The sequence below is a fragment of the Phasianus colchicus genome, chromosome Z (genome assembly GCF_987193195.1).
Source record: "Phasianus colchicus chromosome Z, bPhaCol1.hap1.1, whole genome shotgun sequence".
NCBI lineage: Eukaryota > Metazoa > Chordata > Aves > Galliformes > Phasianidae > Phasianus > Phasianus colchicus.
Genome location: NC_143476.1, coordinates 1,826,571 through 1,897,622, shown reverse-complemented (window position 1 = coordinate 1,897,622; position 71,052 = coordinate 1,826,571). Strand labels below are relative to the sequence as shown.

The 71,052-nt window shown below is 44.8% G+C and overlaps 1 protein-coding gene and 2 long non-coding RNA genes across 7 annotated transcripts; 2 read left to right on the top strand and 1 right to left on the bottom strand.

Annotated features, from left to right (window-relative positions):
* Positions 1 to 5,630: 5,630 nt before the first annotated feature.
* On the top strand, positions 5,631 to 29,184 carry LOC116239731 (uncharacterized). 5 transcript variants are annotated; one of them, XR_016461817.1, is made up of 7 exons: positions 5,631 to 9,380; positions 10,249 to 11,714; positions 12,095 to 12,187; positions 12,282 to 12,462; positions 25,172 to 25,277; positions 26,645 to 26,994; positions 28,662 to 29,184. It is a non-coding gene; the product is annotated as an uncharacterized LOC116239731 (long non-coding RNA). The 5 variants fall into 5 exon arrangements; XR_016461819.1 differs by having other exon boundaries at positions 12,088 to 12,187; positions 12,356 to 12,462; XR_016461816.1 differs by having other exon boundaries at positions 12,088 to 12,187.
* Positions 29,185 to 38,713: 9,529 nt separating this feature from the next.
* On the top strand, positions 38,714 to 45,689 carry LOC149912191 (uncharacterized). The gene is made up of 3 exons (XR_016462119.1): positions 38,714 to 40,547; positions 41,598 to 41,661; positions 43,172 to 45,689. It is a non-coding gene; the product is annotated as an uncharacterized LOC149912191 (long non-coding RNA).
* Positions 45,690 to 52,269: 6,580 nt separating this feature from the next.
* LOC149912190 (maestro heat-like repeat-containing protein family member 2B) lies at positions 52,270 to 57,338 on the bottom strand. The gene is made up of 15 exons (XM_090130930.1): positions 57,296 to 57,338; positions 56,851 to 56,942; positions 56,557 to 56,679; positions 56,278 to 56,433; positions 55,934 to 56,056; positions 55,831 to 55,858; positions 55,549 to 55,627; positions 55,007 to 55,142; positions 54,799 to 54,891; positions 54,320 to 54,415; positions 54,023 to 54,146; positions 53,718 to 53,821; positions 53,100 to 53,252; positions 52,690 to 52,844; positions 52,270 to 52,546 (listed from the first exon to the last, which is right to left on the bottom strand). Exons 1-15 carry the CDS (start codon positions 57,336 to 57,338, stop codon positions 52,495 to 52,497), a joined length of 1,557 nt encoding a protein of 518 aa, XP_089987056.1. The 3' UTR covers positions 52,270 to 52,494.
* Between the last annotated feature and the right edge of the window lie 13,714 nt (positions 57,339 to 71,052).

Sequence of the window (71,052 nt, the reverse complement as noted above, 5' to 3'; positions counted from 1 at the left end):
GTTCCAGTATCTACAGTATCATCACGAATCACGATAGGATTACAATGTGTCCTCATACAAACGCAGCCATTTCTCTCTGAGTCCAAAGGCTGTCCGGAAAGCATCTTTGAGGTCTCTCACACCAAACCACTGCTGTCCGTGTGGGATCTGACTCATTAGGGTATAGGGGTTAGGAACCACAGGCTGTCTTTTGAGAACGGGTTCAGTCATTTCCTTACATCTTGCACCAGCCGATACGTGCCGTCTGCCTTCCGTGCCGACAGGATTGGGGTGTTATAAGGCCACAGACAAGGTTCCAGAAGACCATCCTTAAGCACTGTCTGTGTTACAGCTTTTAGACCCACTCTCCCTTCTAAGGCTATGGGATATTGTTGCTGTTTCACAGCTCCACTCCCTCCTTGGGCAGTTCTTTGTAAGGGAAAATTGTGAGTCCACCCCGATTTCCTTCCCCTGCCCACACCTTTGGATTCATTTCTTCTTCATCACAGCTGTTAACACATTCATTGACCCCTGATATCTGTTTCACAGACTTGCAGCTGTAATCCTCATTTAACTGTTAAATCTCTCCCCCATAAATCGGTCCCTGCTTCAGGCACAGAGAACAATTGCCCTGCAACTATTTTATCTTTCCATTTCAGTTCTGTGGTCTCCAAGAGTGGAGCTGTCATTTCTGATCCCTCAGCCCCAGTTATGCACAACAGCCACATCCAGATACACGTCTGGTACCTCTGAACTAGCTAATGCTGTAGGATGGAATGTTGTTTCTGCACTGGCTATCAAATGTGGGATTGCTCTGAAGCAGTACAGCACAATGTGTTTTGTAATTTGCCCTTAGAAACAGTTTGAAAAAGTAGAAAGACTTTATTAGTATTAGTAAAAAGAAGTTATTTCATAACATATTTTAGAAATACAGTTGTTCAATCATGTGATCAATTCTCACCTACAGAACTGTAATAGTTACAAATTGCATGGGTATAGCATTAAGGACCAGAAAGCATGTTGTAAGGCCATTCTGTTTGGATAGGAGAAGCTCAGCAAAAGAAAAACAGACTCCAAAGAAGCCAGGGCCTCCACACAAGGCCGAACTGACTCACTCTCTGGGCAGGTTGGGATGCAACAGGCAGGCATCAAGAGACTCCCCTCTGTCCTCCTTCCAAACTTCTCTCTCTTCAGGGATGAGCAGGTGTCCAGAAATAGTGGCCAAGTGTTGATAAGCAGCTGTCAGGCATTCAATAATTAGCAGTATACCTGCTGAGCTAGCAACAATTGGTGTTTAGCCAGTCACACACACACACATAGAATGGCACTGGTTGGAAGGGACCTCAAGGATCAGGAATCTCCAACTCCCTGCCACAGGCAGGGCCACCAACCTCTGTACCACTGCACATATGCACATTGCTGGATAGAAAGTGCAGTGTGGGAAAAAACTGTATGCTGTGGATGCAAAGGGTGAATCAGAATGGCTTAACAGCTCAAATTATGAATGTATTTTCACCTTCACATTACCCATACAATGTCTGAGAAGGAGCTGTCTGTCAGACTTTTTTGTAGCCAAAACTTACTCTGCTTGTTGAAAAGATGTGGCAAGAAAATGAGATCAAAAGGGGAGGCAAGAGCAGCAAAGGCAGCAGCCAGATGTTGGAAAAAACACCCAAGAAGACTGAAACAAAGCAGACATCATCTCTCCAGAGCGACTGTTGCCAATGATCAAGCTGTGGCATGTAGCTCATAACAGGTCAAAAGGCTGCAGACCTTCTAACGATGGCTCTCTCTGTCTCTCATCTTCCTGCATTTGGGCCTTATGCTCCCTTTCTTTCACCAGCCCTCATGTGAAGTGCCTAGCTGATGGCAGCCCTGCTCAGCCTCAGAGAAAGGTGACCCCAGCCAGCATTCCTGTGCTTTGTGTCCTGTGTCAGCAATAACTCTGAGTAACTAATGCATTCAGGAAAATCAGGGTCTGTTTGTGGACCATTTGCAAACATAAAGAGATGCCAAAACCGAATGGATAACTGAGCTGTTATGAATGATTATCCCCACCTCTTCTGTTTGCAGCTCAGAGACTGTGGGCAGCCAGTCGAGCCAATGCACACCCCAGAAACATCAGACAAGGCACTTCTGACCTCGTTCTTCCTGTGACCTTACAGCACTGCCCTGCAGAATGAATGTGTGTCTTCAGAGATCTCTCTTGGCATGACTTCAAGAGCAGCTCAGTCAGTAGTTCACAACTTCACACCCATCTGGCTGTTAGATCTACGAGGGAACTGTTGATGTCAGAGCTAGAACATTGCCAAGCTGCAACAAAAGCTGCATGGCAACGCAGTGTTGATGATCTCCACATCTTTCTGGCAGTGAAATTTATTTTTAATTCTCTGCAGGAAAAGGTTTGTGCCAAATGACAAAGGAAAGAACCCTTCCTGCAAAACGTCTGTTAGAAAGCAGCACGTTGTCAGCTGGAATCATGAGTTATTTCAGCCCTCACTGGGCTGATCTGGAGAAGGGCTGTGCCAAGGTATTTACAGATGTCTTCTGATGGGTTTGAAGCATTTCTGGCTTGCGGGGTAGGCATAATTCTGCAAAGCTGGTGGATTGCTTGATCAATCTGAAATACAAGAAAGATCAATAAATGACCAAAAAAAAAAAAAAAAAAAAGCACCCAGATATATTGATAGCTGCATTACGTACTACATGATTCCTTTCAGCTGTATGTTTTTTTTTAAATAACAAAGTGTAGAGCTGCCAGTTCCCTTATCCATCCTTTCAAGCTCCAGGCTAAGTAAGAAATGTTATTCCTCTCAACTGGAAGATGTATTCTGGGAAGAATGGTCTTCAAACTATTTGCGTTTCTTTAAGACATTCAGTTATGGGAAAATAAAACAAACCAAAACAAAACAACAAAAAAACCCACCAACAACCTCTATATTCTGAAAATGAAAAAAAACCCTTTTGACTTTCTCTTGACTGTCTGAAAAGTATAACACATCACATACAGATGTTTAAGGAACAAAGAGCTGTCACGGAAAAGGAGGGAGCTGCTCTTTTACCTATCAAACCTTCCACATCTTTGAGTGTCTGCCAACAACCAGAATGTGTGGAGGCACCTTCAGTAAATGGAGGGCAATGATGGCACTGCACTTACATTAATCCTTGATGAAATAGTACAGCACTGATAGAAACTTCCCAACAGTCTGTGCTGATCTGAAATGCTCTGGCAACTCTTTGCAAAAGGCACTTCATGCTGAGTATTTTTATGTCATTGCTTGCTTGCTGGTATCACCTGTGCTGAGCTAGCTGGACAAACCCAGATTGGCAGCTCCTCAGATGTGTTACCAGCTAATTTCTCACTGATCATTAGAAACAGAAAGTTAATTCTGCTGGGAATTTAGCCAGCTTCTGCATCTCTTCCTTCTCCTGATCTCTGTTCTGCCTCCGTTTGACACAGATACACATTCAGGCTAATTAGTGAAATTTACTTTGACTCAGCACGAAAAGGAGAGCAAAAGGAAGGGCAAAATGAATGAAATAGCAATACAAGTTACCCAGCTGTTGTGTTGGAAAGACCACTTTTAAGCCAAAAGAACTGCAGAAAGAAGGAATGGATGGATTTCCTGGAGCATCTAGTTCTCCAGATGCCTACAAGAGACTGCCTTTCTGCATGTGGGACACAGAGCAGATCCCCTCTGATGTTCGGCACAGGGATGGATGGTGCTAAAAGCAGGTTTGTGTTTACCTGCAGGGCCCATTTGTTGCTTTGTTTCCATGTACAGAGAGCCCATAGGAGGTATCAAAACCATCTCACGGTTTGTGCTTGTAGGTTCAGTGTTTGGGAGCATTGACCTTCTGAACAGCTGAAACCAAAATCTGCAATTCAAAACCTGTCAATAATATTCACATAATAATTAATTAAGAAATGCAATAGATAAACCTTTCACACCTGGAGCTCAGCTGCCATCACAGACCATTGCAGTGACTGCCCATGCATTAATTCTGTGTTGATAGTATCACTGGTGTCTCTCTTCTAGAGATGGATCCAAGCTGAAATGTGACTGCTGGTCGAGTTTCCACCTTAGTAGCTCCTCTACTGCTGCTGCCACGACTGCATTGTCCACCTGAACTGCGGGGTTGGATGTGACCTTGTGAGCAGCAGTCTGCTGGCAGACTTGTGAGTATTTTCCAGTATGTAGTTATCCCTGGTCAGTAGAAGGAGGAGAGAATTAATGCATATATGCATATATTATATATACATTAATTAAATAATTATGTAAATCACATAAATTATATATAATTACATATTATAAATCCATGAAATAGACATGAATACATACAAACAATTAAAAATCCATAAACATTTTTGTGCATATTCAAATATAGGAATGCATTCTATTGGAGGCATTGATAAGCAGGCATTTAAGCACACCTTGCTTTGCTGTTTAAGCAGGTCTGCACCAGAATCCTGACTGTAAGTGACAGCTGTGAATGTCTTGAAAAGGACAGCTCAAATCTCAGGTCATGCACGAGCATGGAGAAGCTGATTTCCTCTTGGTTAATCCTTGATTGTTCAGTGTACAGTGGTCAGATGGAAGACAAAACGTAGTCCAAATGTACTGATTTGAGAAAACAGCTGCTCTGGGTACTAGGAAACGGAGAGAAAATGGAGAAACAGACACTGCCAGAACTCTGCTGTGAGCACTTGTCTCATGAAGGATGTATCATAACAAGCCCAAAACTAATGGAGGAAGAAATAGGCTTTCCAGCTGTGTATTCATCCTTGGCATAACTAATTCTGTCTTTAGACATGTTTTGGAAACACTCACACGTTTTACCAACAGATAAGTAGATAAGAGACCAAAATGCTGAATGGGAATGAAAAAAAAAAAAAGCCATGTCAAAACAACAACAACACCAAAAATAGAAGAATTAAAAGTGTTCCAAAAGGTTAAAGATGTGGACTGAAAAAGTCTCAGCCAAAAATATTTCTGAGGAATTTTTAGATTTATTTCTGTATTTCTTCTACTTGCCAAGAAAGCACGATCTTACTTGTCCAGCAACATTGGTGTGCCCTTATCTTACTAGAGAAAGGGCCTCTCACCATGGCACAAAGCTGCTAGAGTTTCCCAGGACACAGGAACAAGATTTTCTCCACTTTTCCACTCCTCCACTGTAGCATTTTGCAGTCAATGCTTTGGGGTTTTGGCAGAACTCACGGGTTACCCTAGTGTAGGGTACTGGCTTCTATATTGCCAAGATACCTCATGGTAATTTTGGTCGCCCAGATTTCAGCTCTGTTGGGGATGAAAAAAGAGGCTGAATTTCCCACCGTCAGTCCCACAGATTCCTTCTCTCCCATTGGAAACGTCTGGGACATTACTGAGAAAAACACTGCAATCTTTTGTTCAGGGGTTGGCAAAGGCAATGCTCCCCGCATTCCTTGCAGGGGGCTTTTTCCATGACTTTTTCACTGCTGTACACAAGTGCATACGGATACTTGGACACTCCGATGTAGGTCGCTCCAAAAGTAATGCCTGCTGTTGATTTCGATGGAAACTGCAGCTCTGCTGCCATCTGCTGGCACGACAACAGAACGTAATGGAGTATTTGTAGGAAGGTTCAGCCTCTGCTGCCGTACCACCAACAGTCACCTCTGATATCACGGGCATTCATCATTATCTGTCATCACAACACCTGAACGTACGGCCACTGACACAGATTGCTGACAAGGCCTACGATTAACCTGCAGCAATGAGGAAACCCATGAAGTCTACGTGGAAATGATAAAAGCTGACCAGGATAACTGCCAGCCAAGTTTCATGTTACAGATCGGTGCATCATTTCTGTATTTGGCAGGGTTGAGCAGTCGGCAGTTGGAAAACAAAGCACTGGATTTTGCAGTGTTAGTGAAAGAGTGAGATGTGAACAAATGAACCACTTGTCACGTTCTGCCTTCGTCTGCAGCGACATTAAACTCTGCAGAAATACATTTTTCCTGTGTTTGCCTGCATTTGTGAGGAACCGGGGCAGAAAGAGAGCAGCGTCGGGCAGAGGGGATGAAAGATGGAACCCTGCTTTCTCGGGCTCTCCTGCTCGCAGGAGGCCGCCACCGCAACCGCGAAGAACGTCTGCTTTATCCGAGACGCCGTCCCAGAGCGTTATGTGGAGACTTCCCACACTGCGGCACGTCCTCCGGCATCACCGCGAAGTGCGGACGCCTCGACCGCCGAGGTTCGCCGCTTCGGAGCCGTTCCCGCCAGAAGCGCAGCGACGGCCCGCGAGGCGCGGCGCGGTTCCGGCCGCTTCCCTCACTCACGGCTCCCCGAGGCGACGGAGCGGCCGCGCGGCTCTCGGCCGGGCGGCTCTCGCGAGAGCGGCCGACGCGGCGGGGACGTCGCCGGGGCTCGCCTGGAAAAAGCCTCGGGGGCGGAGCGGAGGCGGCGGGGCGCGAGGATCGCCCGGGCCGCTTTAACGAGGAGAAGCCGCGAGCCGCTCGGACGCGGGACCGCGCGGCGAGGGCGGCCGTCGGCGCCGCCGGGCGAGCGGTGAGTGCGCGGCTCCCGTTGACGGCCCGGCGGCCGCAGCTCCGGAGGCGCCGAGTGGCCGCGGCCGCGCCCGGCGGAAGGCTGACGCCGCAGCTGCGGAGCCCCGGGTGCTGCTGGGCTGATGTTCTTTTGTGTCCGTGAGATTGGCAGTGGGGCTGAGTGTTCCCTCAGCAGGTCTGTAGATGACACCGAGCTGTGGGCTGTGGTCAGCACACCGGAGGGATGGGGTGCCACCAAATGGACCTGGACGGGCTTGAGCACTCGGCCTGGGAGAGCCTCAGCAAATTCAAGTGCGAGGTCTTGCACCTGGGCTGAGGCAGCACCCATTAGCAGTACAGACTGGGGGATGAAAGGATTGAGCGCAGCCCTGCTGAAAAAGACCTGGGAGTGCTGGTGGATGGGAAGCTGGACATGAATCAGTCATGAAAGCCAACCGTGTGCTGGGCTGCACCCAAAGCAGTGTGGCCAGCAGGGTGAAGGAGGGGATCCTTCCTCTACTTTGCGCTGGTGAGACCTTACCTGGAGTCCTGTGTCCAGATGTGGAGTCCTCAGTACAGGAGAGACGTAGACCTGTTGGATTGTATTGAGTGGAGGGCCATAAGAATTATCCAAGGGGTGAAGCACCTCTCCTATGAGGACAGGCTGAAAGAGCTGGGGCTGCTCAGCCTGGAGAAGAGAAGGCTCTGAGGTGATTGTGGCATTTCAGTATCTCAGTGGGAGCTACAGGAACAAAGGTGATAGACTCTTTATCAGGCTCTGTTGTGATAGGACCAGGGGAAATGGTTTCAAGCTTAAAAAGGATGGATTTAGGTTAGATATTAGGAAAAAGTTTTTTACAGTGAAGGTGGTAAGGCAGTGGAACAGATGCCCAGAGATGTGGTGGATGCTGTGTCCCTAGAGACTTTCAAGGCAGTGTGCTGGATCAGACCCTGGGGAACCTGATGTAGATGTAAATGTCCCTGTTCATTGCAGAGGAGTTGGACTAGATGACTTCTAAAGGTCTGTTCCAACCCTAAGGATTCTATGATAAAAGACACTATACACACTCTCTTGGCTTTGATTTCTGTCTCTTGCCACTTACTCTTCCTTTCCTCCTGTCACTAATACAAACATCTCATTTGCTTTTCTCTATTTTGTTTCCATGTAATCTTCTAGTGTCTTCGGATGCCTTTCTTGCACTCAGTTTCTTTGTTTCCTACACAAAGGAAACCCACCCGTGACCCTTTCTTCCCCCCACTCCTCTAACTTCTTTCCAGGCATTCCATTCCTAAACTTATTGGTATTCTGAACTCTCCTCTGATTTCATCATGCAACAATCCATCCTTGACATCTCTCTAGAATTTCTCTCACTAAAGCCTTTGACTGCAGCTGAATCTCAGATCCACATCAGTATGCTTATCTTTTTCAAAATATCAGACACCTGCCTCACATTTAACCAGGCTTTTCTTACTGAATTCTTGCCCTTCCTCAGGGACTGTATCCTCTCTGAGCTTCTTTCATTATTCTCCATTTTTTTTTTTTTTTAGTTTTGTTTTGGGGGGGGTGGGGTAGGAGCAAGACAACACCTTTAACTTCCTATGGGTTTTGGATAAATTTTTTGTCTCTATCCACACTGTCTGTGGATAACTTTGTCGGGAAACAAAGTCAGTTCCAAATTCTGAGACAGAGAAGCAGATTAAAACTTGGTTTTCTCTCTTTGGTGCTCTCTTCCAAACATTCAGCAATCCACTCTATTTAGCTGTGACTAGAGGAAAACTCATTTTCTCTTGGCCACCTGGCAGCTTTGTGTCCTGTTTGTTCAGTCCTTAGTCACTGAGGTTATGGCCTGTGACTAGAGTGATGCAGCAGTGTGACAACCAGAATAACAAATAGCCACAGAGTTGAATTAGGTAGAAACAAGTCAGTTTTGAAATGAGTGTCACAGTACCTTGAAGAACACCTACATGAAGATTTACTGTCATTAAAAACTAAGTATTTGACTCGGTTGTTCAGCATTTGTGTGCGTGCTGCATGGCCTGAATTCAGTGCTCTACAAAAGTTTCTGTTGTTTGGCATAAAAGAGGTCTGGATCCTGTACTTTGCTACCCTAGTATCTCTGGTTCTGCTGGTACATCTCTTGTGCCTGGAGCTGGCTCTCCATCTAACTGAGGCATCATCTTTAACACTTAAAAAAACAAGCTCAAGGAAAAAAGGTTTTGGTGATGTGACATGAAAATAGACAGCACAAATACAGACCAGCAGTAACAGAAGATATACGTGCTAGGTGTTGAATATAATTTGGAAACCAAGCCACAGATGAGAGGTCTTACTTGATTTGGTTTATTTTTGCTAATCAGAAAGTCAGTAGATGTAAACTAGAGATGCATCAGAGGGATATTCAGTCAGGTGATGCAACATGTATCTAATTGTTTTTTCATAATTACAATGATTAATAGATATTAGCATGATGATGACTCTCTTCCTAGCTTAAAATATGTTATCACTAAATTTGAAAATGGCACACTAATAAATAGGGCTTCTAAAGGAGATGTGTTGGTAAAACCTTGTTTTATCTACTTGTTTTTCACTGTAATATCAATATATTGAAACCATTTGCACAGGGCCAAGTAATTGTGAGGGAATAAAACAGCATATGAGGTTATAATTACTATGTTAGGTAAAACAGAGCATTATCAGTCTTCGTTCTTGTTGGTTTTTTTTCCTTCCAATTACTTGATAGTCCAGGAAACTTTTCACAGCTGAGCCATTGTGTTTTCTTCAGAAGTTAGAAAGAAGATTGGCAGATTGATGTCCGTATTCAGCCATGCAGCAAAGTACTGGAAGAACTGCCCTATTTCATCCTACTCTTCTGTGAGTTTCTATTATTTACCACATAAGAACAACTTCTTTGTAATGTCTCCCTTGTAGAAAAATGACATGTTTATCTTCATTGCCAGCCCTTGATTTCCAGTGCATGTTCAAAATAGTTAATGGGTAAAGGAATGCTGGCTGGTTTTATGCTAAGAAAAAAAGCCTCCACAAGTTCACAGTTAGTAAAGTACACTTTTTTTTTTTTTTTTTTTTGCCAGATGGTCTGCTGGTTTCTCAAGTCTTCTTATGTAACATGAGGGAACATTTTGTTGTTTGAATTGTTATAACTGCCTATTTTCTGTGTTCAAAGGAATAGATTCCCTTACATCTGGGGTATTTTTAACTGGATAATGTAACTCAGAATGATAATATATAAAAACAGACTTCTGTGTTGGTTGTTGGAAAGAAAGTTGCATGTTCATTAGAAATACTAGAAATGTAATAATCCCATTTAGTAGTTAGTTTTTCATCTGAATATTAAGTTCTGAGTAGAAAAGAAAATAGCACTAAGTTTAATTGCATGCTTTGAACAAGGTTTAATAACCTATACACTTTCTTAAATATCCCTCAGTAGTGTATGCTATTATTGTCCTTAGAACCTCTGGATGTCCTTGTTTTAATGGTTCAAAGCATGTGAAAAATCTTTATCTCGAAGAATATAACAACTGGGATTTTTTATTTGTACATGATAACACACTAAATTATATCACCTTTAATTAATTTGATTAATTATAATTTAATAATTTAATAATTTAACTATATATAAAAATATATAGCCTTAATTCACTGCTGCAGATCTCAGTACAAAGATTGCTGGGGCAATGCTTTCAGAGCCAAAACTTCAGCTAGACTGTTGTGTCTTTTGAAGGAATTATGCAGATCCTTCCTATTTGAGGGTCTAGCTTTTGGCTGTCACCTTATGAAGTCACTGCTTTCCATGGACTTCCTGGCATTCGCCTTAATCAAGAGTTGGTGAGGGATAAAAGCCCCTGGCTGATCTCATATCTGCACTTCTTGCACAACCATTGTAGTAAGTATCATCCTTAATCTAACATTGTGAAATGGTTTAATTTATAATGATTAAAAAGGTGCAAAAACACGTCAACCTTCACATACCTTTGGAAGATCATAGAATCATATAATGGCTTAGATTGGAAAGGACCTTACAGGCCCCCCCAGCCCCAACCCCTGCCATGTGCAGGGCTGCCCCCCACCAGCTCAGCTGCCCAGGGCCCCATCCAGCCTGGCCTCGAGCGCCTCCAGGGATGGGGCAGCACAGCTTCTCTGGGCAGCTGTGCCAGCGCCTCACCAACCTCTGGGTACAGCATTTCCTCCTAACATCTAACTTAAATTGCCCCCTTTTTAATTTAAAATCATTTCCCCCTGTCCTATTACTAGCAGACTGTGTAAAAACTTGTAAGCTCCCTTCAAGTACTGGGAGGCTGCAATAAGGCCTGCCCAGAGCCTTCTCTTCTCCAAACTACACAAGCCCAGCTCCCTCAGCCTTTCTTCACAGGAAATGTTCTCCAGTCCTCTCATCATCTCCAAGGCCACCTCTGGACCTGCTTCAGCAGCTCCACATCCTTACTGTACTGGGATGCAGTACTCCAGATGGGGCCTCACAAGGACAGAGTAGAGGGGAGCAATAGCTCGGGTTGGGTAAAACCCAGCATCCTGGCCGAGAAGCAAGGATGTGTAAGCAGTGTGCTTACATGTATTTCTGAAGCTGTAGTTTGATTTTTATGGTGTATATATGTATGGGAAGAATGGCCTGAACCTCTGATTGATCACCTGAGGCGAGCAATGAGTCAGCCCTGGGAGCACAGGTGAAGGCAATTCAGCTGTGCTGCTGGAAGGAGTGGAGCCTGGCTGCACCTCTCCTGGTCCCATTTAAGAGCTGACTACCAGTGGGGAAGGATCTTTTTCTGGAGATCCCTTCTTTGGAGTTTTACAGCAAGCCCAGGTAAGCGTAAGCACTCTATCTGTTCTTTCTTTGGTGTATGTAATAATCTGCTTAGCCAAACTCTCTTGTGTTTCGTAATTATAATGTCTGTGTATTCATTGATTATACAGTATAACTAAGGTTTTCTAGCATGTGTTCACTGCAGTTGGGAATTATCTAGGGCAAACACGAAAACCTGGCAAACTGTAGTATTGTGGAGTAAAGAGAAATCCTGCAGTAGAACAACTTGCAAGCAGAGGCATCTAAGCAGAGAACTAATCGCTTAATAGTATATTTTATCATTTGTTTTCTTGAAAGCAAGAAGGCAAAGTGGAAGTGAAGAAGTAAGAATGGACATCATGAAAACATCAGCAAGAATTTCTGTTCTAAAAGTAAGCTAGAGAAGGAGTCTGTAAATACTTACAATTCCACATTAATCATAAATTATTTTTCTTGAGTTCCTATATTCAAGTTTGTTTAAATAAGAGGTTGACATAATCTCTGTTTATGCTTGTGTGTGCATAGCAGTATATTTGGAGATGCTCAGGTTAATGGTGGGCCAGTAACTCAGTCACTCTGTTATAGCAAGAAAGGGATGTTTTAAATTCTTTATTTATTAAATATTTAATTATAATATATAATATATATATATTAATATTTTATTTAAAAATTTAAATAAAATTTAAATATTATAGAAATAGTTGCTAGTCAAAAATGGATTTTTTTGGTTCCCAGTCCTTACCAATACATTTCTCTGGTCTTGAGTCCACAGATGGGTCGCTCATTACAAGATGAAGAAAATCCAGCAGAACTGTGTGGAGCACTGAAGGCATAGCAAAATAATGGATCGTCAGTACCAGATGATGTATGTATTTCTTAAAATTCCCATGTTTTTATGTAGCAATATAGATGGCTCTACTTATCTTGTCCTTAGTGCACTTCAAATACTTTGATTCCAGCCTGTTCTGACTTCCTTGTCAGTACCAACTGGGGTACAAATCATCTCACTTGACATCAAACCTGTAACCGTTAGGTGTGAAGTTAAGCTGGCTGAAGATCAGATTTGGCTGCTATGGACGTTCTAAGTGCATCTACAGAGGAAGCTTAATCTTTCCCATCCCAGATGGCTGTCTTGAAAAGGTATGGATTGCTATCCTTAATCACTCCTTTCTCTTTGCTGAATATGTAGGGAATCTAAATATTGATTTAAGATGATATGTCTAATTTTTGGATGGCTGATTCTAGAGAACAGAAATTCTATTTTAAGGAGGCACACAAATCCTTCCATGCAGTACTGTTCTCATAGATAGAGTGTAGTTCTTGTAGGCCTGGGATGTAGGTACTTACGTATTTTGAGGAAGATAACAATTTAACTGCTCTGTTCTGTACTCTTGGTGTATTTGGTGCTGGGGGAGAACTGGTCCATTAGGATCCTGGTATGAAAGGCACTCAGAGTCTGTAAGGTACCATTTGACCTGCTGTTTATTAGATTGAATGCTAAAAGGACAGAATAATAAATAACTGATGTCCCTTTAGATGCTAAGAACCCCAAGTTATGCAGCACCGAAGAAGCATCTGATCCCTGCACAACACTATGCAGACCCCTTATTTGAAGGGGTACTCCCATTTGGATAATTTCCCAACATGCCAGCTTTTTGCTGTACTTCTAGACAAAGTCAGGATAACCCAAGTGGCATAATCACTGGTACTAAATGGGAGCTGGAGTTTTTGTGAAGGAAACTTAAACTTGATTGCAGTACTGAATCAACAGGTGAGAATGATGCCTAGAGCACAGATCCACAGCAGTTCTAGCTGTTCGGTTATGTTCACTTGTAGCCTTTAATGTCAGGAAAGGAGTTGAGCACTGAGCTGTGTATGCTCTGTTTTGCTGAGAGTTGCAGTGTGACTTATTGAGTCAAACTGCCATCTCTTCCTGGAAGGCAGGTTCCATTTAAGACACTTTTGTGGCTCACACACTCCAGATTATGCAGACGCACATTTAAAGGTTGTGAATGACTGGCTCTGGGTCTTTTGAAATGCTCCTTTCCTACCTATCTACTTCAACAAGTCAATAGTTTTGTGTCAAGTTAAAGATCAGAGGGCATTATTCTACCTGATCGTATTTGTGGCGTGGAGACAATCACTGTGGCAGATTTCCTGCTCTGAAGAGTACTGCTATGGCATTTAGCTAAGAAACAGAAATTCTGTTGGAAAGACAGACCTCTTCTGTTACTGAGGCTTACTGTGTGGAAGTGCTTTTTTTTGGGAGAGCAGTTTGAAGGAAATCGTCCTGAGAGCTTGTGACAATTCTAACTGAAGACAGAGCTGTTTAGATCTGTTTCCAACCACCACAGAGCCAACAAGAAAGCTGCCCCATCTCCTCTGTAGAGGTCTTATGTGACTGATGATGGGGCAAGGCCAGGGCCTCCTTCTGTTACCTATCCCCCTGTCAAGGAAGAAGCATTGCTGCACTTGTGTTTTCCAGAAGAGGTGACAGACCTTGGCAGCGTGACGTCTGTGATGCTAGCAAGGAAGTCAGGCTGGTCCTATGTAAAAGTGAGAAAAATCATCTGGATAGAAAATCATCTGGTAAATATTGCCTTCATAACCTGGGGTTCCCTTATTGCATCCATGTGCAGAGGGACTGGGCTTTTTCTTGGTGATGGACTGACAGATTAATGAAGAAGATTCAGTATGGATCAGATAGATAGAATTGGAGCTGAAGGTCTCAGCAGCAGTATGAGATGCCTAAGCAATGTCATCCTATGAACTCAGAAAGCTCAGGGTGCATTACAGCCATACATGAATTCATGGAGTTCAGTAGAAGACTCACGGTAGGGGTTGCATGGTCAAGGCATCTGGCTTTTGGTCTGAAATATGCTGCATTTAACACACGACTCAACCTGATGGTGTGGGGCCAGAGCAATGGAAATCTGTGCCCTAATTAAGTCAAATTATGGGCCTTGCAGACAAGTTTAATGTCAATAGAAAGATCAGAATTTCCCTTCTCCTATTAGAAGCTTTTAGTAGAAAAGAAAATAAAGCTTGAAATCATGCTTTTTTAAAAATTATTATTATTTGGAAGAGAATATCAGTGTACAGTGTGGTAAATGCAGCTGAATGAAAGGATTTTCATTTGTAATTGGCTTGAAGCTAATTTCTTTTCTATTAGGATCTCCTCTACCAAGATTTAATAGTAATCAGAGGGCTAAGGAGGCTTCCCATGCTCTTCAGTTGCAGTAGCATGCGCAGTGTCAATTAACTGGTCTGTAGGTGAAGTCTGTGCCCTTTATCTCAAACCCTGGGCACCGCCTGCCTTTTAACTACATTTCTGGCTTTTCATCTGATGTTCCTACCCTTGTTTACAGATTCTTGATTTTACCTTGGTAATCCAGTTTGGCTTGAAACTTTATTCTGGACTATGAGCTTTGATTTCTTCCTAGGTTAACAAGAAAGCAGGCATAGTTTTAGGTTTGCTCAAAGAAAGCTTAGCAGTGATTATGTGGGGACGTTTTAGAAGTCAAAGGTCTAGTTTCATTTGATTCTGTTTTCTGTATTGTTTACCATCTCTATCTTAATGTTTGGTGGCATAGCTGACTTCATCTCCCCAGCGTCACCGATTCATTCCTAAGTTTGTTGCTTGGATGAATCTCAGCTGTATTCACTCCTCTCTGTGCCTTATTCTCAGATTTCGTCGTTTCCTCTTTTTTTTTTTTTTTTTCCCAGGCATTTATTGAAGTGCAAACTTTTCCATGTAGTCCTCTTTTTCCTTTGGTGTCCAGACAGTACTACCTCCTCTTCATCCTGAGCTGATGAGATTTATTGCCACCCTGCTTCAGTCTGATCAGGGAGTCAAGAACTGTCTTCCTGCTTATGGAATTGTTAAAACTTTCCCAACCGTGCTTTTTAAGAGTTTCCAGTCTCTTGAGTTTACTGTGGCAAGATCAAGGTTCTCAGAATTCTTGTATGCCTATTCATTATGAGTAAAAACAATGTTTTTCATCTGTCAACTGAAGACATGCTCAGAGTGCGAAGTAAACATGCTACAACAAACAGCAAGAAGGCTAAGCCTTTAAAATCCCCTTTATTTGCTGTGATTTGTGACTGTTGTCTTTCATTTTTTTGAGTTTTGTAGGACTTGTATCTAACCCGCTTACCCTGTGGCATTCATTCAGATGTTGTACAGGTCAGAGCTGAAGTCTGCATTTGTGCGTTTGAGATTTGCTGTAGTTGGAGTCTGGCTTTAATGTATTGATTCACTGGATGAAGGACTGATTCAGCCTTGATGTGACTGTTAAACTGCAGTAGATAGAGACCTTGACCACAGCTTGCCCAGCCTTGAACTTGGCCGTCATGATCACTTGGCACTCCTCCTGGAAAGCTGCTGAGTATAAACTTAGCCTGAGAAGATGAATCTGTTAAATTATGTAACTTCTAACAGATGGACTTGCTTGAACACAGAAGTCTCTGTTATTGTATGGAAAATGCCTTTAGAATTGAGGAAGAATGTATGAAAAGGAAAAATATGCAAAATTTGCATTTTCTTTGGCTATGGGATACTCAGAGCAACTTAACAGTTAAGGTTGGCATGTAAGTAATGTGAGATAAGATGAAGCTTCTTTTTGAATCTGAAGTTTTCAAAACTTCAGAGATGACGTAGATGCTATTGCAAAATAGCATAGTGGTTACAAGTGACGTGCTTTTGTACCCATATAACAAGCAGAAAAGATTGTGTATTATTTAGAATAATTTAGAATAATTCAAATAGAATTAGAAAAAATCCTTTATGTAAGCAAGAATGAATTTGGTATTCTAAGCACTATCATTCATGGAAACTTGTCAGTGCTCATGTATCATAGATATCTACTGGGATACTTACAAATACATGCACTTAGGTACAAGACCTAATATTTGCAAACTAATGAAGATCATTTAGTTCAGACACTGAAACTAGCTAAAAAGAATAACCTTAATAAAATAAAATAACCCCACAATTATCAACTGCTAGGATTCTGATAGGCTTTTGTAACAAGTCTTTGTCTCGGATACTAAAAATACCTTTGGAAAAGACAGATGGGGAGCTTTCTGACTGGTTTTGTGAGAACAGCCAAAATGTGCTCTGAAAAGGAATTTCCTCCTGTATGACCTGATGCACTGATGTGTGTCCAAGCTGCAGCTCATTTCACAAGTGTTGCTGAGCTTGTTAATGGTGCGTTGAGAGAGCTTTTCCTTATCTGAAGCTGCTCATTAATGACACAGAGGATCTACATAACCTTAATTGGTTTCAAATACCTATATGCTGAACTCAATTACGTAAATTTGATTTCTCTTCATTCTTTGGAGATAATTTGATAGGAATATCTTCATCTTAGCTAAAATGATCCCATTTGCTCCTGCTAGTATAGGTATTGCTGTCCACATTTCTTAAATAATCACAGATTTCTGTAAATTGCATAGTTAGTCAGGATAAGACAGCTGTTAAGTTCCCCAGACTGGCTCATATTGCATTGTATACATTACTGTTTTTGAAACATTGCATATACCTCTGCTGACAGCACTTTCATATCTTCAAGATTAACCTTCCATTGAGTACAGTGATACTATGGTTTTCTTACTGCTTTACCCCAGCCTATGCACATCTGATTGCTGTTGTGGGTTCTTCCTTGTATAGGTTTGATTTCACACATCTTGACAGTATTGACCTGTATTAAATTGTATAAAACCTTTTGCTTGGAGAGTAATAAATGACTTTACCCCGGAAAGAACAGAAATATTCCTTCCCTCCTTCCTTCCTCCCTCACTTACTGCTTTGGCTTATTGTTGGAAATGCAAAACTCCTAGAGATCTGATTTCAAGTGTTTCAAATATTCTCTACAATACTTGTCATTAATTTCTGTTATTGCTTTTTTGCCCACATTCTATTTATTATATGGAGCTGGCCTCAGTATGAACCTTGAGAGGTTACCATCCAGGAGCATTAAAGAGATTTAAATCCCTTAATGTTCAATGCATTAAGAACTATTTTATGATATGGCAATTAAAAATGACATGCTGTGGAAAGTAAGAGGATCCCACAGAGTATGTTACAGGTATGGATCATCAGAAAATGAGCAGTATGTTCAACTTCTCCCCTTGGCCTCTTCTTATCTCATAAAAACTGTAACTTTCAAAACATAAAGGAAGCAGTACAGATCTCTACTGGGTTGAAGGATGATGTTTTGTTGCAGAATGGAAAGTTGCAAGTTATTAGAAAAAAATGACCATTGAAAGTGGTCAATTTATGGTGCAGGAAATCTAATTTCTTGGAGCTGTGTGTGCATGTATGTTCTCACTTCATCACTGTTTCCAGATGATGGGGCTACAGACTCAGGCAGTAACCATCATCAGTCATCATTAGTCTCAAAGTTCAGATCTTCTTTCTGACTTTTTAGAGATCATTTGAGATGTTTGTAGCAATGGTCATGGCATTCTCTGTTTGGCTGCAGCTCTGACTAAATGGAATAGAATTATGAAGGAAAATATAGAAGCTGATATTCCCTGGGCAAACCTGCATGCCAAATGTACCTTTCGCAGAAAAAGATGTAATGTTTTAGAGCTCAGGAGAGCTGTAGCCATACACTACAGGCATATTTGATGAGCTTGCATTCCCCTTCTGTTGAATCAGAAATCTGGGCTAAGCAGGAACTTTGTAGGGAAGAGAAGATAGAATGTGTTCCTTTCCAGGCTCACTTGGGAAATGTCAGGTCTTTCTAAAGGCACCATTCAGCCACCGGCATTTTTGCCAAAAAGATAACAAGACAGCCAGCACTGCAGAACTGAGTATTCTCCATGTATTTACTCATAGCCTGAAATAGAGTATGCCAGTTGTCTTTAAGATCATCAGTATACAGTTAAGAAGTGAGCAGCTGACAAAGGTAAGGGCATACCAATGAGTCTTTCCATTATGAAAGATTTTCATGTAGTCCTTAACTCTAAGTATTACAGATTGGTCACAGTCACAAATCCCATCTTTCATCCCAAACCTATTAAGCTATTGCAAATTGACCTTATCTGAGCCCTGTTCTTTTTTCTTTTTTTAACTTAACTGCTTATTATGTATTCATTTTATGTATCTCTTATTTTTGCCTTGCCTCGAGCTGGCAGTCACTTTAAGAAAGCCATCTAAAAAACTCTCTATATCTCTATTTAGTATGTAAGTAAATCTTGGTGTGAATTGTAGTGTATGCGTATCTTTGTTTCATCTCCTGTACTACATAATGTGGCAGTATGGCTTTACTCTTTCCAAAGCAGTATGCCTTCTCAGAAAGCACTTCACTGACAGCTGAAGCTGTTCCTGTGTTTTTGAAATGTCAGGGGGATAAGAAATGCCATGTGGCAGCAGCAGCTGTGCTGGCTGCATCTCCTCTGTTGTCTGGGGGAACATCTGATAAGGTGCCCATCTTGCACCTTATCTGTGGCTGCAGTGGAATGTGTAGCAAGGCAGAAGCAAAAGACTTGAGCTTTGCAGCTGTGAAGAAAACCTACAAAATAAGACAGTTACTCACAGCTTGAGATAAAAGTGACAGATGTGAATAATGAAGAAGTCCGTGTAATATCTAACCTTCTTCCTCATCTTCCTCAAAGCAGAGATTCACTGTCAGACAGGCTGCTTCAGACATTGATCTCGTATTATCACACATCTGGAGCAATGACAGCCTTTGCTTACTGCTTACAGGGAGACCTCTAGGGTAAATGCACACACAAGTGTACAAGGAGAGTTAGCAGTTGTCACTCTTCCCAGATGCACTGTGACATGGGATGTGTTCAAGGTAACAGACTTGCTGGAGGGGCAGATTTCCTTGCAGCTTTATAGGAAACCTGAGAGCTCAGTGCAGAACTCTATGATAAAACACCCGTAGTAAAATCTATTTAAGAGGTGAATCCTCCTGGTTTCCATGAAGTTCGTGACTCCCTAATAATGAAATTAAAATTTGCACGATTGGAAATTATATGTTTGGTTCTTTTGATCCCACTGGACTTTAGTTTTAATATTTACCTTCCTGCCTATTGGGGTACTTGAGTAATTTTAATCTGCCACAATATTATGCAGCTCCTCTCTTTAACAGAGTGGGGTAGGCTGTTAACAACTTGGCTGAGGGAGCTGGCATTGTTCAATCTGCTGGAGAGGAAGCTCAGGAGAGACGTTATAGCTCTCTCTACCTACCTGAAAGGAAGTTGTAGCCAGCTGGTCTCGGCCTCTTCTCCCATGTAACTAGTGACACGACTGGAGGAAATGGCCTCGAGTTGCACCAGGGGAGCTTCAGGTTGGACATTAGGAAATAGTACTTCTCTGAAAGAGTGGGCAGGCACTGGAATGGGCTGCCTAGGGAGGTGGTGGAGTCACTGACCCAGGAGGCATTCAAGGAACGTTCAGATGTTGTGTTGAGGGACGTGGTTTAGTGAGAAATATTGGTGATGATCTTGCAGGTCTTTTCCAACCTCGGTGATTCTATGATAGCAGGAGAAATAGTTATTGCATATCCTATTTTTTCTATTCTATATACGTCACTTTGTATTTGGGCTGCTGCTTGGGATCTGCTCAGGATCACAGATTATCTTAAATACTTTTGATCTATAAAGATGAAATTAAGAATGCAGATGGGGTGGATTTTAATAGTAGCTTTTGGGTGAATACCAAGGGTGTAGAAAGGGATTTGAAGTATTTTGATGGAGAGAGAGAAAAAAAGATCTAGTGGAGATTGTAGAGATTGAATTGTCTTTCCTTCTTCATGTATCAAATTTGTTAATAGAGAAAGTGCTCTTTAAGATCAAGCGAAGGTGACAAATTTTAATTAAATCATGTCTTTACGGATTTTTTTTCTGTTCTTATACAGTCATCTAAAAATGTTGTGAAGAAGACTGCAACATTTCAGAGGAAGAGTGAGATTCAGTTTCCAGTTAATTGCTTTCCTGAACATAGGTGTCCTCATGTCGGTGTGCACATGGAGCTAGGAACTTGGCTCAGTTCCCCACATGCAGGCACTGATGAAAGTTGAGGTGCTCTAGGGTGCTCCTTGTTTCCTGCTGCTGGCTCAGACGAGTCTGGGTGTCTCTGAAGCTGCCTGTCACGTTCAGCAGTCCTGTATGTGCTGAACTGCAGCACAGTTCTGTGCACTTTTAAGGCCATGCTGTTGGATAAGGTGATGAGAGCACTTGACCAGTATAGGGCAGTGCAGGAGCACAGGATTCAGTATTGTCTTGAGACTTTGGAGAGGAGAAATAAGATTCAGCTACAAACAGGTCCCGAACTGGGAAAGGGTCTTCCATCCCAGACAGATCCTGCTGATGAACTGCTCAGCATAGAGTTGCCTCCTGCTCCCCAATGAGGAAACATCAGCAGGAGCAGAGCTGAAAGCCTCATGATCAGGGACTTTGCCTGAAAGAGAGTTAAATGTGGCTCTAATTCTTAGTCTGAAAACCATATCAACAATTTATTCAGTTACTGTTTATAGTAGAAGTAGCTACACAGGCTTACAATCCATACAGGCTCCAGGAATGCCTTCTATTTATGTGCATTTTTGGTTTGTTTGTTTTCCCGTTGATCTCCAGATGGGTTCTTCATTTGTTCACATGAGAAAAAAATGAACAGAAGTAGAGAGGTGTGAATTGAGTGTGTGTATATACTTTTACATCTGTTTCTTGTGCTTCGTGTGCTCTATAGGAACGAGGGTGACCTGGATGCAAACTCCATAAGGCTGTGGGGGAAACTTAAATATATTCCTACTCCCTGGGTGGCAATTAAGTATTTGTTATCTTACAGAAGGAGGCTGTGTATGAACTGAAATGCCTGTCAATTTCTAATGACATTTCTGTAAGTCTTGTGGTGAAAGTGGTGAAGACAGATGAAAGGCAAGTAGGTTGGTTTATTAAATGATCGTTCTTCACATTGAATAGCAATCTCATGCACTCTGAATCCAAGTATTAGAGCCTCTTGTTGTTTTGTAACTTGATCACAGCACAGTAACTCCTAAGCTAATTTCTTAAAGGCTCATCTGTAGTCTCAGCTGATTATGCTCCGACAGTGAAATGTTTGGGATGGAAAACAGCAGCAAATGTAGATCACTGATTTATTTTATTGCAGCCATTATGTCTACCCTTGGAGGACTTATAAGCAAATTCTGTTTTCCATGTATTGAAGCTAGAGTAAACCTTTGCTCCAACAGTACTAAATGTAACTATCTGAAATGTTTTGTAGTGTATCAGTAGTTAAGAGTGAGCACCCTATTCAGAGTCACTGAAGTCAAAGACTTGCAGGTAGCTGTCAGAGCTGAAGACAAGTGGCTCTGTGGGCATGTTGCATAGCCACGGTCCCGCATGCATCCCTACTGGTGGACAGGCTGTCAAAGTGCCCTGTGGTTCCCCTTCAGCCTCTGCACTTTCCTTCTCAGGGAATCAGAGTAAGAGATCAAAGGCAGAGAGAAGGTGCACACTGTTTTGCCCACCTGTATTTTCTGGAGAAGTGCCTTCAGATGTCTTGGCACAAGTTTTTCCCTAATGATTTTGTAGGGCTTTGCACATGGCTGCAGACTAGCACTGTCTGAACACACAACATAAAGGTAGTGTAGATGCCCTGCTCACAAAGAAGCAAAATTGCCTCTGACAGATTCTTGGAGATACCAGGCAAAGTATTCACAGGTAGACCAGTAATCATAGCAAGAAAAACTGTGCTCCCCCAACTGGTGAAGGGGCTCTATGGCTACACAGCACTCCTTCCCAGGAAGCAGCCTAGCTCCAAGAGGTACTCTCTTGTTGTGGTCTTATGATTTTTGGTCAGTATTCCACATCATAACATCACACTGTACTGGGAGTTAAAGGGTTAGTACTGCAGCTCAGTGGCTTGTCAGCATTTCTGGTTTCCTGATCTCAGAAGAAAAGAGTGAGCTACAACTCCCAGAAGACTTCATTGTTCCATTTCCATTCGAACAAAAAGATAAAACTGGCGGAGTCTCAAGACTGCCTCTCTTTGCTCTCTGTGCTCCTGGCTGTCTCTCCTATAGCATTAGAGTAAGGAATGCAGTTTTGTAAACTCTCTCCTATTTTATTTGAGTTGTTAACTCCAAATCCCATCGTATTCTATTATCTCACATTGTGCCACTATATTTTTTAAATGAAGTTTTTCCCTTAGTTCACTGCTGCTGGTTTTCTTGCCTCTTCCCCCACCCTTTTCTCTTCCCAGTCCATAGATCCCTTAGCTCCCTGTCACCAAACCTGGCCAAGCTACGACAACTTCCTTCAGTGACTGGCCCTTACATGAGCCCAGGCTAACAGGAGGGGACTTATTTTCTGGAGAACATTTTTGTCCTTTTGTTTTTCTTCTAAAACTGTGCAAGCTTTGGGTAGCAGTGTCATGGTAGGGAAAGGAGAACGTGTGGACTTAGCAACAGGTAGGACATACTGCCACCTGCAGAGCCTGAGTTGACTTCAGACAGAGCACAGAGGGCACCTGAAGAATGGGGGATAGGGCATAATGGATATACCTCATCTTACTAGAGGATCATTAGGTGAGGTAACTGGAGGTAAAAGGTAAAGGAGTTTACACTAGACAGCAGGGATTTATCTGAGCATCAGCTTAGTAAGGGCTGTGCAGAATATCTCATCGTGCCAACCTAGCTTCTCCCCATCTCACTTTTGAGCACTGCACAGGCTTTTTGACGTGCTGTACTTTCTGACGTGGTGGGACTCAATAGTCAGGAACCAGAGGAGATAGACCATACCCTCTCAGCCCACCTGGAGGGTTTGGTTTGGAAATGTCTTGGGCTGATGCAAGCGAACAAATCAGGAAATAATTTTTGCTGCTGTATTTTCAGTTAGTGAGCAGGTGTAGCTTGTGAGCTCTCAGGGCCAAATAAGAGAGTATTCAGGAAAAGCAGCATTACCTTTAGAGTGAGGGTGGAACCACTGGTGTGATGAAGTTCTGAAGTGTGGTCCAAACTACTTAAAGTAAACTCCAGATTGAATGAATATAGCTTCACATGAAAAATGAAGCTGTGTAAATGCTTACAACACGACAGTCTTGAAAAATACAGGTCTCTAGGTGTTAGATTCTTATATCCTATTGGGGAAATAAGTTGTGTGATTCCTAATGATTTCATCTGGGAGCACCCAAAGGTACAAGAAGAGTAATTTCAGAGAATTTCAATTGGAATCACAGAATCACAGATTCTGGAAGGGCACCTTTGGAGATGTTCTAGTCCACTGCTTGCTCAGGCAGGGTGTTGCTCGCAGACGTGTCCAATTGGGCTTGAGCATCTCCAGAAATTCCATCACCTCTCTGGGCAATCTGTTCCAGTGTTTGACTTCTCCTGGAGTAAAACTGTTGTTTTTCTGTTTTGTTTTTCCTATTTATACAGACTTTCACAGGTGTTCACTTTGTGTTCATCACTTGTTATCCTGTCACTGGGCAGAATCTGGCTCCCTCCCTCTTCTTCATTCCTTCCTATCAAGAATTTATATCATCAACAAGATCCCCCTAAGCCTCTTCTTTTCCAGGCTGAACAGTCTCAGTTTTTTCAGCTTCTCTTCATGTCACATTATCCTCTTCCTTTGTTATTTTTGTGCCCCTTCACTGCACCTGCTGCAGTAGCTTCCTGTCTCATACCAGTAAGCCCAGAGCTCCAGATGTATCACACCAGAACTGAGTACAGGAGAGGGAATTCCTCTGCTGACCTGCTGTCAATGCCTTGCCTAACGTGACTCTGGAGGTCGTTGACTTCCTCTGCTGTGAAGGCACAGTGTTGGCTTGTAGTCAGCTTTTTGTCCTGCAGAACCCAGATTCCTTTCTGTAGTGCTTCTCCTCATCCTGTCGTTAAGTACTGGGGAGTCATTCCTTGACAGACACAGGACTTTGCATTTCTTCTTGTTGAATATCACATGATTCTTTTCAGCCTAATACTGCAGCCAATCCAGCTCCCTTTGAATGGCAGCACACTCAACTAGTGCCTCAGCAGCAATGTTGTGCCATCTACAAACTTGATGAGAGTGCACTTTGTCCAGACGGTCAGGTCATTAATGAAGATAGACAATGTTGGCCCTGATGTTGTCCCCTGGCATACTTGTTGTGGTTTCAAGATTTCTGCTATTGGTATTCCACATCATAGCATCAGGTAATGCACGGGGAGTTAAAGAGTTAAGGCTTCAGTTCCATGGATTGTTGATAGTTCCTGGTACATTTCACAGAAGAGAAAGAATGAACTGTATCTCCCAGAATACTTCACTGTTCCATTTCCATTTTCTGCTTAAAGGGAAAGAGAAAACTGGGAGTCATGAGACTTCTTTTTCTGCTTGGCTCTGCAGTGTATGCTCCGTAGCTGTCTCACCTTCAACATTAGAGTAAGGCCTTTGGTTTTGGACAATCTCTTGTTTATTTAATGTATTAGCTACAATTCCAATTGTATTGTGTTATATTGCATTCTCTCACACTGTGCTCTAATACTTAGTGAGTTAATTTTCTCCCTTAGCTCGTTGCTGCTGTTTTGTTTTTAGACCCATCATAGGGTCCCCCTGTGCCATTTAGTCAAGGAACCACGTCGAAGCAGGTCAGAACTGTGACAGTGCTGTATCTGAATAACTGGGTAAAAGGCATGAGGTGCACTGAGTAGGACTTCTGCTCCACCATACGTTTTTGTTGAGTTTGTAATATAGAGCTGGTTGTATGGAAGTGGAGCTTAATTGTAACTTTCCTAAAATCAGAATGCTGTAATGTTGTAATTCCAAAGATGTTCACTAGATGTTTCCCATTTACAAGTATTTATAGCTGACCTACTGTTACTGAATCCTCGCTAATTTTGTAGTTACTTTTATTCTTTGAGAGATATAACTGTGAGGTGAGAAGATGAAAAATTCATTGCACTCTGCGGAGAAGAAAGGCAATTTTCTTTGTATGAATGGCAGAACAGCCCCATGGCAAGACTTGTAGGGTGAGTTAATACCTTTTTCTGGAGTAACTGAAAAAAATAGAGAAGACATGAAAGCTGCTTGCAGTTCTGAAATGGGGGATGTATGGCAGAATAATTAATATTGACCTCCAAAGGTAAATCCAGACTGAGAACAGTTGTAATGACTGCAACTGCACAATGTTGCTCAGTTAAGGGCAAAAGTACTAAGAGAATCTGCTGGGAAAAGGTGAAAAGGAGTTGGGGGATGTTGTCTGTAAGAGTGGATGTGATGATGCCCCAAATTGCAGGTGTATTTTGGATGTTGGCAGCAGTGTTTTCTTTGCTTAACTCTGCATCATGGTATGAGTGGTGAGAGGCAGTCAGAAAGCTCACCTGGCTGTCTGCTCAACAGGGATCACACTGAACCTCTATTTCAGTAGCGAAAAAATGGTTAATATATGATGTCTGACTGCTAGCAGTCAGTTTGGGTATGCAATTTCTGTGGGAAGAATGATGGAACTGAGCAGACAGCTGGCCTTCTAGTTGTCCCTGAAAAGCAGCTTATGCTACCATGGCTTGGAATCACAGAATCATGGAATCATAGAATGGCCCGGGTTGGAAGGGGCCTCAAGGATCATGAAGCTCCAACCCTCATGCCACGGGCAGGGCCACCATCCTCCAAATTTAGTACTAGACCAGGCTGCCCAGGGCCCCATCCAACCTGGCCTTGAACACCTCCAGGGATGGGGCATCCACAACCTGGAAGATCTTCCTGGAAGATCTGGGCATTCACTTAGGGACTACCTGAGTTCAGTAACTCCTCTGCTACCCGTAGAAGTACATGGAAATTGTGAGTAAATGATACTACAGCACATCAACCAATATTAATACCCCTGCTAATGCTGATGGAGGTAAATGAATAGATGTAAGAAAAAATGGGAAGTTAGAAGACACAAAGTTCTCCTAAAACATTTGCTGAGAGTTTTACTCACGTGTTTCCATGTGTTAAAGTGGGACTGTTCATGTACATGAATACATCTTTGAAGGATTCACTCTTTAGCAACTTCATCTTTTTCACTTTAGAAGATTTTAATGTGACTGTTGTCCTTTCTTGAAAAGACAAACAGATATTTTACTGTAGTATTCTTTTCTTCTACATCTTTTTAGTTGTTTTACATAAACTGCTTTACATATTTGATTTTTTGAGACCTTTTATGCTTCTCTTACTGTATGATTGTCAATTTCTATAATGACTTTTTAATTTGTAATACATTCTATTGGTTATATTGCAATGAGTCACAAATATGTCTCATGCTCAGTTTCCTCTCATTCCCTTTGATCACTCTGTACGACTGATTTCTCAATACTGGTGTGCTGTCTTTCATGGTTTTTGTCTTTTCCTTTTGCAGAAATTGCTGACCTTCACACAATCACCATTCATCCATACTCTGTTCTCATCAAAGTTAATATGACCACAAGCTTTAGGCTTCTTTTTAGCTTTACTCTTTCTCATTTATCATAGATGAGCTGCATTTAAGCTACAGCCAACAGTACCTCCTTGCAGGTCCACGCACTGGAGATAACGGAGGTCCTTGCTGTGAAGAAAGGGGAATAGAGATGCAAGGGAATGATGGAGCTGAAAAGAAGTACAATAAGAGAGTTTGGCAAACTTTTTTCACAGGACAATGATTGATCAGTTTGCTCTCTTCTATTTATGAATCATCTGGAAGTGGGCTTTGCCACAGTGTATGCTCGATCTGTGAGTTGCTTTTGAGTTAATTACTATGACTATCAGCCTTTCTATTAATTTGTAACGTGTAATAATCCAAATCACCTGTGTGATGTCTTTTCCTTGGTTCAGAGATTCATTAATCCCACAAATGGCTTTCAATATAAATGTGAGTACGTTGATATAACTTTCTGTTCACAAATCTATGTTCAGAGAATAGAAGTAGTCCTACCTTAATTTTTTTTCTGCTTACAAACTGCCATAGAGTGTGCTTTCAAATTTACATGAAAAGAACACGCACAATGTGTTGAAGGAGAATTTACAGACATACAGATATTATTGTGCAATATTTGCCCACGTTTAAAGTGTTTGTATAAGTATCAAACGTGAGGAAGAATCAGAAACTCATTAACAGAATTTCATGTACATTTAATGTAAACACTATCTACTAAAGTCCCCAGTTAGGAAAGCATAACATGGTTAATGTATGTGACTCAGCTGAATCCCAGTGTTAAACGTGCTGTGATTAAGTAATGAATGGCTTTTGGGAAATGAATTGATGGTCTCAGGCTTGTTCCTGCTGGACAGTTATCGCTGTCATACAAATGAAATTGTTATCCTATTGCTTTACAAGCTAAGGAGAAGGATAATGAACAGGATAGATAAAGCAGCAGAACTATTCCTTGTCCTTAAAACATTTAAGTGGCATTTAATCATCTGGATGATATGGTAGTAACTTACATTGCCACTGGCCTTGCTGAAATCTTTGTGGCAAAAAATGTAACTTCCAAGGTCTCTAAATCTTTCTTATCAGTGACATCTCAGATGTAAATGTGCACGCAGGTTCCTACATCAGGTTGCTTTTTACTGTCAGAATTTTACACAGAAAGTTTTCTAAAAGCTTTACTACTTACTGGGAAATGAGTCCTCACGTGGAAGGAACCCAACCCTTGAAAACCAAAATGTTGGTTATAATAAAGCAAAATAACAATATGCAGTAATGCAATATTAATTAAATAACTTTTCTCGGGGAAAAAGTTCATAAGGTATTTTTCATCAGCTCACAAATGTTCGAGAGGAGTCCATTCTGTTAAAAAGAGCTCAGATACTTCCAGTACTTAAAGCTGAAGATACGTATTATGAAGTATGAAATGTCAGGAGATGCCTTAAGGTACCGTCTACTCCATCAGTGCCTAGAAAGACAGGATCAACCACAGATGTATATCATTCTTTACCACTGTCTAACTTGTTATTGAAGCTCTCAGATGACGTAGATCCTGTTTGTTGAACCAACAGTACATCTCATTGTTTAATTAGCACTGTTTATTCTTCCTCATGTCTGCTAGGATTCTTCTGTACTTCAGTTTAAGCCATGTTTTGTCTTACTGTCAATGGATTTATGTAATCCATACGTAATATGTATGCATGATGCCATGGGCTTCTCCTGCCCTATTCCCTACAAGGCTTTCTCCTCTCTATCGTGTGAGCCAGTTGTGAAGATTCTCTTTAAATCCTAATGATTAATATTTTTCTTTTTCATCTTTATTATTTAGTTGGTCTTCAAGGAATTGAGAAAATGACAACATGGCATAGAACTGTGGCTTAAACTCTCTTCTAACAGCTGTCACTAAACCAGCCATCTGTACAGTATCTGTAAGGATTCCTAAATATTAGTTTTTCTCTGTTTTTTGTTTTAGAAAAGATGATGGCTGTACCACGAGACACGAAGGACCCGAGAAAAGATGAAACAAAGGTCACTCATCTCTGGGCCCTGCAAACAGTGCAAGGCAAAAAACTCTTACCATCCCGAAGGCCCGTTGTTGCGCACACCACTGATGAATCATCAAATATCCAGTGTGGAACCCTGCAGATACCAGTAAGGTGTGCCAATTAACAGAGTAATGATGTAGATTGCTCTTAGTCATAATAGGCCATTAATTTTCTGGTAACTCATAATACAAATAAGACAGTAGCTATCCAAGCATCCCAGTCACCTCAATTTCATGTAGTAGTTTCCCTCCAATGATTTTCTTCCCAGTGGGAAACTGTCCTCATGGATTATTATAAAACCATTTTTCTTGTCTTTCATATCCCCTCTGCTTCCACTCATTTGTACAGTCTTCTTCCCAGATGCTTCTACTGAGAATGTCAGTAGGAAAAATACAGCAACAATAAAGCCAATGAGATAAAGGGTGAAGAATAAAACTAGGAGATTTGAAGTTGGACAAAGGGTTGCTTTCTTCAGTTCTTCAGTTCCTCTTTAAAATATATAAATATAAATATAGCATTAGTGATAGGGTACCACTTTGCAACTTAATGCTTCCTCAAAAACATGCTATTGTTGCTAAGAATCGTATCGCCCCTGTGGGTTTTGGATCAGCTGTATCCTTGAGAAGTCTCCTAAAGTCTCTCTGCTCTGAAGCAGACACTCATGCCAAGAACAGGAGTGCTAGAGATGGAATACCACACGTGCTTCAGAGTTTACACACTGCATAGTGCTACAGGCAAAGAGGCATAAAGGAGGAAATATGCAGAGCAAATGTGGAAGTTTCATGTGAGATTATCTTCTCCTCTTTTACCAGACCACCACTAGATTAATGCTGATGTCTTTTGCTGACAGGTTTACAAATTATTTCATTAGTTCCTGTGAGTGTACATTCTTCCACTCAGTGAACAAATAAGCAAAGACAAAAGCAAAACCAAAAATCACAGCAGGCTGGAATTCCTACACTAAGTACAGGTCAGGCAAGACAACAATCTGATAAAAGGAATTCACACAACAAATCTGAACCAAATCAAACCAAAAACATCTTGGTGAAGGCTTTTAGTTAGAGGTATCTGGTTCAGCTTGTTATTGAAGTAATGTATTGATCAGCATTATTGTCACATTTTCCTGGACCCCATAGGCATTCTGCATTGCCACTAGTTGCTACTGAAATATTTCCTATTTTTCTGTAATTTTCTATGTTTCTCTAATTTTCTTTCAGAATTATGTTCCTACTAAAAAATCCAGCTTTATACAAGCACTGTTGTTAAGTACTATATATTAAAAATATAGGTACATAATATATTTAAAATTTAAGACAAAGGGTATAATTATACCCTTTTTCAAAGTGATAAAATTAACCCTTTTCATTTATAGGAATATTTGAATACTGTCTATTGACTACTTACAAATCATCTTATTTCTAGATGAGCAAAACTGTTTTTGGAACGTGATGTTGCATGTGTCCTTTTTAAAAGCTAGAAACTATACAATGCTTCATAAAGTCTTACAGGTCTTACAGTCCATGCTTGCAGTATTTAGTTTTGAGGCATATGGCTTTTAAAGCTCATCTTCTTAATGTCGTTTGTGTGCCAAGTTTACAGCTTGGCTTCCAGACTGGGATTCTCTTCTTTGTTCTAACAACTATGAATGCCTAAAGCCCTAGCAAAGTGTCTGAACAATTTGTTTCCAATAGCTGCTCATATGGAAATTAGTGAGCTACTTTGACACTTGTGAAATACACGGATCACTTCTTAGAGCTTAAACATGGCTTTTTTTTTTTTTTTTTTTTTTTGAGGAATTGAACTTGAATAAGATCAAGTGGGATAAAGATTAAAAAAGACTGTGGACAGCTTAGAAAGTAGGTGGAAGGGAAATTTTCAGGACTCTAACAACAGTGCACAAATCACATAGGAATGACAGAGAACAGAGGCTCATGGAACAGAGGCTGAATAAATTACAGAAAATATCAGATATTGTATGATATCTGATTATTGTAAGATAAGATGCCTGTAGGTGGAAATTCCACACCTAAGTAGGTAAGCAGAGCATGAAAGCCATGCAACGGCCTGCCTCTTTATCCAGGTGATGCCAGTGACTATGGAGAGCAGGTGACCATGGGATGCTGCTACCTCACAGTAATCTGATTGGAAAGGGGCTTCAGGAAGTTTCTGTCCCACCGTAGGACAAGCTTTGGGGTCAGACCAAGTTGCTCAGGGCTTTGTTCATTTGAGTATCTAAAGCCATCATAGCCATATCATTTGCATAGTGATGCCAACACATGTCAGGGCAACCTGCTCCACTTTTCCAGGATAATTAAGAGGCCTTACCATGAGCAGCTCCCTTCACTAGGTGCATTCCATCCAGTTCCTTGGGCTCACGTCCTATTCAAATGCATGCTAACCTGATTGTCCTCTGCTCAGGATAGGTCTTTATTTGGCTTCTGACCTTCCCTCTTTTCTCAAGGGTCAGGAATTCCTAAAGACCAGTCTTAGCAGGAAGGACTGGGGTAAGAAGGGCACTGAATACCTCATTCTTTTCAGTGTTCTGCAAAGGGTTCCTTCTTCATTCAGCATTGAGCCCTTATTTTCCCTAGTTTTCATATTCCTGCCTGTGTACCTGTAGAAGTCTTTCCTGTTGCCTTTTATGTTCCTCACCAGATTCACCTCCAGATGGACTTTGGTTGGAATAATGACTCTGTGTTTGTCCTGGGTCATCTGTTGCTGCTTATATTTGAGTTTAGTCAGGATATCTACACTTGATCTTTTGATCACCTGTGTCAGGATCATCAGTGCACTCCAGAAATCTGGATTGTTTCCGATTGTGCTGGACTGCGTTGTCTCTTTTGCATTTATTAGGCTGTGCAAACAAGAGGTTTCTTCCAGTTATCTAATAGGCTCTAATTATGTGAGGTATCCCACTGCATTCTGATGAAGTCATAGCCCTTTCCCTGCATACAGGCCTCCATTTCATGCTTTTGTTCCCATGACGTGGGCATTAGTGTAGAGCACTTCAGCGAGTCACAGAGATGTGCTGGTTTTCCAGAAAGAGTGTGGAAGCCTTCCCCATGTGCTGAGGAGACCTTTTCAGTAGACTGAGGCAAAACAGAAAACAGATGAATAATGTCAGATATTTGTAACTTCACTAGACCACTTTTGATTCAGAAAAGTTGTATTACTAGGATGTACTTGTGTATTCAAATAACATTACCTCTGCTCCTTAGAGCACATTGTCCTGCAGGAAAAAAACAGATCATGACTTAATTATAGAATCAGAGAATTGTTTGAGTTGGAAGAAACCTGCAGAGGTCATCTTGTCCAGCACCCCTGCAATGATCTGGTGCTCAGTGCCCCATCCAGCCTGACTTTGAGTGTCTGCAGGGACGGGGCAGCCACCTCCTCTCTGGACAACATGTTCCAGTGACTCACTACTATTATTGTAAAAATCTTTTTCCTTATGTGCAATCTAAATCTCTCCTTTTAGTTTAAAACTCCCCCTGTCCTATCACAGCAGGTACTGCTGAGGAGTCTGTCCTCTTCTTTCTTATAGTCCTTGTTTAGATACTGATAAGAATGGCAGTAAGTGCCATTATCAGTTTCGTCACGCTAATTATTCACCTACATAATTTATCTCGACCTGAAATGAAAGATGAGTCAGACTGAGCATTACAGATCTTTCTGTGTTCCCTACCTGTCTCGTGTTAGCACTTTTACTCAGTGGAGTAGTGTGGGAATCAACCAAGAAAAGAATATTTTCTTTCTTTCCAGTATCTACAATTAAAAGATCATTTTGTTTTGCTCATATATATATGCATATTCTTGGGATGTCTGTTCGCAAATTAGATGATTGTTATTTGATGGATATGTTTGATTTTTATTTGGGTTGTTTCTTTTTTTCCCCCTGAAAGCATCAGTTGGTGAGCTCTTCTCTGTGAATTTTCCCTTCTTGTAGCAAGCTGGGGAGAATTTTCTTGCCCTTCTCAAAACTCACTGGCCCTGAAGTGTGATACCTGTGGGCTGGAGTATCATCTGGTCTGCTTGGGTTAGTATGCATTCTACTTTGCTGAGCATAAATGTTAGCATCTTTGATAAAGCAAGAAGGCGCCTGCCTGGAGGCAAGTACTGATACAAATAGGGAAAAACCTCACTCTTAGAAAACCTTTGACAGCACTGATAACCTGAAAAAGGCTTTCATTGATGTTCATGGAGAATGAAAAAATCAAGTACAGTTCTTTTGCATAACGCCCAATCATTCCTAAGTCTTTTCCTCTAGGAGCAACAAAATTGGTTTAGCTTATTCACATCAGCAGAAAGTTTCATTAGGGAAGTTTAATAATTTTTAATAATGTCATGGCATAATATTATTAAACTGTATCTCACGTATTAGAGTCTTTCAGTCAAAATAAAATACAATAAACTATTTCTTTTGTAAGTCTAATGACTATTAACAAGGTTACTGATTACCTTTCCTACACAAAGGGAGACTTGTCTCTGTGAAGAACTGATTGTCTTCAGATGCTTGTTGGCAGCAGGCGACGTAGGGCGTTCAGGTATTCAGCAAGTATTCTTGTCCAAAAAAACCTCATGGCCTTGCTATGTTCTGCCCTCAGAATGAATCTGTACCTGTTCTGCAAAGTGGAAGGCTGCAGTGGAGTTCTCAAACAACTTCACACGTGCAATTTGTCAAGGACAAAAGCCACCAATCCCCAAGAAGCTGATAAAGGAGTGGGAAGTTCATTCTATGGCTTTGTCTCTGTCTGAATTGCACCTGTTCTGTTTATATCCAAAACTGTGCTGAATCTTACAGATATTGCTGTCTTATACAGGGTATGAGGACCCTGGGGAGCCAGATTTGCTATGTTATGATCCCACAGATGGAAAAAATTCTGTCAATTTATTTAAATAAGAGGCATAATTCACTACATCTTTATTCTAGGAAACCAAACATTGTGTGATAGTAAGTTTTCAAAAGCACTAAAAATATATTTCAGCTATTTTTTATGTCACCAGTTGTGTAGACTTCTTATGTATTGTTTCTTTTGATACTACTGGGAAGGAACCAGTCTTTATCTCTTGGTTGTCCTGAACTTTGAGCTGCAGGGAGCCAGGGCAGTACCTTCTTAATTTGTATATACACATTCCAGTCCATGGGTCCATGTAACAGTCAGAACAATTACTAAAGGGAACAGAAGTGATTTCTGTCACACAGAATACAGTCTGACATTGCTGACTTAGTGTCTTTCAGAAGTGTTGTCTACAGAGTCTTTCCTGACCAGTGACTAGGATCCCTGCCTCTTTTGTAATGTTATCCTTGCTTCTTATATGCCAATACTGTGGGGATTTGGAGATGCAGAAATGTTATTTAGTCATGCACCACCAGACTAAACTCAAGTCACCATAAAGTGACCCAGCCCAGATCCATAGGGTGGTATCTAAATTTGTCATTTAATAGCAGGTGTTTGGACGTGGTAGGAGTAATAAGGGTATCTGACAATCTGGGCAGTTTTGGTAGGGTTTCCTTCTCCAGAGAGACTTCTCCTATCTTTTTGTATCTTCTCTGGGAATGAGCTCTGCATAAGCCTCAATGGAGTTAGTCTGGTTCCAAAGGGGAAATAGAAAAATGTTGCCTTTTATCCATAGTCTAGCTCTTAATACATGTAAGAGTACAGGAAGAATTTCTAAGTATTTCAGGAATCCATGAAGGAGAAGGACAAGTTTGGATGGGGCCCTGGGCAGCCTGGTCTAGCATTAGGTGGGATGGTTAGTGGCCCTGCATGTGGCAGGGGGGTTGGAGATTAATGATCCTTGAGGTCCCTTCCAACCCTGGCAATTCTGTGATTCTGTGAAAAGGAAGCAATCTAAATTTATCTGCTGTCAGAATATCAGCAAATAACAGAAAGTCCCTATGCCTACATTTTCCTACCTCTGAGTCTCTAACCTATAGAGAAGAGTAGAGATACGGCTTGAAACATCCCCTTAGGAACAAGGTCTAACTGGAGGTTGAACTGAGGATGTTATCAAGATGAAATGATTTCTTTTAGCATTGTGCTGAATTCAACCTGATAGCAGTGAGAGCCCTAGGCAGAAAATACCAATTTTATGATTGCTTGGTAGGCTTACGACACCTGAGTAAAATTTCTTAATTTGCTATTGCTAGTGTCATACACTGCTACAACTGAGCAAAAGTACTTTAGATGCTCATTGTGCATTCTTATTAATAAGACTTTCTTGCCTCTGAGCCCTTGCAAATCCAAAGTTGGTCAGTAGGAGATAAAAGGAAATATCAGAAAGGGATATTCTTAGGCAAGTTCTATGAGATTATAGGAATTTTTCTCACTAGGAAAACAGACCATACATTTGGTATATTACTAGTTTTTTCCCTATGTTCAAAAGTTTTTATGAAAAATAATCAAAATAAGCCTGAAGACAAACAGCAAGAAGAGTACTCTTCTTTTCCAGTGGAGATAGTTCAGCTTTTGATTTTCACTTTTCAAATACTGTTAGCCATGAGAAAGCTATGGAAAAAACAGTCTGATGACTGTGTGCAGTGATTAATGTAATTGCCTGCAGAACTAGGCCCCAGATATGTCTCCTATTTTCATCTTGTGGGCACTGTTGGTTTAGGAAAGCTATCAGATGTGTGGGTTTCTCCTCCAGGTGTCTATTAGAACCATAAAATTATATAGGATGTAAAGGACCTCTGGAGGTCATTTAATCTAATGTCCTGTTCAAAATCAGGTACAGGCTAGATCTGGGTGCTGAAGGCTTAACGAGTCTAGCTGTGAGTATCTTCAAGGATGGAGGTCTCACAACCTTTAATGAAAGAACCTGTCCTAGATTCTGACTACAATTTTTGTTACAAGATTTTTTTTCTAACATCCAGTCATAATTCCTCTTCTTGCAAGCAGTTTCTTTTGTCCTTTGTCTTTTTCTCTATGAATCTTCAAGAAGTGATGAGTCTTGTTCTTCTACCCTCCCACTAGCCAATTGAAGATACGGTCTGTCCCCCTTCTACCTTTTTAGTCTCTCATCCCAACACTGAACAAACACAGTTCTGTCAACCTCTCCCACATGTTTCTGTAGACAATGGCATAAAAAATAAAGGGATTTTGGAAATGTGGTAGAAGGGAGAAAGGTCATTGATGGGCTGCCCAATATTAGATCAGAAATATCCTTAACAGATATTAACTTGTATCCTTGACACTAAAAATGTCAATATGTGTTGAGTGCAGGTTTAATTTTTCATTTGTTAAAAGTCTGTAGGAAAGAGAAGGGCTCTTCAGCCACAGTGCAGCCCAATGGAATACAGATTTTCATGTCTCCTGGTATGTGTTCATATCTTCCAGGCTCCCACAGTCACAGTGCTTTATGTATCAATGTTGCCCTGCAAGCAGATAGCTATTTTGATCTTCAGGCACAAATTGGAATATTTTTACCCTACATATTTTAAAATATTCCAAACAAATGATATTTATGTTTTGAATTATTCTCCCCACAGATATCAGTCTACATATTTAAAATCTAACCTCTTTTTTTTTTTTTTTTTCCATTTCTCAATCTTCTAGATTCCTTTTCCCTCTATTTTGTTAGAGACTACAATCTTTTCTACTTGAATAGAACTTGCAGCACACTATTGACTCTTTCATCAAGTTATGGAAGAAGTCAATTGGGCAGTCTTTCTTGTACTCAACAAGAACATCCCTCTTGTGCTGGTCTATCGTGACATCCTGCCAGCATTGCTCCTCTCTGCTTATAGCCCTTCACTGAGTTCATTACTGCTCTAACCTGCCATTCCATGCAAAACAAACTGCAGTACATTTCACTCTTCAAATAAACTATTAACCTGTATTCTTAGAGAGGGAAACTTTTCGAGCTGTGTCCTACCATATAGATTGAGAATATCAGTAGAAATGAGCTCAAAGAAGTGTAAGGAAATATTACCAAGAAGTTAGGAATCAATGTTAAAGCATTACATGTCCTCTCCAGATTGATGCAGCTATATCCCACTTAAAATGTCAGTGCATATGCAGACACCATCTTCAAAGAACTTCTACTATATGCATACACATATATATAAAACTATGTTAATAAGATCAGCCATTTCTGTCTTTGCTCTGAATACTTTTGAGAAAGTGTAGGTGGTTTTCTGTAGTATGATGAATACCTTTTCAGATTAAGAGACTGTAAAAAGAGTAGATTCATCAAAGATGTGCCATCAAATGATATCCAGACAAAACAGTGAATGACTGCATTTCTTTGTGCATGGTTACTTCTTTTCCCTGTTTTTCAAGATACCTTGCTGTTTGTTTAAAAATCCCACTAGAAGAGTTTTTCTGTTGAACAGACAGAAACAGCCATACTGGATCGGACAGAAGATGCCTTAGGGTTAAGTCTTTATTGTCTTTTGAGATAAGCCTGAAAGCAACCTTACAGCCAGTGTGCTATGCCACATGGACTCACTCACGCTCAGCCACAGGCACATCAGTCACACATCAGTCTTTCAGGGACATGCAGGCAAACTCTGTGCATGCCTCTGGGTCCTGCTCTGCTCACTCATTTAGAACAGGCTTTGGGATCTAAAGATGTGTAAAGCAGTTGGTATCCCATCTCTTATGCAGTTGGGGGTTAGATGCTTCAAAGGAAGATTCCTGGCTATACTAATGGTGAAGAATTTTGAAATCAATTAGAATCATAGAATCATTGAATTATTTAGGTTGAAGGAGACCTCTGGATGCCATCTAATCCAATCTGTTGCTCAGAGAGGGTCTGATTATATCAGTTTGCTCAGGGAGGTTTCTAATTGAGTGTTCAACAACTCCAAGGCTGGAGATCCCAAAAGCTGCCTGAACACGTTCCAGTGTTTGACTATCCTTATAATGAAAATATTTTCCTTATATCTAATTGGAATTTCCTGTGTTCCAAACTCTGCCCAAGCCTTTTTTCCCCCTGCTGTTCTGCACATCTGTTAAGAATTTTGCTCAGCCTGGCTCCACCTGCTCTGAGTCTTCTGTTCAGGTACCAACTTGGTTGTTCCTCCTAATCTAGTGTTGTCTGCAGACTTGTTGAGAATGCATATTGTCCTGCCATTGGGGTTAATAATGAGGACATTAAACAGTATGAACTTCATTGTCAGCCCCTGAAGGGTGCTGTAGTTTCTGGCTGCCAGTTGGACTTTGCACCGCTGATCACAACATGTTGCTATGTTGTTTTCGCAGGGACTGAACTGAGACTGACCAGCCTTTAAGTGACCTGGATCCTTACACCTGCAATTCCTGAAGCTGGATGAAGACCTGCTGAAATGTTCTTGCCCTGTAGGCTCCTGTGGTTAACAGTTATTTTATTCTTTATACGTAAGAACTTACAAACCTCATAGATAGTATATCTAGACTTCCATTAAGTAAAAAATGCTGCAGATTTCTTGGCTCTAAGAGTAAATTGGGTTAGCAAATTCATGGGTCTGAAACTGTTCCTGTCGATTGTTGTTCCTGAATATGAGCCAGTACCAATTTTTAGATGTTCTACTTCTCACTGACACATCTTTATTAGGTTCCTTCAGAATCCCTTGCAGTCTTCTCTGACCTTGCCAAATGAAATAATTTTCAACCATCTGCAAAATTAATTGACTGACTCACTGTTCACATTTTTTTTTCTCAGTGATTGTACTCATACAAAACACATGGGGTTCTATCAGACGTTGGTCCTATCATGTTCCCTGAGATGTTTTAAACAACTATTTTTATTTAAATTTTACAAGATTAACTTATATTGAAATAAAACTCTATGATCTGCGTTTCTCCAGTTCCCTACCTTTTCTTTTTTCCTTTCTTTTTTTTTAATAGCTGGAACAGTTGTTACCCTGCAGGTCTCCAGTGGAGCTGCTGATTTTAACCAGAGATTGAATATTTTGATAGCTGTTAAATCCCTTCTGTCTTCAGCATCTGCAGGGCTTTGGAGAGGTACCAGCTAGTCCTAGTGAGTTGTTGTTTGCCAGTTTGTGCCAGCCTTGTTTGCTGTACTTTTCATCTTCAGTCTCTGTTTGAGGCCCATCTTCATTACTTGAAATTACTGATCCTGGAAGGGTGAATGAATACTTTTGCTGTGACATGGTGGGAAGGGATTATTCAAAGAATTCTTTAAGTTTATTTGCATTTTTGTTGTCTTTTAGTTCGTGGTCGTCTTGGGCTTGGAGATAACTAATTCACTTCTGACTTCCTGCTTCTGTAATACCTGGAAAGTTTCATTGGGTTTGTTGTATCCCGTGCAGTTCTTCTCCAAATTCCTGCTTTGCTCTTCTATCTTCTTTTCTGCACACTGTCACTAATGATTTTCCCTTTCCTGTTGACTTCTCTTCTCTTGGGTCAGATTTCTTTCTTCTCAGTGAGATTAAGTGCACGTCAGTAGATTTTTAACTTTTTTTACTTATCTAGCTAACTTCCTCAGCTACTGGCCTATATTTCATATTAGTCTTTCTTACGTGTATATATATATACATAAGATTCATTGTATCATTTTTCCCACAAAGTAAAACTTCTAAGATACTTCTGTTACTGCACAGAAAAATCCAGCTTTAAATAATGTTTTGTGGAAAACCCAGCTAATCATGAAATCTTTAGCTGTCAAGAAACGTGTTGCTCAGTCCAGTAAAGCTACTTCTGTTAATTCAGGATTCCGTTAATTAAGCATTCACTTCATCAATGGAGACCACAGTGGAAATGTCAGGAGATGAGGAAGTGGGAGATTTTCCAGCAAGAAACGTTTAAAGCAGTAACCCTGAAGTCAGCTTTAACAGTAACTAGGGAACAAAAATTTCAGAGTGCTTGACAGTGGCCTTTAAGGTGAAGGATGAATACTGAGGGAGGAAGAAAGAAGCCACAGTCGTGTAAAAACAGGTTTTGGATTTATAGATTGCTACAGGCTACTGAAGATGCTTATTCAGTTTCTATAAATCTTTCTGTGTGAACTTGTTCATCCAGATGGAGACTCAGTAATGGTACTGATACTGCAACCTGCAGAGTGGAGTTGTAGATTACTTCCTTAAAGATTACTTGTGAACTTTTGTTATAATTTCACAGAGATCCACATATATTCATGATTTTTAAGAGTGAAGAAACTTTTTATTTATAGCTAGAAGATAATACTTTGTCAGCACCAACCCTCACGTACCAAATTTATTTCTATAGCTTTGTTATTCTTGGCAGCAACTGAAACCCACAAGAACTTCCTCTTCATAATCTGCAGCTTTCACTACCCTGCAGCAGTTCTGAGTACTTAACAAGTACATTTCTAAACCAGACATAGAAAGGAGGTGTATTTACGATAAAAAGAAATTGCCAAAGGAATTCTGAAAGCTAAGCAAGCTATCACTTACTTTCTTTCCCCAGTTCCGTCACAGTATGATGAATCACAAATCAAGTTATCTTTTATTCTCTTGGAAAAGAGAGCTATACAAAAAGTGGCTATAACAAAAGACAGCTCATCCCTCCTACTAGCCTTCAATTCAGTTGACACCTTTGCCACTGGGTCTACCCTGAGGTCAAGTTGAGTTCAGGCTGGGTTTTCTCCCTTCTAATTTTCTCCCTGCATATCCTAAGAACTTCTCTGTACTCTCCCTGAATTTCCCATCCCTTCTTCCACAGGAATAAGGTTCTTCTTTTCTCTTGGAGCTTCAGGAAAAGCTCCCTGTTCATCCACGCCGGTGCTCTCCCCCACAGGCTCATCTTGCAGCTCAGGGGGATGGGCTGCTTTTGCACCTTCCAGACTTCCTTCTTGAGGAGGGACCAGCTTTTCTGGACCCCTTTACCTTTCAGGAAATAATCCAGGTATGTATGGGGAGGCCTCTCAAACTATGTGAAACACAGTTTGATTTCACTGCAGAGGAAAGCGTGCAGCATGCTTCACAGCTGGAAGGATCACATTTCCTTCCTCAGTGAGTGAAGCATTCAGAATTAGATGTGGTGCCAAGGACAGCATCCGGACAGGGAGAGCTGGGTGAGGAGTCTTACAAAATGCATGCAGTGCTGCTTGTAATGATGCTGAGTTTGGTCTGTGGTACAGCTCAAAGTGGTGGCTGCAAAACATATGAGGCGAATTAATGGGGAATTTAAGCAAGAATTCTCAACTCAGAAATGGATAATTCCAGACAGCTGATGAAAGAGGGTTTCATACACACAGTTCACCTCATCTCGTGCTTAATGGTTGGGCTTTGATGTTAGTGTATTTTTCCTCCTTTGCCTAACAATTATTTATATTAATACTGAGATGATACTGCAGTCGTGTTTCTGCATCTTCAAACCAAATCCTTGTTTAATGTCATAGGCAGTGTTTCAGCCAGGTTTTCTCAAGAGAGTAGCTCTATTTCATGAAACAATTAAATTTAGATTTGCTTGGTGACCTAAAAGTCCTCAACCTGATTTCAAGCTTGTAAACACAGTGGTAAGAAAATGATTCCTGAGAAATGAGAACGGAGTCAAGCTGGGGATAAATACTCTAAATAGTAATCTCAGCCACAAATCCTGTTTCAGGAGCAGAGAGAATGCAGGCAAGGTGGTGATCCAGACTGACAAGACATGAAACTGCAGTACTGGTTTATTAAGTCTAGCACAAGCATGTTAATCAAAGTCAGTGAAAGAAAAAAGGAGTTGCTGGACTGAAGTGATAAAATCAGATACAAAATCTGATCTGCTAAAACAATCTGCAAGAGGCAAAATTTCATTGTAGGGAGCACGCTCACAAAAAGGTAGAGAGTGCTGTGCTCACTTACACTGAAGCAAAAAGCTGTGTAACACTGAGGGAGAAAATCAGTATCATATACGAATAAACAAAAAGAGTATGTGCCAGCAGTAAGTCCTTTCATTCTGTTTGAACTCTAGGAAGCTGTGGGGACTGCACTGGGATCTGAATGCTAACTGCATTGCAACTCTTCTCAGGTTAAAGGTAAGGATCACCCCCAGACTCTGTCTGATTTTCCACTACATTCACATCAGTGCATATAAAAGCAGTTGTGCAAGATAAGAGCTATGCCTGAATCATAGAAACATATAATGGTTAAAAGGTTGGAAAAGACCACTAAGATCATCTGGTCCAACCATTCACCTACCACCAGTTAAACTGTTCTTGGATATTCTATTTTAGGAGAGCCTCAGTCAATGTCTTGCTAGTTCATACTTTCCTTCTGCAACACTTTTTGAACAAACAGTTTAGTAATACTTTCTGATGGGGGGACATAGCTCTGGTCTTTGGCACTATGTCTGACATTTTCCTTAACTTGCTAGCAATACCTTACTCCCCTCCCTTATACTTACTCTACCAAGCTTTCTCCCTGCTCTGATCCAAAGGATCACTGCATTTTCTGTTGTACGTGGCCCAAATCTTGGTCTTCAGCAAAGTACGTATTTCTGTGTAGATGTTCACTGTTCCAATTGGTCTTTTCCATGGAAAGGATGACTAGGTTCAAGTGAAAACAGATTGTTGTAAAGTTTTTTTCCATACCATATTTTGTCCCATGGAAAGGATGGAATAATGCTGCTCCACTGCCACACTTGTGCTGCTTTTGAGTTGTGTCAGGGAAGATCTGCTGCCACAGTGAGACCCAGTGTGAAGGGCTCTTGCCAGTGCAGTGGCTGTTTCCTGAATGCAGTCCCTGTAAAGATGGGAAACAGATCTGACTGTGAATTCTTTTTCTGCTATTTTGTAACTGCTGGAACTTTTACTATTTGATGCAGATGCTCTTACTAAAACCTCTGTCAGTTGCCATCCTTAGGGAAGTGGTGATACTTGGCTGAGAGTAGAAAAGGGAAACCTCAGTTAGAGAAAGCGAGAAGCCTGGGGCAGGGAGCGGGGGGAGCACCCACCTTAGATTTTCCTGCTGGAACCAGCTGGGAAAGGCTTCATGCACTTCTCTTTCTGCTCCCTCTTTGCTGAGTGGGAGGCAGAACACTTCTCCCCAGACATCCCCTGGTGCCTTCTGACGTGTCCTGTGCGGCACCTCTGAAGCACACAGCAGTCCCTGCAGATGAGAGAGCTTCCTTCCATGCTTTCCTGGGGACGTTCGAGCAGATTGCATTCTTCAGGATGGTTACTTTTTGTCCTAATTACCAAGAACAGCTTTACAAGGTTACTCAAACAGTGGTCTATGCAGAGGAAATTGTGTAACTTGTGACCTGATGGCACTGTGACTGACTCAGATGGGTTTTGAACGTTCAGATCTGGTGTTATTGGCTCTTGTTGTCCAGTACAGTTTCTTTTCAACACGGGCAGAGTGTTGAAATATTTCTTCAGTACACTGCATCTTCAACATCACACAGGCAAACAAGAGCCTCACAGCTCCTCCCTTCAAATTCGTGACAATTATTTAAATACCACAAGAAACATCACAAGAAGGATTGTATTTTTCTTTTTCTTTTTCTTTTTTTTTTAAATATATATATTTTTTCTCTGTTTACAGCCTTTAAATTTATGGCTATGGTGGATTGCCTCCAAGTGGCAGCTAAGTCCCCACTCAGTTTCTCACTCCCTACCTGCAGTACTTGGGAGAAGGAATTGGAAGAGCAAGAGTAAGAACAGATTATGGTTCAAGACAAAGACAATGTCTGTATCCCCAGCTTTTATGGTTGAGCATGACGTCATATGATATGGAATTTTGTTCAGCTGGAGTCAGCTGTCCCTCCCAGCTTCTTTTGCAGCCACAGCATCCTCACTGGCAGGGCAGTATGGGAAGCTGAAAGTCCATGACTTGGTGTATGCACTGCTCAGCAGCAATCAAAACACTGCTGTGCTATCAACATTATTTTCATCCCAAATTCAGAACACAGAACCACCCCAACTGCTATAATAACTCTGCTACCTGAGACCAGGACACCTCCCAACCCCTTCCCTTCTCTCCAGCCTACTTTCAGTGGGGCCAGAGAGGGAAAAAAAGACAAGGCCTATATACCGTGCAAGCACTGCTCAGCAACAGCTGGAACACCAGTTTGTTATCACCACTCTCTTGGTCACCAATCTAAAGTAAAGCCCCAAAGGAGCTATTAAAAATTCCAGCCTAGCTGGACTCAGTTCAATCTCTGCCCCTTTTTCCATGCCATTTACATCATGGTCAGTAATGCCCCACTATCTAATGCCTCTTTGTCAGCCACACCTCTCAACCTCACCTTCAGCACATCTACCCATTCCCTGTGTAACATCTGTAAAATGTACAGCAAATATCCACCAGGTTCATTCAACTCTGCCTGTCCATGCCCACCCCTGGGCCTTCCCTTGCCCAAGCCCAGGCCCCCACACCATCCTGGGGCTGTGGTCCCTTTCCCAGCAAGACAACAGCAGGCTGGGCTTCGGCCCTTCACAGCCCTGCCAGGTCAGCCCTTTGCCCAGCTGAGCCCACCTGTGGCCCAAACCCATCCCAACTTGTGGGCCTGTCCCCCCCAAGGAGACTCCACACCCAAGGTCTGCACCACTGTCCCTGACCGCCTTCCTGTGCTTGGGAACACAGGATGGGATCAGGTTGCCAGGGCCTGCCCTGAACTGCCCATGGGGACCCCCAACACTCTTGTCTTACAGGGTGCCCCTGGCCCATCTTCCCATGCTGTGTCACTGAGTGGCAGAGAACTCTTCCATCCTTTTAAAAAAATTGTTGTTGTTTTCAGCTTTTGTTTGTTTCTTACTTTCTGCATCCAAGCTGTGTTTCTTGCCCAAGCGTGAACCTTAGAGATGAATCTTTCAAAACAACAGAACATAAAACCATAATTCACAGCAAAGTTGTGTTTACACTTGTGAATGTGTTGACAGAAAGGCCAACTTTCAAGAAAGAAAGAAATTCAAGGGAACACAAGAGACACAGGAATAGTCTGTAGGCAGAAATATGGCCTGCCTTACGTATGAATGGGAAAATACTTCTTCTAATGTAATATGTAAATAATTATAGATGACGACCCCTAAGAAATATCTTAGAAACAGTTGCTTTTCCAACACCTTCTGTTTTGTTGGTTCAGGTTGTTGTTTTTTATTCAGTTTTTGTGTCTCCTGGGCTGGATCTTATTGCCTTCTCTGGGCTGAACAGTTGAAACCTATCATTAAAATATTCCTTCTGCTAGATCTTTGAGAGCGAGCACTCAACCTCTGCAAATCCCCATTAGTTCTATATTTTAAGCTGCTGTGGAAGTTTGTTCTGCCGTGTCACATGCACAGTGTGCAAAGTGCAGTGTGAAGGGTCAGGCTGTGTCAGGTGGAATTCCCAGTCCGAACTGAACGTTGCTCAATTTTCCCACTGCCCAGAAGCATTTTGAGAAATGACCTTTCAGTCATGCCTTTAAGCAGGAATCTTCAGACTGTCCGACTTGATCCACCAGCCCTCACAACATGGGTATATGAAAGTTGGGGCCAGGACTTTATTCCAGACTACAGGATATTTTAGTACTGCTCATCAAAGCCCCTGGTTACTCTTACCAGTGTAGTGCACTCCATGTTCTTAGAGAACATACTTCTAAACAACTCAGCTGGCCTTTCAGCATGTTCTGCTTCTCACCTGAGTTAACCATTAAAGAAGGCTGAACAAAGGACATTATCTTCCTACTGATGGCAAACAAATCCAAAGAGAATGATACGGTAGAATTGACAAAGCAGCATGAAATAGAAAGAAGGAGAGCTCTGACACTGATGACTCAAAACCAGCAAATACTCCAAATTTCAAAGCCAGCGTAATTTGAAAACTGTGATGAAATCATAGGAGTATGTTTAGCAAAAAACACTGTGATTACCTCTTTCTTGACAGTCTGCTGCTTCATGGATACTTGATGGATATTATGTGCATTCATAGCAGTACATAGTTTGAGCAAATGAGTTTCAAAGTACAAAGCTAAATGTTTTCATAATTCAGTATTTCAGGAGGAACATAGTGCAAATGAGACCTAGAAAATCAGTTCTCTAGAAACATAGTCCATTTCTTTTGTTACATTTTGGCTTATTGAAGGATACAGGTAAGATTGCATGTTACAGTTATCACTGAAGCACGCATTTTACATAAAATGTCTATTTAAGTTTAAAAAATATTTTCCTTTTTTTTTTTTTTTCAATATTGAAAAGATATTATGCTGTTTTGTGGATTCTGGGCTATCATTTATTCACACTTTTATGTACCTCTGACTGCAATTCCTGCATATATTAATTCTCTCTTTAGCAGCTTCATCTGCAGGAAGAAAAATGGCAGCACAACAGTTGTCCTATCTGCAGATTTTGCTCCTTGCAAATTCTGAAAAACATTTCAATACAGTTTTCCTTGTGCGACATCTAATACTGCTAAAAGCTGTGTTTTGTTCCCATTTCTAGAGATTTATTTACAGTATGAGGGAACCATCAGCTGCACTTCCTTTCTCTTGTAATTTTTGCTCCTTGATTGAAGTTGCTGTTACATGGCTTCTCCTGGAAGCTGTTGGCACTGTCTGTGGTCTCTACCAGCGTCATGATTTGGAAGGTACGACATTTCTGGCTCAATGGAAAGAAAGTACATGTAGTAGATGTAGAAAGTCATGCTTCCATGTTCTGACAGCACTTGGTTACAGGACGGCAGCCCTTTGGCACTGTGCAGCTGGGTGTGATTTAGAAAGAAGTTTGCCGAGGCATCTCCAGACAGTGTGGGAAATTCAGTTCACCAAGGGCTTAGAAATGAAGGATGTATATTCCTGTGCCCTTTTTCTGTTGCTGTGCTTTTTCTTGGCAGTGTGAAAGTAGGAAACAGTAACGGAAGGAACAGAAACCTGCAGATGATGTTCTTGCAAACAAAGTACGCTCATGTTACTCTTGAGATTTTCTCCTTGCAGATCGCTGAGTAGAATTCAGGTGCTTATGCATGAATGGCTAGAACTATTTTAGATGCCTTGGGACACCTGAAACATTCAGAAGCCTGCAGACATGCCATGGATCCTACAGAAGATGTGTATCCTTGTGGAGAGAAAGTTACAGGCCACGAGAAAAGCTGGGGAGGCTTAATTGGTGTTAGATGTCCTGTGCTTATTTGAAAGATTCCTGTCTACACTGCGTCTCAGGTGAGTGTCCTGTGTCTGAAAGGAGAGGGCAAAGAGTGGAGAAGGGAGGTTCACATGCATGTATTGGTAGAAATGTTCTGTAGATTGTAGGTAAGTTGGCTCTTACCTTCACCATCACTGTTAGTAAGAAAACTATTTTGCATTGTATAGCACTGTATGAGTGTGCCTTTCAGTGCATGGATTGTTCTTACCGTGTTTGCTCTGAGAACTTGCCCCTTGCTCTACAGCACTGGTGACGTGAAAGAGGGGAAGGTTGAGCTCATCACAGCACCAGTACTTTTTGTGAGAGCACTTACATAGTGTATGTTAGCCTCCAGAACTGCTGGATGTTCTTTCCCCAGGTCAGGAGGTACTGCTTAAAATGGAGATTGCTTATGTTACCTGAAAGCAGGTAAACTGTGTTACAAATACTGATGAAATGATTTAATCTCCTTCATTCATACAAATACAATTAAACCACTTTTCTCCACTCTTCCCTCTAATCCTCACATTGACACAGAGTCAGTGGGACAGTTGTTATTCTGGGGTTTGCTATCTGATAGAACAAAAAAATAAAGGACTTATTCATTACAGAATGGTTTCTGGTCAGTGAAGCTCTGACTACCTGTTCTCTTTAGCTGTACTGTATTCTCATGTCAGGAATGAGAAAATACAAACTTGTCCATTTCACTTCTCTTTTGGGAACAAAAAAAGTTGTAGCAATTTTTGTTTGGACACGTGCTAATTTTTCTTCCTGCCCTAGGACAGAATGGTTTGGAAATGGCTTTAACAGAGTGCTTTGGAAACTGTTCCCAGCTAATGAAAGCTATTAAGTAGCCAGATCTAGCTGAAGGAGGATGGCTTTGGTAACCTGTGTAGAGCAACATGCTGGTTTTGCTTTGCAGTATAATTAGTCCCTGGATGAGGCACCCTGCTTTTATTTTAAAAGTAAAATATATGTGTGGTTTATGAAAACCAAGCATCTGCCACAGAGACACTAAAATATGTACCCTAAAATATCTTCTGCTAATACACTGCTAAGTACATTAAACAAATTAACAACGATCCAAACGGACATTTTAACACTGAAGTTATGGTTACCTGTCACTTAACTCATGTATCTTCCCATTAACTATACTTCTGATATACAAAAATATATCTTCCATGTTTCTGAATCATCTTTTCGTCTACTGACCACAAGACTTGCTTCACTCCCAGAATGAGCAGATCTCATACATCTTTCTTCTCAATTCTTTTCTTCTTAATTTCTTCTTAATTTCCTCCTTAATTGTATAGGATTGCTTCCTCTTTATCATTGCTCAGTGATGTCTACCCTAGAAAAACAGAAGACCAGTTTGTCACCTGTCAGATGCTGGCAGAATAAGAGACACTGATTGATGGAACGATGACTTGAATCTCCCCACATATGCCGAAACTGCCCTAAATATTCCTTTGGCCGTGGTATTTACAGGAAAAAATGCTGGAATGTGGCAATAAAGGAAATGAATATGAAGGGCAGACTGACTTTTCTGCTGGTGGTTTTCGCTACACAAAAACTTAACTCCCAGGCGGTGACACCTTGTACTAATGAGAAGCACCGTTATCCAGGGTCTTTCCTAACAGCACATGAAGCTTACTTGAAGTTTCAGCTTTCTCTCCCCTACTAATTGAAACTAGAAAACACAACTAATGCATTTGATAATTAAACTGCCAAGTTACTTCCTGGGAAACCGCTCACACCACTTCAGCTTGTGTTCAAATCAGCAACCGGCTGGAGAAACGTGGTGTCTTTTCATCATTCTGTTGTCAGAGGGCAAGCTTGGAAAACAAACTGAAACATGCATGCTGGCTTTCTGTCACTGAATAGGCGGTAGCCAAAAAGTGAATGCTGACACGGACTTAAAGATTGGAGATCCTGAAAGTGAGGGAGGCAAGTTTTCCTAAGATTTCATTAGAACTCTCCAATAAGGTAAGGCAAGGCTGCACTTACAGGCACTGAAATTGTTGAAAACAGAAATAATTTCTGTTGAGAGTCAGAGTTGTAGTTCATGGGAGGAACTACTCTTAAAATCTCCTCGTCTGAATGGAGTTTGATAGCTGGATAAGTTAATGGTGTGAATTAAGTTTCTGTCTGTACATTCCCTTTTATTTATTTGTTGATTTGTTTACTTTGCTTTTCAGGGAGGAAGAGGCAGTAGGACAAGACCAGCTGTTTTAACATCAGGCTGTGAAAAACAGCCACCAAATAATGCAATAAATTATTCCTCTTGTCCAGTGAGCAGCACTATGGAACCACCTTCAGTGAGAAAATAGAGATTCGTAAATACAGAACATTTCACCAGGATTAGATTAAGAAATCTTTGAAATTAATTTGTTTCAGCTTCATTTAGAATAAAAAATGTGTGCATTTTTTATGCTGCATGTTGGTGGTAAACTTGAGACACACACAAAATGAACATACTTCTACATGTATAATAAGCCATGGTGCAAATGAGAAATCTTTTTTAAAAGAAATAGGTTGTTTTTCACTGAGGGCATTCTGAGTCTTCATTCTGGAAAACTATGGCTCTCATTTCAGTACGATTTTAATTGCAAAGTCTCTTTCAGCAGAAAAACAATGAACTGCTGGACAGGTAGATGAAGGTACGTGATTAATGGAGTTGTTACCTGGAAAGGGAAATATTCGGCCACATTAGAAGTCCAGCCTGTTTCTGTTTGCATATTTGGCAGCCTTAAAAAAAAGGCATTAACCAGTACTGCTGTGTCAGTGGGGTTATGTCATATTGTGTGGGGACACCAGTGGTTCTTCCCTATATGATATTCTAAGGTTAAAAAGGAGAGGGAGAGAAAAAAAAATGAAAATAAAAAGAAATCAAAATCAAAACCAAGTTGTTCATTTTTGCTGTTGTTTCTTTTAGTGCATAAATTAAAACATAGTTTTATGATGCTTTAAGACATGCGACCTTTGTCTGTGAATAAAATGTATCAGAGAATCATAGAATCACAGAATAGCCTGGGTTGAAAGGAACAATGATCACACAGTTTCAACGCCCCTGCTGTGTGCAGGGCACCAAGCACTCAACCAGGCTGCCCAGAGCCACATCCAGCCTGGCCTCGAATACCTCCAGGGATGGGCATCCACAGCCTCCTTACTCTTCTCCAGTGTGAGAAATGCTATTGCTGGGCTACCTTTGAGTTTGTTCTGTGTCCTCACGATGTTCTAGTGAGGCCAAACATCTGCCAACCTGTCTAATTGAGCGTGGCTGACAGCTGCTTTTGCTTCTGGAAGTCTGTAAACCCACTGAATCTAACTAGGAGCACAGCGTAGTTGTGAGAGATGTGTGAACTTGCAGCCTAATTCCACCCTTAGCTGTGCAGCCCATCTGCCACTGCTGAGAGTGGCTTCTATTACTGTTGGTTCACATTTCGTGCTGTTGCCAAAATAATGCAAATTATTGTGTGAATATTTCCAGATTTGCTGCCAAGATAAGCAGAGCTAGCAGATAAATACCTCTTTGGCATCTGAGTTGCCAAGAGACATTGCTGAGTTTTGAACGAGCGTCAGCCACTCAGTGAGGAACCACCCACAGCTCCAACATGGACCAGATTCTCTCAGTGGTACTCATGTCTGACTGCACAACTGAGGAGCCTCCAAATTTAAGGCGTCTGCAGCAACTACATTTGAGTGTCTAAATGTAAGTGTCTGAATCTAGAGCTGAGCTACACAGCTTCTGGTCTGAAAGACTGTTAAAATTAAAGCCTGCCACCAAGCACTGTCTGCCAACATATTATGACACACTTTGTCATAGATGCTAGGGATGTGAGGAATTTAAGGGGGAAAAAGAGACGTGTAGATGTGTCCTAGTTTCATGAGAGACACATGCACTTAGACTGCTGAGGTAAACTTGTACAGTTCATAACTCAACTAGTTTTTCAATTCTGAAGGCCATTCAGACTTTCAGACCCTTCAGTAAGGGTGATGGAGCACTGGAGCAGGTTGCCCAGAGAGGCTGTGGGGTCTCCTTCTCTGGAGACATTACTCAAAACCTGCCTGGATGCGTTCCTGAGTGACCTAATCTAGGAGTTCTGCTAAGGCAGGGGATTGCACTCGATGAGCTTCCCAGGTTCCTTCAGCTATAAATAGGAAGACTGCTAAAAAAGTACCCTTTTCACATCTCAGCCAGGATTCTCGCATTTATTTATTTTTAATAAATGATACAATTTTCTCTTTCTTCTTCTCTTTCTCTTCTCTTCTCTTCTCTTCTCTTCTCTTCTCTTCTCTTCTCTTCTCTTCTCTTCTCTTCTCTTCTCTTCTCTTCTCTTCTCTTCTCTTCTCTTCTCTTCTCTTCTCTTCTCTTCTCTTCTCTTCTCTTCTCTTCTCTTCTCTTCTCTTCTCTTCTTTCTCCTCTCTTCTCCTCTCTTCTTTCTCCTCTCTTCTCTTCTTTCTCCTCTCTTCTCCTCTCTTCTTTCTCCTCTCTTCTCTTCTTTCTCCTCTCTTCTCCTCTCTTCTCCTCTCTTCTCCTCTCTTCTCTTTCTTTCTCCTCTCTTCTCCTCTCTTCTCCTTTCCCCTCCTTCCCTTTTTCCTTCCCTTTTCCTTCCCTTTCTCCTTCCATTTTCCCTTCCCTTTTTCTTCTACTCCTCTCATATTTTTTTTTTCATTCCCTTTTTCCTTCCCTCTCTGTTTCCTCCTCATCCCCTCTCCTTTCCCTTTTCCCTCCTCTCCCTTCTCCTCCCCTTCTCTCTTTTCATTTTCTTTCCTCTCCTCTCCTCCCCTCCCCACTCCTCCCCTCCCCTCCCCACTCCTCCCCTCCCCTCCCCACTCCTCCCCACTCCTCCCCTCTCCTCCCCACTCCTCCCCACTCCTCCCCTCTCTTCTCCTCCCTTCTCTTCTCCTCCCTTCTCTTCTCCTCCCTTCTCTTCTCCTCCCTTCTCTTCTCCTCCCTTCTCTTCTCCTCCCTTCTCTTCTCCTCCCTTCTCTTCTCCTCCCTTCTCCTCCCTTCTCCTCCCTTCTCTTCTCTTCTCTTCTCTTCTCTTCTCTTCTCTTCTCTTCTCTTCTCTTCTCTTCTCTTCTCTTCTCTTCTCTTCTCTTCTCTTCTCTTCTCTTCTCTTCTCTTCTCTTCTCTTCTCTTCTCTTCTCTTCTCTTCTCTTCTCTTCTCTTCTCTTCTCTTCTCTTCTCTTCTCTTCTTTCTCTTCTCTTTTTCTCTTCTCTCCTCCTTTCCCCTCCTTCCCTTTTTCTTTCCCTTTTTCCTCTCCTCTCCTCTCCTCTCCTCTTCTCTTTTCTCTTCTCTCCTCCTTTCCCCTCCTTCTTTTTCCTTCCCTTTTTCCTTCCCTTTTTCCTTCCCTTTCTCCTCTCCTCTCCTCTCCTCTCCTCTCCTCTCCTCTCCTCTCCTCTCCTCTCCTCTCCTCTCCTCTCCTCTCCTCTCCTCTCCTCTCCTCTCCTCTCCTCTCCTCTCCTCTCCTCTCCTCTCCTCTCCTCTCCTCTCCTCTCCTCTCCTCTCCTCTCCTCTCCTCTCCTCTCCTCTCCTCTCCTCTCCTCTCCTCTCCTCTCCTCTCCTCTCCTCATTTTAAATTTCTCTTTTTCATTCCCTTTTTCTTCCCTCCCCTTTCCTCTCATTCCTCCTCATTCCCTCTCCTTTCCCTTTTCCCTCCTCTCCCTTCTACTCCCCTTCTCTCCTTCTTCTCTTTTTTTCTTTTTTCTCTTCTTTCATTTTCTCTTTTTCCTTTCGTTTCCTTTTCTTTTTCTTCCTTTTTCTTCTACTGGCTCCACCGTTGAAGGCAGAACTCTCTTATTCTCTTCCACGTCTCACTAGAAAATGGAGAGTCTCAAGTTGTGACTGAGTAATTTCCACCTCACACAGACTTTGAGAGGAAAAAAGAGAAGCTGCCTCCTCCCTGGATCCCTCTGGCAGAGGCAAGCTACAGCAACAGCAAAGGCAGGAGTGCCAGTACCTGTCTGTGGGTCCAGGCGGCCGGGAGAAGTTGTTCATCACGGCCTCAGTGTGACAGCGGGTGAGGATGACCACCGCCTGGCACAGGAAGGGCACGAACGTGCTCTGCTGCGTAGATGACGCGCAGCTGCGCAGGATGTAGAGGATGGGTGGCACCTGGAAGAAGAAGGGGAGAAGGAAGGACTTGCTGCATCCTGGACTCTGCAGGGCCTAACCATGGACATTCAGCGCGTGAGCAGTGCCTGCTCACTTGACATGCTGCAACACCTAAGCCTAAATTTCAAACCAGCCCCCCTGTCCAAGCCCTGGCTCTGCGCTCAGGCTGTGCTGCTTTAGTACCAGAGGCAGACGGCACAGGGCATGGTGCAACAGCCAGAAACAAACCAAGACACGTGGAAGAAAGTCTCTTACGTTCCAACAGATGTCCTTCCCGTGCATCTGCAGAAAGGTGGTCACCCACTTCCCAGCAGCACGCACGCGCACTCCTGTGGCTTTCCGGATGGTCTCCTTGGTGGCCATCATGAAGTCGACGGTGCGTTCGACGGGGAAGTTTCTGCACACGATCTGCAGAGAGATGAGAAGCAGGAGAGATCCCATCACTGCTCTGCGCAGCTCTTCAGAGCACCAAGCAGTCTGGAGGGCATTCTTAGCTCAGTGGCTTGCCGGCCATTCACAACGCTCCTGCTGTCCGTACCCTGCTATTTACACGGAAGGCGGCTGAGCCTTCGCTCAGCTTCTGCACCCATGGTGTCTGCTGACATGCAAAGCCTACCTCCCAGCAGCCACAGTCACACATGCACGCAAGTGCACACACACACACACACACACACACACACACATCATGGAGTCAGCCCCTTGCACTGCGTGCCTGAAGGCCAGCCATAGCTCAGAGCCTCCTGCTGCTTGCTGAGAACAGCGGTCTCAGGGCGACAGCTCATTTTGGAAACGGTGTGAAAGGCTGGGAGCAGCACAGAGTCGTGCAGAAGCCTCCGCACAGAGATCCCACCACCCCTTTCTGGGTCCACTTACCATGGCCATTTTGGACGTGGTCTGGAGCTGAGAGACAGTGCTGCAGGCATGCAGTCCCTCAGACAGGCTCCCGATGTCTCCTGGCTCCCTGTTGGCTGCTTTGGCTGGAAAGAGCCCAGGGAGAAAAGGGAAGTCATGCTTCTGGAAATGGAACCGCTCTCCACGGGGCAGAGACAGAGGACAGGGTGGGGACGAGAAGAGAGCTGTGCACGGTGCCTCTCCCTCCTGTAAACAGGGCCCAGCCCGTGGGGCTCTGGCAGTGCTACGGAGGAGGGCAGAGGGCTGGTGCAACCTGCTCTGCTCACCTTGGATTCGGAGAAGGGAGCTCAGACAGGAGGCAGCCAACTGGCGGGATGCGGGCATGGGGTCGCACGTCAGAGGCGCCAGCAATCCCACCAGGGAGCCAAAGTGCTCGCAGGCATCTGCTCTCTGCAGGGGTGAGAGGCAGGAAGAAAGCTGTAGGCAGCCCCGGCTCTCCCTGGCTTCTCCGCCTGTGCCTTCCTCACGCCGTGGCACAGCATGCACAGCTGGGCGGAGCTCGCCTTCCAGCTCAGGGCCTCTGGGGAGGGAGCAGGGGGCATGCGGTGGGGCTCTTTACTCACTCGAAGCTCTTCGCAAACAGCCAGCAGCTGGGAGCAGGTCTGCAGGGCCCTCTTGCGCTCCCACACGTTCTCTGAGACCATGCATTTCTGCAGGACCTGGGGTAGAGCATCTGTCTCACTGAGGAGTCTTTGCTTTCCCTCCTGCCGCCCCTCTCCCTGTCCCTCCTTCCCCAGCACTTTCCCCCAAGGCTGCCCTGTGGCTCCACGTGGCCTCCAGCCTCACTGAGCACCGGCACTGCTGCCCCCGCTCTCTGCAGTCATCCTGCCTGCTAACCCGGGAGCTTTTCCTCGGCTGTGGCCTGCCAGGGGCTGGCTCCTGCCTTTCCCCTGCAGGGCCCATCGCTCTGCCCATTTCTGAGCTCGCAGTGAGCTGGCACGTCAGCAGGAGATTGCTCCCCTCTGATCACCCTCTCAGTCCCCAGATCTGCCCCCACTGCCGACAGGCACCATGCTTTCTCCCTTGCCCCACACATACTCACATGCACTATGTTCTGAAAGAAGCCGCCGCTGGGCTCTGTCTGGAGCAGAACCGCCATGAGCCGGCCCAGAGCTTTCAGGGACGTTTGCTGAAGCTGAAAGCAGAAGAGGGCAGTGAGGTTTAGCATCACGGCTGCTGCCAGAGCATAGGCTGTGTGTGCTGAGGTCGGGTTTGACCGAGAGGTGGCCGGGAAAGTTACGGCAGGTTACCTGCAGGTACTGCGCTGCGTGCTGTGACTTCCTGATCTTCAGCATCATCTCTGCTGAAGGGTGCGTCACGATGTTCTTGCAGCACAGGACCAACATCTCCCGCATGTCCTTGCTTTCAAAACAGGGCTTCAGCTTGCTGACAGGAGGAAGAAAGGAAGAGAAATCAGAAAGGGCCTTTAGCAGTGCACTCCAGACTGGTTCAGACAGCATCTGACTTTCTCCTAATCGACAGCTACCAAGCCAATACCCCCAGCTCCTGCTGCTGAGCACTGTCTTCAGTTCCAGCAGCGCCCACCTCCTCCCCGGCAGCACTGAACCAGCTCCCTCTCTGAAGGGAAGGAGACCCCAACTCTCCCTTCTCTTCCCTGCCAGGGGACAGGAGCACCAGGGCCTTTCTCCCTGCCCAGAACCTCAGCTCCGCCGGGCACAACAGCCCAGCCTTCACTCCTATAGATGTGTCTCTTTGCCCCCTACCCCCTCCAGGCCTTCAGGAGCTACCCAAAATGGGGACCACCATCCTGCCTTGCAACCTCAGACCTTACCTCAGCTGCTCCAGGGCCAGAACCACCTTGAGGGGCACTGGGGAGACAGGAATGCCCGAGTAGTATTTCTTCAGCAGGTCTTGAAAGTCCCAGAGAGACACTGTCAAGTTGGGCAGGGGGCACATGAGAGCTTTTCCACCCAGCCCTGAGACAGACATAACTGCCACACACCAGCCCCATCACTCCCATGTTTCCCATGGAAGCACTGCAGGATGCAGCAGCTCGACAGCTGGTGCACCTAGCCCGCTGCCCAGCAGAGCCTCCAGCACCCAAAGTCCCCACCAGCTGGAGACATGTGGCTGATGGAGACCTGTATGCCCCCAGGGAAGCGGGCCTCATAGTGCAGCCCAGAACTCTGCAGGCAGCCCTGCCTCTAGGCACTCACCATCAGGATCTCCAGAAGCTTTCCCTTCAAGGAGGGGTTAAAGGATGCAGAATCACCCACAGCTTGGAAGGCAGAGCTGAAGTCGGTGATGCTCTGCACCAGCGCGAGGTTGTTCTGCAGGTCCTGAGGCCCAAGAGAGAAGAACATTCTTTGAACTGCGGGATGGGACAAGGGCTGCAAGGGGGACACGTGGGGGCAACGCTAAGGGAAGGGCTTGGGTCTTCATCTGGGCACAAACCATTCCCCGGGGGACCGTTGGAAAGGGAAGGTCCCTCTCAGCATCCCCCCTTGTGGAGGGGCTGCAGCTGGGCGCTCAGACACCCTGGCACGCTTTGAGCTCTCACCCGGCAGCTGCAGCTGTAGAGCATCAGGATGTTGCCCACGATGTCTCCCTCCAGGTGGGCGAGCAGCTGCTCCTTGGAGGCACGCAGTGCCAAGCTGCCGTGGGCGAGCACGAGAGCGCTGCGTGTGGCCTGAGCTCTCGTGCTGTCCAGCTCCATCTGTGTGGGAAGAAATGCCTTGAGACACTCGCTCAACGGCCCCCAGTGCCCCGCGATGCACCTGGGCTCCAAGGCAGAAAATAAGGCAGAAGAATGCCAAGATGGAAACCCGTAACGCTTTACCTTCTTGCGCCTGGAAATCCTCGCGTTGCGGCCTTTGCACAGCCTGGACGCAAACGTGGTGAGCGTGGCCAGGACTGCTTGGAAGTTACTCTCAGCCGCGTGGCTGAGAAGAGAGACCATTCCCTGCACAAAAGAACAAGGGGCAGTTGGCACAGGCCTGAATCTACAGATCCTCTCCTGAGGAAAAGGGCAGCAGGGAGGAGATGGAAAGGCGCGGAGCAGGGCCAGGAGAAGCCCTCTGCCCCAGGGACGGAGCGGGGATGCTTGCAGGAGCTGGAGGAGAGCAGGGCTCACCTGGGCCTCACATGGGTCCTCCGCGTTTGCTTCCTCCAGGTGCTGCAGCAGCTTCTCCTGGATGTGGAGGACTCCCTTACAGGCTCCCAGCACTGTGCCCAGAGCCTTGTACAGGAAAGACTACAGGGGAAGGGAAGGAAGAAGCTGAGATGTGGCAGCAGCTTAACCTGTTGGGGGAGGGCCAGGTGGAAGGACCCACGCTCCCTGGGAGTCACTGAGAGCAGCTGCAGGGCCGAGCTTTATCCATCCCTGGGCAGATTGCAGGGAAAGGCCCTCTGGGGGCACAGACTGGGGAAGCAGCATCAGCATCCCGCGTGGGCAGAGCACCAGCCGCAGCCCCAGCCCCAGTTGGACACCTGCAGCTGCACCGCTGGGTGGAGCCGGGGGGAACTCACCTTTTCTGCAGAGCTGCTGGCAGAGCTGCTCAGCCACCGGCTCAGCTCACAGCTCAGGGCCTCGATCCAGGCCTCATCCCGTATGGTGTCCATTGACGCCCCGAGGAACTGTTGGAGAACAGGAGAAGACGATGTTCCCTCGCCCTTTGCCTCTTCCCTCACTCCCAATTGCTGCAGCCCTCTGGGGAGAGGTGTCTGGAAGAACAGTTCCTCTCCCAGCTCCCCAGCATTCCCTCCATTTAAGCCTCCTGCCGCTCTTCTCCTAAGACCCCCCTTGGGCTTGGGACAGAGCGGAAGAGGCAGCGCCTCAAAGGCTCCTCAGCAGCACTGGAGAGGCTGTTCCTGTCCCGTGGTGGCTCATATGGGAGCGGGGCTACTTGGGGCAGGCAAGCACTTCTCTGCACCCAGCAGTGCTGTACCTTCAGCAGACGGCGCTCCCACCCTGCAGCGTCCAGGAAGCTCTCATCTTTCCCTGCACAGCAACAGGAAGAAAAAGACCCTTACTTGGGATCAAGGCACAGAAGAAGAGCTGCTGCAAACCTGGCTTGGCCTGGGCACTTGACACTGCCAAGCTGGGACGCGCACCCCCTCCACCATGACCTGTCCCTCCCCACAAACACTGTCCCCGCAGGAACACAGAACTAACTGAGGGGACGTGAAGGGCCCATCCGTGTCCTGGAAGGGGCAGATCCCCGTGGGGAAAGATCCCCGGGCCTCAGCGCTGTCCCCCTGGAATGGGAACAGCAGCAGAGCAAGCACTGGGCTGCAGGCAATGCTTCCCCTCTGCCACCCTGCAGAGAGAGCTGCATTTTCACTCCCGCCCTTCCCTGCCTCCGCCTCTCCCTCCCCACCAGCACTTTACCTTGGAGACACTGCAGCAGCAGGGGGATCTCAGCGGCCCACATGGCCCCCACAGCTCTGTGGAACCTGCTGTGGAGGTTTTGCATCAGCTGTAAGGCAGCGGCCTGGAGTTCGCTGCCTGCAACAGGGCTCCCTGCCACCACCTGAGCGAGAGCAAGGAGAAGCAGGGTCACTTCTGCAGCAAGAGCAGCGGCTTCCCCCCAGGATGGAAGCAGCGTGGCTCTGCCCTGGCGGGCAAGGAGCAGCCAAGAGCTCTGCCCGTGGCCGTGCTGCTTCCTCCCGGGGGCTGGTGGCACTGGGCTCTGGAGCATCTACTCACCAGCAGGCGCGCCAGCAGTGTCTGGGGAGTCAGTCGTGGGCCTGTGAGGAGAAAAAAGTGCTGAGTCAGACTCCAAGACGCTCCGTGCCCAGCCACGCGCAGCTCCGCTGTCCCTTCTGGGTGGTAGCACAGGTCAGCAGAGCTCACTGGCGGAGCTTCTGCTCCTACCTTGAAACATGGAGCTGAGGAAATGGGGATCCAGCTCCTCTACTCGCCGTCCTGTCAGATCCTCTCTCTCGGCCAGGGCTCGGACACAGCGCGAGACCGGGATCAGCATGCCGGTGTGCTGGGCTGGCACCACGAACAGCAGCAGCCGTGGCCACAGGAGCTGTCGGGAACGAGGCAGTTGAGCGTGTCAGCATTCCTGCCTCTGCTCAGAGATGAAGAGGACTCTGCGAATTTCCCTGAGCCTTGCGTGCTTCAGAGCACGCTGGAGGAGAGACCTGGGGTGGTGGGATGAGGAACAGGTGGTGCGAAGGCAAGGAGCAGCAGCAGGGCAGATGTGACTTACTTTGGACATCCCTGTCGCAGAGACGTCCAGAGACCCCAGGATGTCCATGCACAGCTCCTGCAGAGCTCCTTCCTCCTGGGCTTCCCGGGGAGAAAGGTCTCCAGCTGCCTGCACAACAACGGTGTTGAAACCCGGTTACCTCAGTTCTCAGAGCCTCTCAGGAGGCTCAGGTGCGGCCCCAGCGGTGCTTCTGTGCCACCCTCTGAGCGGCACAGGTCTTCCCAAAGAAGATGCTGCCCACTGTCCTTACCCTTCTTCCAGCGGTGCGGCTGAACTCAGTGAAGATGTGCCCCACCACATCCCAGGCTGAGCAGCTCCGGGTGTTTGAACTGAGCAGGTCCTTGATGAAGTGCAGAACTGCCGTCCTCACCTGCCAGGGGTCAATTGAGGGTGTGATTTTTCAGGTCAGAAGGCAAAGGGAAGCCACCTGCTCATTGGGGCAGCCCTTTGGGCACGAGCAGAGACAACAGGAGCAGAGGAGGAGCCTTGGCTCCTGAGGTGAGGGCCAGTCCGTAGCAGCAGGCTGTGCACTTTCCAAGCACAGCACAGGGACCTGCCCGCTCCACTCTGCCTGCTCTCCCCACAGGAGCCATCGCGACCGTGTGGTCAATGCCCCAGCACCTCTCTAGTCACCCCAGCCCTGCCCGTGTTGGCAGCAGCATCACCACCCCAACAACACTTTCTATTCCCAAAGCAGCTCACCCGGATCCTGAGGTCGCTGCACAGACACTGCACAGCCTCAACCACCTGGGGCAGCTTCTCCATCATCACGGGCTCTGCAAGAGATGCACAGAAGCATGAGCGGAGCCACAACCCCGATGGCAGAGGGGATCCCTGGAAGTCCCAGCCTGTGCTACTGACCATCAGAGCGAGCCAGAGCACCGAGCAGACCCAGTGCTGCCACGCGTCCAGCCTCCCAGTCCTCGCCCAGCTGTGACTGCAGAAACAGGACCATTTCCTCTGGGCAGATCCGGGCTGCAGGGAGGAAATCCCACAGTATGTTAGCAAGAAACTCACGCCCATTCCTGAGGTTTGTGAGAGGGGTTTTGGCCAGGGCACCGCCAAGCATTGCCAAAGCTCCTCTCCTTACCCTGCAGCAGGATGCAGTGGGTCAGCTGTGCACAATCAGCCTCGCTGTGCTGCCTGGTGTTGTCATAGAGCTGTGGGAACAAAGTCCATATGAGAAAATCACATCAGCACTGAGGACGGAAAAGACGCTGTGCTGCTGCTCTCGTCTCCCTGGGCACTCTCAGGAAGAGGACAGGCAGACAAAACCCAGCCTGCCTCACAGCATCCCCGGGGGGACAGGCACGGCTCTGGAACAGCCATGAGCATGCAGGAGCCAAGGCTCAGCTGCATTAGTCAGGGGCTCAGACCTTTGCACTCCTCCTGAGACTTAGGTAAGAGGGAAACTGCTGTGGGCACAGGGATAGGCTCCCCTTACCTGGTAGAACACGGCACTCGTGACGTCCAGAAACTTGTCCTTCTGGATGACAGACTCAATGCCCTCTAAGGCCTCCAGGAAGACAGTGAGACTCTGCAAGAGACCAGGAGAGGAGGAAAGGGATGAAGCCACATCTAGCCACTTGGGAGTGGAGAAATTGTTTTCCAACTGTTCCTCCGCAGGGAGAAGCTCCTGCACAGGCATTCTTGTTTATTCCCCACCTCCCAGCAGCACCGAGAGTCTCTCTGCTCTCAATTGAGCCATGTTTGGGCATCATTTGCAGGCATTTCCCACCCAGCAGCCCTCTTCTCCTCCAGTCAGATGCAACTGGATGTGGTCCCCCCAGTTGCTAGCACAAAGCTCCTCAGGCTCTGAGGCACCCATTCCTCCTTTCTCCAAGGGCTCCCCACCTCCTCCCTGCACCCCCCGACCCCTCGTGGCACTTGCACCGGCCCCACGTCCACCCTGAGCCCTGCACAGCGTCTCACCTTGGCCACCCTGCAGGTGTCTTGGATCTCCTGACACGGGTGCACAAGCCAGAGGAGCTGCTCCCAGACGTGCTCTTGGTGCAGCTCCTCTTGCAGGAGAACATCCAGCATGGCAGCCACGGCCCCGAGGACGGCCTGTTTGTTTTGGAGAGGGATGGCAGAGGCCCGGCATCAAAGACCGAAGGTCTGCCCTTCCTACAGAGAAGGCTTTCTCTTTCCCTTCCCCTTCCCCAACCCCCACGCCCAGCAGGAGATGGGCTCGCTCTGGAGGGCAGGCAGGTTTTCCCCAGACCCTCATCCCCAGCTCTTCCTGCCACAGTGCTGTGACATGCAGCTGCTCCCTGCCACAGAGCCACTTTGGGGCCCTTTGCAGAGCCAGCCCACTCCCTCCCATCACTGCTCAGCTGCCAGCCCACTGGGCACAGACAGAGCTGCCACATGGGTGCCCCCGCTGCCACCCTGGGCTGGGAGCGCAGCAAGGCTCACCTCCTCCTCCTGGCAGTCCTGCCAGTTCCTCAGCACAGAGAAGAGCAGTTCCTGAAGGTTCTCATAGATCTGCTCTTTCTCCATGGCAGGCCAGGGGCATTGGGATCCAGAGGACAAGTGAATCTTCACTCCTTCCAGCCACTGTTTCACAACTGAGAAAACAAAATTAAAGAAACACATATGAATAGTAATTGTTATTTTCTGTGTTTAAAGAGAGTGAGAGAAAAGGCAGCCTGTGAGAGCCTGCAGCAGGGCGAGGTGCAAGGGCTGTCCCAAGGCCCCCTGCTCTGGAGCCAGCACTCACCAGCACAAGCGAGGCGCAGGGTCCGGCCGCTCCTCACCTGGCCCACCACACTGCGCAGGCCAGCCAGCATCAGCCACGTGAAGGGGATGCACTGTGGAGCTGCAGAGAGGAAGGAGAGGTCCACAGTCAGAGCCCTGGCAGCAACAGAGGAGGGGGCGAAGCCCTGCATCCTCCAGAGAGGAAAGACCCCTTTCCCCAGTTGTCATAGGTGTAGGGTGGCTGAGAGCACTCTACCGTAGATGCCGAACAGTTTGCTGAGGGTGATGAGCACGAAATCCTTGGGTCTCTCCCCGATGGCCTTCAGCTGGCCCTGGAGCTCAGCCATCACCAAGCTGAAATGCATCCGGGCCAGAGCCACCAGGACGTTGCTGGCAGCCGTCCTCACGTTGTCCCTGACACCCTGAAAAGGAGTCACTGGTGACACACCGTCCAGGAGACTGCCTGAGACCCTGGGAAGGGCTGAGCCACCGCCGTCCACCAGCACAACACCAGCACGGGCAGCGGCTCCCTTTGCCTTTGGCTGTAACCCCTCACCTGGGCTGCCGTCAGGTCCCGGGACACCTCTGCCAGCAGCCGGTTCACCACTCCGCACGGCGGGCGGCTGTCGTCTTCCCACAGGGCGCCCTCCAGCTCGCGGTACACCTGTGCTCGATCACCCTGGGGACAGGGACCAGTCATGCTTTGCTTTGCCCTTGCTCTCGGGGAGCCGCCCACTGCCACCCATCACCGTGCCGGTGTGGTGCCGCGGCCCGGCACCCACAGGACCACGGCACTGCGCCACGGCAAGGATTCACGGCCGGACGTCCCCAGCTCACCTCCCGGTCTTGCAGGCGCTGTTGCAGCACAGTCACAGCGGAGACAGGGACAGGGCTCGGCACCCTGCTTCTCTCCCTGCGACGCGTACGTCTGGGCACGCAGCCCACACAGGCAAAGAGACCTGGAAGCAAAGAGCGGAGCAGCTGCCGCCGGTGTCGCTCGGAGCCAGGGCCGAGCATCCGGCCGGCTCTGGGAGGAACGCTCCTCCAGCCCCACGGTTGGCGGGGACGGGGGAGGGAGCTTTCCCCTTGCTGGGGTGCCGGGGAAACCACGGCGGGCAGCTGCGCTCAGCAGAGCGAGGACGGTGCTGCCGGCGCGGCCTGAACTGACTCTGGAGGCACACGTGCGCTCGGGCGGCGTCACGGCGTGCGGAGAGGTGGAGGGACTCACCTCGAAGGGCTCTCAGCCGCTCCATGACAGCAGGAAATCTCCAGGTAGACGCAACGCTCTCTCTGGTTCCGCTTCCTGCGGGTCCCACAAGCGGACTGAGCCACCGCTCCCACCGCTGCCACGAGGGCGCACGAGGTACCACTGTGACATCACAGCGCAGTGTCACCTCACAGGGAATGGCTGGGGACCAGGCAGCACGCAGGGCAGCCCTGCAGGCCCCCAAACGCAGCATCTTCTGTGATGCACTCGGCTCTGGGGTTCCGGTTCCATGCGGAATTCCAAGCAGGGAATGACCTCAGCTGAGGGAGAGCCTCTGCTCTCCCTTGTGAGAAAGGAGGAAAGATGATACATGGAAAGTATTACACACACTAATCTCTATTGTAGAAAATGCTGGCATACAAAATAATCTCCTTTATTAAAAAGCGTACAGTTAAGAGTCCAGCCCACATGAAGATAGAAGCTTCACTTCTTTTGGTGTCTATCTGGAGCTCTGCTGCTACATTTCTAATAACATTAGAAACATGACAAACCTAGCTAGCAACACTAACCTTAGAGTCTAAACCATGAAAAAGAAAAGGGAAGGCAGCAATTTCACATTTCTACTGCTGTCACCGTCCAAGGATGCATTATTTTCAACAGCTGAAGTCATCAGGGCCCAAACTGTTTAACTGTAACTCTGAAAGTCACAATTAATACAGTACAAATACAAGTATTCTGCTATGCAGTGTGTCCTGACTCAGACTGAAATTAAAACATGACTGTACTGTACTGGAACAGCTGCCCAGGGAGGTTGTGGATGCCCCGTCCCTGGAGGTGTTCAAGGCCAGGTTGGATGGGGCCCTGGGCAGTCTGGTCTAGCATTAGGTGGAATGGTGGTGGCCCTGCATGTGGCAGGGGGGTTGGAGATTCATGACCCTTGAGGTCCCTTCCAACCCTGGCAATTCTGTGATTCTGTGATTCCTTGATAAAATTCCTTACTACCTTCAGTTTTATAGCCAAAGCAGTGTTTGAGCTGGTAATGTATTCTTGAACAGCACTGCTGCCTTTAGCATTTGTATGTTTAGATATGAAAAGAGAACTTGGTCATTATTTCACGATGAGAGAACCTTGATTTCACACAACAGAATTACAATACTGTAAAATGCCACTGTAAGAATGTGGCTTTTCTTCTTTCTTTTTTTTTTCTTTTCTTTTTTTTTTTTTTTTTTTCCGTATTGCAATGGTGAGTGTATGATTGATTCAAGATAAACATTTTTTTGTAAGTCAATCTCTATACCTGTTTTGAAAAATATGTGTTTTTATTTCTCATTATTTAAAAATTGACAGGCGTGAAGAATCACGAGGGCACTCATGCTACAAGATCAGTAAATATCTCATATCAACATTAGAGAACATTCTCTCTGTACATTTTAACAGAGGAGCTGCATCTGTACGTAACTGTAGCTACACACAATGAGCTTTTCTTGAAGGTAGGCAGGAAATTTGGTCTGCACTGGAACAAAAATCCAGTCCTGCTTTGACTGCTCTACTTTTCACTGAGATAAAAAAATGGCATCATTCTGCGGGATGAACTAGATATACGGAATTTAGCACTGCCCTTAAATTTTGTGTAGTGAACTGAGGGACATCAGAGCTTTACAGATTTCTACATATTCTCATGGAGAAATCTAGAGAGATCACAGGACGTAACACTGAGCTTCCAAATGAATAACAAAACACTGATGTTTTTCAGAAGACCAGAAGCTGTAGAGGACCAAGTAGCCTGGCTAGAAAAAGAGTGCACTGAATAACTGGATGGATTAAATGAACTGCAGTGTATTTGCAGTGTTTATTCTGCAGTACTGCAGGACTTGACTAATTTTTGGCATCCTATGAGGAGATACTACAGCATTTACATTCTGATTAAATCATAGAATCACAGAATGGCCTGCGTTGAAAAGGACTACAATGATCAACTAGTTTCAACCCCCTGCTCTGTGCAGGGCAGCCAACCACTAGACCAGGCTGCCCAGAGCCAAATCCAGCCTGGCCTTGAATGCATACAGGAGTGGGGCATCCACAACTTACTTGGGTTTTCACTTTCTGGTAATAATCCAGAGATGTCATGCAGCCTGGAGGAGAGGACCAAAGTGACACCTGATGAGGACCTGCTGAAAACTGAGAGATTCTTCAGTCTGTGTTTGTCTAGTCTGAACTATGGGCAAATTGTCAGGTGGATCCACAGGGTCCAGAAGAATGTGTGATTGCCAAAGTGAAAGACAATTTGCTGATAGTCCATGGAAACAGGAATCCTCCTGGCCTCTGGCACTCAAAGACAAACAGAAGATGAAAACCAGATGTGTTTCCCTGCCCATGGCAAACACCAGCCTTTCCATCCTTACAGTCCTTCCTGACATCAGCACTAATTGAAACAACATCCCACTCACCTTTGCCATGTCTGGCAGAGGTTGCAGCTCTTTCCATTGCATCACTCTAGCTGTCAAGTCAAGAGCTCCTGTGTCACACAAGGAAAAGCAATCTTTTACCTGCTTTGCCATGCTCATGGCAACAGAAATGCAGATGCCAGCAGCTGATGCCCACAAGGACAGCCAGCCTGGACTTATTTTCATTACATATCTTTGTCCTGATGTCCTTCTAGAAGCTGGAACATTTCTCCATCTCAGCAGACGAGGGCAGGAGGGGTCCAAGGTGAGGGCACGCTCTCCTCTATTTTTCTGGCACTCAAAGACAAAGGGAACAAGAAAACCAGATGTGTTTCCCTGCCCATGGCAAACACCAGCCTTTCCATCCTTACAGTCCTTCCTGCCTTCAGCAGAGATATTTTGCTTTCTTGTGCCACTTCATCCCTTTAGCATCTGGCATTCTAACAAAAAAGTACTTACAAGGAATTTTAATATTTTCATATTAAATGTCAGAATTAGAACCTTATATTTACCAAATATTTAAAACGTTCAACCCAGTGAGAAGTGAATTGATGTTGTATTTAGCATTCAGATAAGAACTTGTAAAGGAAGTAAAAAGTGCTGCTTTCATAAACTATAGTCTCATTGTCAAGCCTTGCACTGTCTCAGCAGATTATTACAGAATGTTCATTCAAGCAGGAATTCAGAGATGCGTCTGAATTGATAACAACAATGAATAATTAAGAAAGCTTGACTGCAGTCTGCTTGAGGATTCCAGTCTGAAGTGTGTTCCACCTGATGACAACTGGGAATGTCTTTCTCTCACCATTAGAACCATTGCACCTCTGACTAAACACATAGCTAATCACCACTGAAAACCTAGGTGCAATTTCTGCAGTGCACAGACCAACTACGTGCTGATTAACATTCAGAGAGATTGTGCAGGTGTCCTTTTAGGAACTGGCCTACAGTATGCTAAGAGGGATGGATGTGGGGACATTAGGATAACGTGCCCTCTGCCTTTTAAGACAGCCCCAGCAGAGCAGGTCAGCAGGCTGAAGAGCTGAGTGGGTCACCAGGGCTCAGAGACTTCACTCGGCCATCGGAAAGTTGAGGGACTTCAGCCCAAGCTGCCCTTTTCCATGCAGGCAAGGAGGCCAAGAGAAGGTGGATCGGCACGGTTCTGGTGCAGACAGGGGCTGCAGTGTGAGCAGGCCTACACAGACAAGGCTGTGCCCACACAGAGTGACAGCAGCTTTCGCTGTGAGCAGATTCCCAGGGGGCCTGAGCCATGGCAGTTCTTGATGGCAGCATGTTCCAATCAGCCCTGGAAGTCTTCTCTGGACGTCTGTCGCATTCTGGAATCCACACTGAGGACGCAGTCGCTGTGTCAGAGCAGCTGGCAGAGTCACGGGGAACCGTGACGTAGTTGGCCCAGGGAGCAACAACAAGGCCTGCACTGCTCAGCCAGCCCAGGCCAAAGGGGAGCACGAGAGAGAGCAGAGGAGAGAGGGGGGAAAGAGGGCCAGGAAGGAAAGGCCTGTGCCTGAATGGACGTGTAGCAGCAGCTGCTGACAGCAAACTCGGTGATGGCAGGGGCACAGCAGAGCAGTGCAATGCTGGCAGCTTCCTGTGTCTTTCACACAGGCACTGCAGACATGGCCAGCACTGGGAGATCAGCAGAACTGCTGCACACCTCTGCCAGCCCAGGCCAGAGGAGTGCAGAACAGTGAGCTGCTGCTGAGGGGAGAGAGGATGGCCTGAGAGCTGACCTGAGAGGCAGGGCTGGCTGTGTGACAGCAGCCTCTGTGTCCTCCTCCTGTGTCTGTGAGGGCCAGAGGGCCAGAAGAGAACATGCCCAGACAACGAAGCCCTGCTGTCCTCTGCTGCTCAGCTGGAGAGATGTTCCGCCTTCCTGAAGGACGCTGATCCAAAGGGAAGGAATCAAAGGAAGTCCAGGCTGGCTGTCCTTGTGGGCATCAGCTGCTGGCAGCTGCCTCTGTGCTGCCATGGGCAGGGCACAGCACACACAGTGTTTGCAGTTCCCTGTGTGACACTGGCCCTGGTGACCTGACAGCCATAGGGAGACAAGAGAAAGAGCTGCCTCCCTCTGCCAGATGAGGCAAAGGGGAGAATCCCAGAATCACAGCATGGCCCGGGTTGGAAAGGAGCTCAAGGTTCATGAATCTCCAACCCTTGGCTCTCCAAGGGTGCACAGGGGGCTTTGTTCTCCCTGTGGTGCAGCTTCAGTGCCAACTCACAGCTGAGCTGGTTGGCACACTGTGACAGCCTGCCGCTCTGAAGCTCTTGGGGCAGTGCTCAGTTCTTTCTGAAGTACTCTGGAAATGCTGCTTCTCCTTCACCAAGTCTGTTTCCAGACAGACGTCTTTTTCTCCTCTGTACACACAAACAGTATCTTGTAACTCCCTGGCACAGTGCTCAGAAGTGATACTTCTGGAAGCACGTCAGAGAAAAGTGGCCTTGTCCCAGTGGACTTTCAGAGCAGATGAGAACAAGTCTTGGTTGACGGCTTTCTTCTGCTTCTGGAACTGCACAGGCAGGTTGTGTGTTGTCATACTTTATGCCAGAGTGCCAAACTGAAGCAGTTTCTGCAACTTCTTTTTTTCATACTTGTCACTCTTTGCTATTTCTGAGACCTTAACTTAGTCATTTTTAATGCGCTCTCATCTAAACTACTGTGTCCTCCAGTGTCAGTGTTGTATGAATCAGGACTGTGGGATTTCATCAGTGAAAGGATTCTGCTCTAATGACTGTCATTCTAAAGCTGATATTGTCTCTACCGCATCAGGCTTGCACGAAGCATCTCTGATCAACAGAGAAATCTGAAAAATTGCTTTTCCTATTGCAGTTTCCTTTTAACTAGTGATGAAAGCTGTCAGTAAAGGAACACAGATGAGATAGCATCACACAGCTCTGGAAAAGATGTTCCAGCTCTGTGTCTACCTACACCTTCAGGAGAGGAAAAGTACTGGCTTACTGAGGTGTCCTGGGTTGCAGGCTCTGTTAATCTCCATTTTTGGAAGAGCTGCTTGCAATAAATACCTTGTAAGGTGAATGAGCATGATAGAAGTAGGGTGTGAAAGAGATGGATTTGCTGTTTCCCCGAAGGTGCAGGAGTATTGCTGTGCCTACAGTCAGTAAACAAGGCAGAAATCACTGTGTTCCTCAGAATGAAAAGCAAAAGAATAAAAATCTTTTTGGGAGTGACAGCACGCCTGAATGAAGCACAAATCTAAACATTTAAAATAAGGGCTAGTGTCAAAGGGACTGGCAGTATTTCTCGTGAAGAAATATTTGATGCTTCTTTAGGAAAGTCATCATAACAAAAGTGTGCTGATGTCTTTGCTGAGGATTTCCTTGGTTCCAGCCTGAAGGTGTGCGCAGGCATGAGCAGGCAGTGCTGAGCTGCAGGTGAGTGCCTGTGTCCCACAGCAGGAAACCCGTGGATGTCTTCAGGGGTTTGAAATGGGCAGAGCTGTGAAACCTGGAGGCTTTCACTGAAATTGTCCTCTGCTTTAATTTGTAATCTTAGTTTCACCAATGCTTTCCAATATTATTTTCGTATGAATGCAGATACATGGGATAGGATTTAAAGTTTTTATGGTGCTGCTGTATAATTTTCTGCAGTCATCATAAGCCAATAAAAAAAATAAATGGTAATCAGGCAATCTATTAACAACCTGTGGCACGTGTCAAAACAATGAAATTCCTTGCTGGAAGACAATATTGCTATACAATAATGTGGCTATCCAAAACTGTTAATTATACTTGATGAGCTGGAGATAAACCTGAAATGCAGGACTTTGATCTTAGCCAAGAATAATAAAAGTTATTATCGTAGTTAAATTGGCAGCTGCTATCAAAAGCCTGTGTCTTATTTCCCTTTTGGTAACACTGGCTAAATCAGAGAAACTGATAAAAGAATTTCATGATTGCAGCTTAGGGATTCTTTCCCACTTGACAAGAAGTAATCTATGTACAGAAATGTCTGTAAATACTTTTTCTATATTCTTTGGCCAGATGTATTGATATTTGAGATGAATGGCAAAAACATTTTGCGTACATAGATAAGAAATGCAAATTTGCTGGATTGTTTTAGAGAAAAAAGCTCCGGTTATCTGATAGTTTCCAAGCAGAAATAAGATTTACAGAAAAATTCTCATTATTATTATTCATGCATGAATAAGTACAAAAAAGAGATGTGGGGGATGTTGTTTCAATTCCAGCTGATGGCAGGAAGGACTGTAAGGATGGAAAGGCTGGTGTTTGCCATGCGCAGGGAAACACATCTGGTTTTCATCTTCTCTTTCTCTCTGTGTGCCAGAAAAAGAGGAGAGTGTGCCCTCTCCTTGGACCCCTCCTGCACTCTTCTGCTGAGATGGAGAAATGTTCCAGCTTGTAGAAGGACATCAGGACAAAGATATGTAATGAAAATAAGTCCAGGCTGGCTGTCCTTGTGGGCATCAGCTGCTGGCATCTGCATTGCTGCTGCCATGAGCATGGCACAGTAGGTAAAAGATTGCTTTTCCTTGTGTGACACAGGAGCTCTTGACTTGAAAGCAAGAGGGATGCAATAGAAAGAGCTGTCACCTCTGCCAGACATGGCAATAGTGAGTTGGATGTTGTTTCCATTGCTGCTGATGGCAGGAAGGGCTGTAAGGATGGAAAGGCTGGTGTTTGCCATGGGCAGGGAAACACATCTGGTTTTCATCTTCTCTTTCTCTCTGTGTGCCAGAAAAAGTGGAGAGTGTGCCCTAACCTTGGACCCCTCCTGCCCTCTTCTGCTGAGATGGAGAAATGTTCCAGCTTGTAGAAGGACATCACGATAAAGATATGTAATGAAAAAAAGTCCAGGCTGGCTGTTCTTGTGGGCATCAGCTCCTGGCATCTGCATTGCTGCTGCCATGAGCATGGCACAGTAGGTAAAACATTGCTTTTCCTTGTGTGACATAAGCTGTTGATTTGACAGCTAAAGGGATGCAATAGAAAGAGCTGCAACCTCTGCCAGACATGGCAAAGGTGAGTGGGATGTTGTTTCAATTAGTGCTGATGTCAGGGAGGACTGTAAGGATGGAAAGGCTGGTGTTTGCCATGGGCAGGGAAACACATCTGGTTTTCATTTTCTCTTTGTGTGCCAGAAAGAGGAGAGTGTGCCTGCAACTTGGACCCCTCCTGCCCTCTTCTGCTGAGGTGGAGAACTGTCCCAGCTTCTAGAAGGACATCAGGACAAAGATATGTAATGAAAATAAGTCCAGGCTGGCTGTCCTTGTGGGCATCAGCTGCTGGCATCTGCATTGCTGCTGCCAAGAGCATGGCACAGCAGGTAACAATTGCTTTTCCTTGTGTGACACAGGAGCTCTTGACTTGAAAGCAAGAGGGATGCAATAGAAAGAGCTGTCACCTCTGCCAGACATGGCAATAGTGAGTTGGATGTTGTTTCCATTGCTGCTGATTTCAGGAAGGACTGTAAGGATGGAAAGGCTGTTGTTTGCCATGGGCAGGGAAACACATCTGGTTTTCATCTTCTCTTTGTGTGCCAGAAAAACAGGAGAGTGTGCCCTCACCTTGGACCCCTCCTGCCCTCTGCTGCTCAGAGGGAGAAATGTGCCTGCTTCTACATGGACATCAGGACAAAGATATGTAATGAAAATAAGTCCAGGCTGGCTGTCCTTGTGGGCATCAGCTGCTGGCATCTGCATTGCTGTTGCCATGAGCATGGCAGAGGAGGTAAGGGTTTGCTTTTCCTTGTGGGACAGCTGTTAAGC

Bases quoted from the DNA above. Each gene is read 5' to 3' on its own strand.
- LOC149912190 (XM_090130930.1), bottom strand. From the start codon at position 57,338: ATGGACACCATACGGGATGAGGCCTGGATCGAGGCCCTGAGCT. The intron at 56,057-56,277 runs GTGAGAGCTCAA...CTTGGGCCTCAG, and splicing joins TCTACAGCTGCAGCTGCCGG to GACCTGCAGAACAACCTCGC. The intron at 54,416-54,798 runs GTGAGTATGTGT...GCTCTACCCCAG, and splicing joins TCTTTCAGAACATAGTGCAT to GTCCTGCAGAAATGCATGGT.